Source organism: Gymnogyps californianus, chromosome 9 (genome assembly GCF_018139145.2).
Source record: "Gymnogyps californianus isolate 813 chromosome 9, ASM1813914v2, whole genome shotgun sequence".
Lineage (NCBI taxonomy): Eukaryota > Metazoa > Chordata > Aves > Accipitriformes > Cathartidae > Gymnogyps > Gymnogyps californianus.
Genome location: NC_059479.1, coordinates 11,993,894 through 12,062,882, shown reverse-complemented (window position 1 = coordinate 12,062,882; position 68,989 = coordinate 11,993,894). Strand labels below are relative to the sequence as shown.

Here is a 68,989-nt window from a genome sequence, read left to right as displayed (position 1 = left end):
CTCGGCTGCAGAGCCTGGCACCACTGCATTCCCCAGCCCGTGCTGGTGGCTGTGACACCAGCCGGGGGTCCCATCCAGGCTGGGGGCTGCCGCTGCTCTGGTTGTGACCAAGGAAGTGCTGGTGCGGTTCCGGCTCCCTCTGATGGCAAGAGGATGCTCTGGGGCATCATCCCTGGTTTCTGGCCCTCTCTGCCCATTGGTGGGGTCTCTGGCCTGGCGGCTCAGGCAGGCTTCCCTCCCCACAGGAAGGAGTGGGGCCTGGCGCCCTTCCTGCCCCCCTCGCTCCTGCAGCTCATCAAAGAGAAGAGCCTCCGGAAATCCCTCTCGCAGCAGCTCAAAGCCCACCAGAACCAGCCTGGCGGCACCAAGGTGAGCTCAACCCACACGGCCAGGGCTCAGGGCTGATGGAGTGGCAGCGTGCCCTCCGCCCCAGCCATCCTGTTGTCCCTGGCTGCTTGGGGACTCCCGTTATTGCTGCTTAAGTCCCCTTGGATGGGAGATAAATCCTGGGGTGACAGCCAGGCAGCTGCTCTCTCTCCTGAATCCAGTTCTGAGAGCTGATCTGGACTTCGGGGACTGCAGCGAGGATCAGTGGGGTGAGATCAGCCGAGAGCTGCCTCTCAGCTTGGCTGAAGCAGCACACATCAGTTAAGCCTGTGTTTATCGTTCTCTCTGCTTCTGGGCTTAGAAAGCTCTGGAGGAGGCTGCTGAGCCACTGCCTCAGTCCCTGCAGCTGTCAGAGCTTCCAGGGGGGTCATATATCCTCCGGGAGGGTTATACATCTCTGAGGGGATTATACATCCCCCGGGGGGGTTATACATCAAGCATCTGGGCTCCTCCCTGGCTGTGCCTCTGCTCTGAGTTACCTCCCAGCATCTGCCCAGGATGGCAGGGGAGCGGGGACCCCATCCACCCCATGTCAAGCCCCCAGGCTTGCTGCCAGCACAGCCCATGCCCCAAACTGCCCACCAACACGATGCACACCTTTGCTTGGGAGCTTCCAAGTTTGCACCAGCCTCTTGCATTTCTTCCCCCTTGTGCTGGTCGTGATCACCGTGTGATGTGTTTTGTCAGGTCTCCACGGCCCAGGCAAAGCTGCAGTACCTGAGGATCCTGAACGAGCTGCCCACCTTTGCTGGGGTCCTCTTCAACACAGTGGGACTGGTACGGTAATTCAGGATGGGCTGGGAGATGCTTGGCACTGGTCCTGTGTGTGTGCTGGAGGGGAGAGCCAGGAGAAATGTGGCTCCCACAGAAATTACTTCCCTTGGTCTCTTGCTTTGCTCCACTGGGGTCCAAGCCCATCCAGAAAAGCCTTCAGAGCCTCTGCTGACAGTAGATCAGATCTTCAGCTCTTCAGGGTCAGAGTCGGCTCTGTTCTTGCCAGCCTTTTGGGCAACAAGATGACCTGCTCGGTAAAGTCAGAGTAGTTTCAGACACATGCTTAGAGCTCGGTCCTGCCCTGGCAGCATCCTGCCATCTGCCTCAGAGGGCCACCCTTGGCAAAGGCCACTGCATTCCCTGCTTATCCACACAGGGAATAGCCTGGCTGGCCTTACCATCTCCATCAGCAGTGGTCCAGCCCGATTGCTGCTTGGCAGCTCTCAGGAAGCTGCCACCGCCACGGCCCACTCCTCCCTCATCTCCATCAGAGGCATCTCCACCCCTCACCCAAGCCACCTCACTTTCTCCCCGACAGGAGGAAAGCCACCAAGCCAAACAGGAGAATGGTGGACCCGCTAAGGCTCCCCCCTGCCTGGCTCACCTCTCCATCCCTCTCGCTCCACCTCGCAGCCAGGGGTCTCCGCTGTAAGTGTCACCTCTCTGCCATCCTTCCCTTTACCCCCACGCAAGGTCTCAGCACTTCCCTGGCTTCCCTTACTTTGCCTCCTGGATTCCATCTCTTGCAGCCTTTGATCTCCTCTGCTTCCACCACACCTTGGAGCTCCTCACCTCACAGGTCAAAGGGCTGCCTGTAGGAAATCAGTGAAGGTAGAACCACGTTGTGTCTGGTTGATGCCGTGGCTGAGCAGTCGGAGCCTGCCTCCGACGCTGCCTGGGTGTGCAGCGTTGGGCAACTCACCTCTGGTGTGGGTGCCCTGCCTTTTTTTTCATCTCTGACACCAAAGCAATGACTCTGAGCCAGCCTAGGAGTTGAACCACGTGTAAGTGGTAAAAAGTATTCCCTTATTCTCTTCTGCACTGCTCTGCCCAGCTCCTCTTCACCTCCAGGTCTGGCTTGAAGCATCCTTCCTGGGTAGACCAGAGCAAGAAAGATCTCTATTTTCAGTCAAGGCTTTAGTCTTTCTTCTTTTCTAAAATGCATTCACTCCCGCCTCTGCTTCCTTCTCTCAGAGGCAATGTCAGATCAGGCAGATATGTAACATGCTCTTACTTTTCTGTAGTGACACCAGCAGGCCTGAATATTTCATGTGCACAGTCAGTTCAGTGCTTTATTTTTAAATAGCCTTGGCATCCTGCACACAGTTCCCAGCTCTGCAGAGAGGCTCGGGGGGGGCGGTTCATGGCACCAGCTTCACCCACTGCTCTGCAAAAGCCATCCAGGACCCGGCCGAGCTGCTGACGTCAAGGCTTGGCTCCACAGAGAGAGCCAGGCGCAGTCCGTGCAGCCCCAGGGTGCATTTATTCACCCCTGCCCGTCTGTCTCTCTTTCTCCATGTGCTCATGCTACAAGGACGAGAAGCAGCCAGCCACTACGCTTCTGGTGGGACCCCGGCACGGCATCAGCCATGTCATCGACCTGAAGACCAACCTCACCACGGTGCTGTCGGAGTTCAGCAAGGTCAGCAAGATCCAGCTGTTCAGGGAGAACCAGGGGGTGGCCCGGGTGGAGACAAACATCCTGGATGCCAAGGTAGGCACAAGTGCCACAGAGGCAGGCACTGGGGAGAGGGGCTAGTGCAGAGGCTGTGGTTGGGGGTTCCATGCTCGCCTTTGAGGGGGTTCAGGACACAAGTGCATGTTGGAGCATCTGCTTGGAGAACACAAGTGCATGTTGGAGCATCTGCTTGGAGATTTCTAGGGACTCAAAAGCCCCTTTCACATTGTGGTCACAGGGTGACCCTGTGACGGTGCCTGGCTGGCTCCTTGTGCCGTGGAGGCAGGGACTGACGCCGAGGATGTGCAGTGCAGGCATGGTGGTGTTCTGGCCATGACCCAAACATCTACCCAACGGTTCGAGCAGGGTCCTTGGGGCAGACAGGAGTGACACAGGCCAGGCAGGTAGCAGGGCCCTTTGGAGGCAGGACAGCTCCTCGCCTCTGCTCAGAGCTGGAGAGGAGCGGTCCATGGCCATACCTGGGCTGGATGCAGGTACTGGAGAGGACTGGTGGGGTTTTGTGCATTAGCAGCGCTTGTGGAACTTGTCAAGCCATGCAGGATTGTTGAATGAACTGGAAGTGATGGGACAGGGGGTGTCAGGCTCAGAGTGTGAGAAGAGATCGCTGGGCGTCCCTGGGCATGGGTGTCCCTGGCTCTGGTAAGCCACCCCCCGGCTATCTTGCCAGCTGCCTCCGTTATCCTCCCCTGCAGCCCACGGAGCAGTCTTTCCACTCTTCAGCGTACATGCCCTCCTGGGCCCTGTGTGTTATTATCGTGCCATCCCCTGCTAGTTGTTGTGTGGTGCAGTGCTGGTTCTGGTAGTCGATACCTGTGGTCAGGCCCTGCCACCCTTCCTTACCCCTCGTAGTCTCCTGTCTCTCCTGGGTCCCAAACCCTTCAGAAGGACTGTCAGCAATACAGTAAGAGCTTTACTGACTTCTTTGGTGTCTGGTCCAGCAGCCACAAGATCCTAAGGAGATCTTCCATTGGCCTTTGCTCAGGTTTTTAATAAGCTAGGACATGTCTCGAGCAGACTCGCAGGCAGGTAGCCATGTGCCAGCTCCAGGGCATCCTTGGTTTCACTGCCTCCCTGCGCCCAGCTCTTCCCTGCCCTGTGGGGAAGGACAGAGCTGAGAGGCAGCGATCTGACAGATAAATGCCAAGCCTCATCCTCTCCTCTCCTCCCACCTTGAATTCAACAGGACAGAGTTAGGATCAAGTTTGGGCTAAATTAGACAGGAGCAGTGCTTGGCAGAGGCTGTCTCATGCCATGACATCTGGCACAGGGGAGCTGTGACCGCTGTGGGGCATGGAGATGCTGCTGCACAGCAGACAGGGTGTATCTGCACAAGCCCTCTGAGACTTTGGCTGTAGGTCACTTTTGCTGCCCCCGCATTCATCCCTTTTCCCTGCAAGGCTGATGAAGCTGAGCTGCTTTGCTGGCTGCCTCCACGTTTCCTCATCTCCTGCAAGGTCTCTAAGCCTCAGCCCTCTCTGCAGCCCTTTCCTTGTGCTCTCTATTTCAGCTGTAGCCTCACAGATGTAATCATGGTGGATTTGTTTAGGATTCTCCTGCTGCCTCGTCTCCTGGTGGATTTTAGCACTTCCTCCCACCAGGCTCATTAATTCCTCCAAGTCTGTTTTCCTGCTGCTGCTGTGCATGGTCCAGTAGCTCTGCTGAACTGCAGTAACACCCCAGTAGCCTCTGCCAGAGCCACACTCATCATCATCCCCTCTGCTTCGGCTGTCCCCTCCAACAGCCTCATCGGTGAAGCCCTTTTTTTGCATTTGTAATTCAGTGGGTATTTGGTCAACTGTAATATCTGTAATATTCCCTCTTCTGCATCCCACTGAGGTCAGTTGTTGCCCAGGTGAAGTCCTGGTGTCCTGCTGTGCCTGTCCCTACCCTTCAAAACCCTCAAACCTCCCCCCGCTACAGCCTGGGCAGGTGGAAGCCCTCCTTGCCTGGCCCCTCCAGCTGCCTGGGCTGTGCAGGAGCCCACCAGGTCTCCTCCTTACTGCTTACAGAGCAGGAATAACCAAGGGATATCGACTGCACCATGAGGAACCCTTCTAGTTCCTCCTGCTGCCCACGCCCCTCAGATATGTATGTATAAATCGTGGTATTAATACATTAATAATAGCCTGGTCACGACCCCATGATTGACTGCTCGTGGCTCACTGTGAGCGCTCGGAGCACGGCGTGTTCCCGCTGTCACGTAGCTCCACGGCCGTCTCGCGGGCTGTGAGTACAGCGCGGGGAGATGTGCGGCATTAGCTCTGCTCCACGCGGCTCTGCTCAGCCCTGGGAGCACATCGAGCTCACAGTGCGGTGCAAGGGCCCCTCTGGGGCCGCCATCCCCTCCCTGGTATGGGAGAGGGCAGTCATCCCCCCTGGCACAGTCTGGCGCATGGCTGAGACTGGCCACAGGAGCGGCAGATGTGCTGGAGGCTGAGGTGATGCTGACGTCCATCTGCTATAAATTAGATGGCAATTCCCACACGGCTTCTCCACAGATCCTGCAGTGCCGCTCCCCTCAGCCATGCTCTGCAGCAGTAATTAACTCCGTAACACCACCAGCCCTTTCCTGCTGTAGGAGTAGACTTTATCCCGTGTCCCCTCTATCCAGCCTCCCAATTGCTGGAGAAAAGGCAGCTCACATACAACTTCCCGCAAGCACATACGCATGCACGGCAGCTTTATCTCCCTGAGAAATTCCAGGCAGCTGCCTACAGCCACCCAAAGTCCCTCTGCCTGCCTGGAGCAGAGCGAGCATCCCATTTGTGAATCTCAGCAGGCTCAACAGCACCCCGCCAGTGCAGAGGCTGCTGTTATCTGTCTTCATTTAACCGTTATCCAAAGAAGGGCTGGGTTTTAAAGCCAGAATGTCTGCTCCAAAATGAGGCATACGCTAATCCTACGCAGGACAGCGATGTATGAGGCAAGCTAAGCAAAGCAGGCAAAAAGATCATTACCTTGCAGTGCTAATCTGCTTTCTGCAATTATTCTGTTGCACTGAACGTGTCACTGGCTAAAGCCCTGGGTTGCAAATAAATCTGTTTCCACCGTGAGTTGTAAACCATTAGAGGGTTGTGATCGAAGTAGTGTCTTGACTGCTCTGGGGACCTGCGCTCAAATCGGTATTGCTCCTGGAAGCCTGTCGGAGCCCTGCGGATTGCAGAGCAGGTGGGGGTGTCCCCCTGGGGCCGTTGCACCGTGATGCCTGGCACTGCGTTGCAGGATGCTGGTGCTGGGGCAGCTCTGGTGCATTCCCCAGGTAATGGCAGGGATGTTGGCAAGTCAGCCTGAATAAGTGGGGTGGTGGCAGCCTGTCACAGCTGCTTGCTGGGTTACTGTGGAAACAGCAGATGGTCAGTGACGGTTAAGGGATTTGTGCAGAAAGGCCATTTTGAATTTCTAAGCGCCAGGTTTATTGATGTTGTGTAGTTGACCCTAAGGGTTAAAAAAAGGGGTAAGGTCACGGAGCAGCCATCAGCTGGGAGGTCTGCACACCCTGACTGCACCAGCCAGCGCTGCCCAAACGTCCTTATCCGCTGCTTGCCTGCAACTGCAGCCCAGACATACTTGCCAGGAAGGAGCTGGGGAAGATTTTCAGGTAACAAGCAGGCTTGAGGAAATCATAAACCATTTGCATTTAGTTCAGGAGCAAAAGAAACAGTGATTGTCTTATAAATTATTCACTGGGTAGTTAATTGGTTTGTTTTGGAGCTTTTCCATCCTGGGCTTCAGTTTCTGTTTAAAACAGCCCATTTGGGATACAAACCCAGGGCTGGTGCCTCTGTTTTGCTTTCTTTACCTGTTTGCCACTGCAAGGGTGGCAACGGGGGGGGCAAATGCTGGCAGGACCCCTTGTAGAGGAGCTGTGCAACCTCAGGGCAGAGGAACAAAAGCCTCCAGGCCTCTGCTACTGGGTCCAAGAAGGATTTTTATTGCCTGCAATCTCCAAGGGAGCTGCTGGGAGGAGAGGAGCAGGTTTCACCTCGACAGCCACTGAGGGAGTGGGGCAGGTTTGCTTGGAAATGCTGAGAAAGTTCACAGCATGCAGCTGGGGGCAGGACGGTGCTTCCCCAGCTGCACTGCAGCGGTGCAGGTGTTTTGCAGGATCGTGTGGTCATTCCCACCTGGCAAAGTCCCCTCCCTGCTGGGGCTGTCAGTTCTCCGCTCTTCCTCCTGCGCTCTGGTCTTGCCGATGTTTGAGCATTGATTCTGGAGCTCATAGATTCACTGGGGACAGGGTGGTGGCACATGGTGGCTCCTGTGATCTTTATGCATTAAATGCAGCTTGTCTCAGTGGTCTGGGGCCCCCACAGGCCTGCATCTCCTGGGGGCTTCCCCCTCCAGCTGCCCGCAGTGCTGGGACTAGCATTTGAGAGCGGCTAATGCTTCTGAGCCAGCTCAGATTTGGGCTTCCAGGCACGCGTCTCCCCTCCTCCCCAGCACAGGACTGCAAAGTCCTCTTCTACCTCCCAGGATCCTGGGAAGGGCATCTCCTGCCCGGCATCCGGGCAAGCCCGGCAGTGCTGATGTGGTGCAGAGGAGGCAGAGGGGCTGCTACTTGCCGCGGTCACCCAAGCTCCCCAGTGCAGGAGGCATGGGGAGAGCTGCTTAGCTCCATGGGCACATCGGAGCCAGCTCCTGACGTCCAGCCAGGTGGCTCCACGAGGTTGCACCCCTGGCTGCGTGGCTCTGCAGCTCCTGCAGAAGCAAAGGTTTTGTTCTTACTGAAATGCCTTTTCAAATGGAGCATTTCTCCTTTCTGATTTACACAGCTACACGCCGCTGGGCTTTTTATTATTAACAGTCTTGACATTGGCAAAAAAGCTGCCGAAGCCCTCTGAATGGGAATGAAAGAGGAACGCTCGAGGAGCAGCTGGACCACCTGAGCCCAGACAAACATCTGCAATTTAACGGAGGAGCTGTCCCAGGGTGCGCCTCATCCCTGCGCTGGGCTGTGGGGCAGGAGCCCACAGCGGCTGGCCGCTCGCCAAGTGCAATTCAATCAAAGGCATCAGGGTAATTGACTTCATGTCTCCCAGCAGGGCCTGCAGCCAGCCAGCGCTTTAGCTGAGATCAAGACTCGACAGAGGAAAACAAAGGAAAAATTAATTCAGAAAGGTCCCCGGCTGCTGCTGTGCCTGGAATCTGGCTATTGATATCGGTGTCCCAGGGGCCCCGGCATGCTTCCAGCCTGCCATGGAAATAAAAAGCCGCCATGCATGGCTGAGGTGCAGCCTTCTCCTCTCCTTCTGGAAGGAGCCAAGCCCTGCCTGCCGGCCGCCCCTCCCTATCACTGGCGATGGGATGGTGACCCCTCTGCCTCCGAGCCTTCCCCACTGGAGCCGGCAGCAGCGGGTGCCGGCGAGGCCGCAGCCGGCCTCGAGCCCAGTGGTGCTTCCTCCAGCTGAGGGTGGCAGGGACGCACTGTGGGTCCCAAGGCCGGTGCCATATGTCTGTTTGCCAAATTGTAGTCTGAAAATGGTGGGGAGCCCCATCAAACTGATGAGGGCAGGTGAGGCGAGCATTACTCCCACTCGTGCAAGCAGTGACTGAAGCCCATCAGATTTCTCCTGCACAAAGAGCGAGGCTTTGGACTGATGATGGACCTAAAGGCTCTGGTTCCCTAACCTGAATTGATCTTTATTTGCATCAAGCCATTCTGAAACACTGTTATCTCATGGGAGAGGGGGAGGGATTGAGTTTTCCGATTTCCTTTGGGTCAGTACCTGAGGTGGGAGGGGCGGATGCAGTTTCCCCCCTCGCAGAGCCTTTCTAGCGGGATGTAAATGAAAGCACGTACCAGTGTGTGGTGCCAGCCCCGGCGCCACCCATAGCACTGCCCACGGGCACCCAGGACTGGAGCCAGCCAGAAACACGGGAGCCAGCCAGAAACACAAGAGTCAGACAACATGTGGAGAGAATGAGTTTCCAAGCCTGCAAAGCCAAATTTTATTTGTTTATTTAAAAAAAAAAAGAAAAAAAAAAGCCAAACAAGCAGACCTCAGGCATCCAGTGCTGTGAGCGTGAGCACAGCCTGATGGTGCTGCAACCTTGGGAGTCCTGAGAATTTGCTTCAACAAATAGGAAACGTGGAGGATGCCAAAAGCACTGGCAAGCTCTGGTTATTAGAAATCCCACAGGGAAGAACGTGAGCCCTTTGAGTAGCCGGGGGGGAGATGAAAGCCATCCAGGGTGGCAGCTGCAGCATGATGGGAAGGTGTAGGCTGGACCTGCATCTTCCCTGGGACACAGCAGCACCACTGAAGTGGAGAGGAGGAGACATCTACAAGTTTACAGTCTATACAGGTACCTCTCCATCCACTGTGATGTTTTGTGGGACCATGCAGGGAACAAGGGGGGCGTTCACCCCGCGGAGGTGGCGGCTGCTCAGACCCTAAGGAAGGAGATGCTGCTGCAGAAACCTGAAGGTCTGCTGCTAACAAAGGCAGGAGGTTTATTGATCAACAAATAGGAAATAATGGTCCTAATCACAAGCAGCCTGGTATTGATAGAGCTGAGTTAATAATGCTTAACGGGAGGGAAGGAAAGGTGAATGTACAAGTGAAAAATTGACTGCTGTCTCATTAGGCCCGGATGCCTATATTATTAAATATAAACTTGGCAGTGCACCTCAAGTAAACCAGGGAACATAAATCATGTAAATTCATCTCCCACCTTTCTACTGCACTGCATTAAAGGAAGCAGGGTAAGACCCAAAGTGCAGGGTAAGACCCAAAGTACATGATAAAGAGGGGAGATTAAAAGGAAATGCACATAAGCTTAAGGGTTATAGCATGCATAGATCGGGTCATAAATTAATTTAAATATGAGGACTGTTAAGATCCTCTAGCATAACCCTGGCCGTAAAATTTCCTCCAGATGTTCTTCTATGAAACCTTTGTCTGAACAAGAGAATATCCTCCAGACGGACATCGAGGTTTGATTTAAAGGCAGGGCATAATAGAAAAAGTACTATATCCTTAATAAGCTAATGGAAAACTCATCTCTTCTATCCAGTATAAATGTATTTTGTTTTACTTTCCAGAGAGACTGGTTGCCAAGCAGGAAACTTTATGTGAAAAAATGTCCTTTTCTCATTAGGACTAGAAAATCTAGAAAACCAGAGAGATCAAAACATCAATAATTTCAGGCTGGTATTATGCCTTTAGATGTAGAAAGAGCATTCTCTCTAAAATTTGCTTCTTTTCATGTTGGCATATTACAGGTCAGAGATGAACCTTTACCTGTGCATCCCGCTGGGAATCTGATGTTTGGCATTTTTAGAGCAGTAGGATTATCCCAGTAAGTTTGCTTCTGTGTAAAACCAGCTTTCATCCTAAATGCTGCTGCCCTGACAAAAATCAGACAGACATTTCTGCTCTGGCATCCCAGGGAAGCAGAGCCCTCAGGGCCACCAAGGTATGAGCCCCTGCCACTGTCACAGCAAGAATGTGCCGGTGAGGAGGAGGAAGAGGATGGGCTGGTGGGCATGAGACACGCCATCGGTGTGTAGCGGGAGAATAACCGGATGGTTATCCTAGTTAATAACTTGTTCGCCATCAGTGATTAACACCATCTCCTGATTAACAGCTGGGAAAGAGGTACTGTATTTTGTGGCCACTTCCAAAAAAATCGGTGCTGACGGGGCAGGGAGCAGGTCTTAGAGGAACAACACCATTTTTGCTCCTGCTGCATCCTTCCCTGCCTTCCAGCTGCTCATAGAAGTCTCTCTGTTCTTCCGTACCACCGGGTTTAGAAAACTTATGAAGATTCACATTCTTTCAGGTTGCTGCCTTTTTGTCAGGTCTGGTTGAGATTGAGCAGCAAGTTAAAAAAATTGCAGGGGGAGGCAGGGATGAGCCCCCAGCCCCTTGGGGACCAGGCCAATACTGACCACAGGCATGAGTCCTTACTGCTCCTTGCAGGATGTTTCCAAAGGAAAGGAGGTCAATCCTGTTCACTGCAAGACACGGGTATCACAAGGAAGCCTAAAGCACAGACTACAGTCCTGCCTTGTTGTTATAGAGCGGCTCCCTGCACAGCTGCCCTGAAGTTACCATCTAAAACCCGTAGCAACATTAGTTCGAAATTTTTCATGCAACTGTTCAGAAAGTCAATGTTTGCTTAGCTCGCCTGTGCCTGGCTGTCTCCACGAGATGTCATTTGCCTTCCCTGCATGGAACAGGGTGACCAAGATTGCCGATGTCTAAAAATAACATCTCCATTAACTGCCATCCCTGACACCTCCTCTTTGTAGCCTGATTTCCCAAGGAAACAAGGTTGCTGTGATCGTGTTGCCTCTTTGCCTCTTGACCCCACAAATCCCTTTCAGATCTGTTGGCCACTTTCAGGGAGATGTGGCAGCAGGGTGGAAGTCTTGAAGGCAGCTGAGTTGCTGCAGTCTCAGCAAAATTACCTAGGTGGGTGGAAGAGAGAGATTCAGTCTTGTAACCCCACATGGGAAAGGGTTACAGCCAGACCTCTGTTAGTGAGCAGCAGAGAAGCCACCAAGGCCAGGGGAGACGCACAGCCCAGCTGCAGCAGCTTTGCTCACATTTGATATCTTTTTAAACAGCCAATAATCCATCAACAGGACACAGAGGCCCTGCAGCGGAGGCTCGCAGGCCATGGGGAGCTCGCTGGAGTGCTGCCGGCAGCGCGGGTGGATGGCTTCAAGCTGCCTCTGAAGTGATTTAACCCTAATAACAATATGTGAACGCTTGACAATTAGAGAAGAACTCTTACGCCGCTTGTTTGCCAGGATGTAAGAATAATCATTTCTAAGACCCCTCCCTAAGGTGTAATGCTAATCAGTATTAAGATTCCTCTTTTTCAGAGCAGAGTGCTACAATTAACCCCAGCATGCCACGCACCGATTGCTGGAAGCCAGTCTGGAGGCTGGGCTTGCTCAGAGACCTGGCAGGGAGCTCGTGGCATCTTGGTGCGTTGCGTGTGTTTTATTTGTAGGCAAGAAACACCAGTTGGGGTGGTTGCGTCTCAGTCCTGTCTCTCGTCAGGAGGACTGATCCAGGGGCTGCTTCTTGCCAGCAAGAACCTACAGTCCCATCTCTGGATGGGTGGGAGCATCCTGAAGCAGAGGTATCTGAGCAAAGATGGAAATAGGGCTGGGTCTCAGAGGTACTGATACCCAGCTGGGGTACCAGGACTGCACCATGGGCTGAACAGCAAGTGCTGACAGGGAGGCAACGAAGGTCCATGACTCTGTGCCACTCAGCCTTGGTGTTCCCAAGAGCTAGCTGTGAATCTCTGGTGTGTGACTTGCACGTGGTGGAAACTACGCCCCTAGTTTTCCTTTTGAAAGGGAACCTTAACCTGCCTTGGCCTCTTCATTTAATCTCCCAGTAGTGGATACTCATCAGCCATTGCCTCCCTCCCCTTGGTGTTTGCTTCCTTTCTTGTCACTAGCACTGAAACCCTTGCTGCTGCATAACAGAGGGGGAAAATGCGCAAATGTCTATTCAACAGATGGCTTGAAAAACCCAAGAAGGCTTAGCCCTATGTAGAAGGCACTTGTTTCAAGGACGCTTCATATGGCAGAATTGGAACACATGGTTTCCTTTCATCACTTATGTCAAGACTGGAGCTGGGCTAAGAGGTGTCACCCCCCTCTCACCGCTGCATGCCTGCCTCCTTCGAGCTATGTGGAGAATCTCTTCTCTCCTTTCTCTCTATCTTGATGATACTTTCCCTTTGATCTGTGTCATCTCAGGTTTATTTTCCATGATGCAAAAAGAGCCTCGTCAAGCAGGCAGGGGCAGAGCCTCTCAGCAGAGCACGTTTACTTGTTGGGTTATTTCTCTTCCAAGTCAAGTTATTTCTTTTCCTTTATCTTCCTGCACAGCAGCCAAGGAGGAAACTTCTTTACCCTGGCCCTAGGAGGAATCAGCCCCTGCCAGGGGCTGGTGTGGCTTGGGGATCACATGCAGCTCTGCTCAGGGCTGATGGCTTCACAGCCAGGTTTATTGCGTTGCATGGTCCAGGGCGTGATGTGTTGTAAGGTCGGGTCTTCCTTTGCCAGAGTTGGCTTGGTGGTTTAAAAAACCAAGTGTTGAGCAGAGCACAGAACTGGCCAGTGGGTACCAGGATCCTCCTGTGGTTATAAAACAAGAAAACCAAAATAGCTTTAATGGTTTTCACACTATGTAGGCTTAAGTCGTTTAAACAGGCTTGGTTTGCCCTGGATCTGGTAAACGAGTTCTTCTGAGTCCTGGAGGGCTGTCAGCATGCAAGAGACCAAGCATGGCAGGATGGGCAGCCTGAGCCACAGCAGTAGCTAAACATCCCCCAGTTGCCTCCAATAAGACCTGTACATGGGTACAAAGGTCTTTTCGGTAGGGGTGCTTTGTGCAAGGGGTAGATGAGAGCTAGAGCTGCCATGCAATAACTTTATTGAAGGCATTGTCAGTTTTTTTTCCATTTCACGGGTCCGCCTTGAGCTGTGCTGGGGGCTCAGACCAAGCATGGACTGCTGGACCGAGCTGTGCTGGCACAGGCTGCTCTGCCCAGCCAGGTCCCAGCAGTGCATGGGACCTCACCGGGCAGGTAAGAGTGGATCCCACCCTGACAGCTTCCCCAGGCTAGCTAACCTTCTCCTTGGGACAAGCTTGGAGTCGGGGAGTTGTGGTGTCTGCCACTAGATTGTGCAGTAAGGTTATATGTGGCACACAGATCGTGTCTGATTTTTTTCTTGTCTTTAAAGCAAAGACCTTTTTTAGTGTGCGAATAGATGCTCTCCTAAAAGAGAAGACACCATCTGTTCCTAAGCACAAATTTAATTTTCCGAAGGGTTAGATTTAAATAAGATCCACAGGCTCAGTGTGGTGGCTGGGGGAGCCTGTAATGGGTTTTTGCCCCTTCTGCATCTTGCTGGAAGCAGATGTCTTAGTTTATGGGAGGGCGACATGGTGCCTGCAATGAAACAGGGGTTCTGGCAGCTGGAGACTCCACAAACTCCCTGAGCTCCCCAGGGCCTGATGGTTAAACTGGTGCTTGCAGGTAGGCTTAGAGCATTGACATGCAGACAAATGATCAGGAGCCAGTTGCATGGGGGCCCTACCATGCACAGCCTGTGCTTTGTGGGGCTCCACCTCTTTTGTCATCCTTAGGGGAGTCAGCAAGGGGGAATTACAGCTGCAGCGAGGCGCTTTCTTGAGCACAGCAATTTGTTGCGTGATCTGGAGCAAGGACGTGCACCTGGCTGTTTTTTTCCTGTGTGGGTGCTGAAAGTGCCAGCCAGCTCACCAGTTACACCAGTGCAGGGCCTCGGCACTGGTCCCGTGTCAGCTGAGACGCGTGGCCCTCATGCGCTTTGCCTCTCTTGCCTTCCAGCCGCTGGTGTTGCTGATGGAGTGGCCTGAAGCCACGAACTTTGCCTGCCTGATCGCAGGCTACTGCCGTCTCCTGGTGGACTCCAAGAAGATGATATTCTCCAGGGCCCCCAGCCAGCCGCCCCCGCCCCAGATTATCAAGGCAGGTACGTTTCAGCCTCTGCTTTCTGTGCGAGCCCCTTCCCCAGCCTTCCCCTCATCTTCCTCCCTCCGCCCAGGGCTCTGCAGCATTAGAAAGGAGAAGGGTTTCTCTAGCATCTCCCCTCTGCTTCCATTCCCCCTGCAGAACCAGCAGACCCCCTTTTAACCAGAAAACAAGGAGCAGAGAGACAAGTCCTCATTTTGGATAAGCTCTGACTTGTGGTGTCAGCTTGGGCCCTAAACACTCACTGCAAGTGTTGTTCTGGCAGCTCCTAGAGCAGATCCAGGAGGTGCCATTTGAAAAGACCTGTAATGCTGCCAGCGAAATGCTGGGTCCTCACACAACAGCCTGTGCATTGCCGCAGGGATGCAGCACATGCTCCTTGGCTGGCATCCAGGCTCCAGAGACCAGTGTGAGTTTATGCACTCGGCCAGGGACTGCACTCCTGCTGCCTTTGGACACTGCTGCCTTCATCAGTTGGGATCTGGGCTGCACGGGCAGCTCTGCAAGCATGGCTGCTCTGCTGACTTCCTAAATCAGGAAGGAAACTTTGGTGTCCCAGCTTTTCAGGTGGCCAGCCTGATGCAGGGAGTAGAGGACTGGTCTAGGCACAGCAGGAGACCAGAACAGCTAAACTCAGGTTCCGTCCCACCAGGCAGCAATGCTCTGTTCCTTAAGGATGGATTGCAGGTGTGAGTCACCCTCAAAATGATGGATGATTCTCAAGAGTGATTTCAAACAAGAGCCAACCATGAGCTACATGCTGTTGTTCCATGCAGGTGTTCACATCAAATGTGTTTTGTATAGGGAAATATAAAATACAGGATCAGTGGCTGGAGATGGGCAAACTAACCAACCCAGCTGAAGGTTGCCCCGTAGACCTCCCGAGTGAACACTGCAGCTCCAGAGAGCTGTGACAAGTCTTCAGTTTAGCTGGCAGAGTGTCAAAACTGCCTTCTCAAGAGGGGACTAGCTGGGGGAGGTGGGAGGAGTGCTGAGAGCTAGCAGGGTCCTTGGGAAAGGACTCAGTGCCTCTGAGGTCTGAGGAAGGCACCTGGACACAGACTTAGCACATGTGGGAGGACACACAAGAGGCAACAGGAAAGCATCTGCAGCAACCTCAGTGAATCCAGGGAAAGACCTGGCATGTGATGTTGGTGTAAGTATACGCGCATGGTTTCCTTTTGTTTCTTCACCTGCACTTCTTATTGACAGCTGTCACTGTGCTTTCTGCTCTGGGTGCCCTACAGAAACACATTTAGTCACATTTTGCTATGATTGGAGAGTGTTTCCAACTTAAGTGGCTATCATCAGAGTGGTCCTTCTCTGGGTCATGTCACCCTGAGATGGGCTACAGGGACACATGGGGCACATGGCTGTGGGGAGTCAGAGGAGTGCAGTACGAAGTGGAGAGCATCCCAGAACATCCCCAAGGGCTCAGAGGGAGGCTGGCAGCACCCACAGTTACTGGTCACTCAGGGGATGTCTCAGCAGGTGCGAGCGGTGCTTTTCCACACTCTAACAACAGTGATATTAGCCAAGATTTTTCCTCAGGGAGATTTTCCTTTGTGGGCATGGTCCAAACCTAGGCCAAAAGGGGTAGTAGATCTTGCCCTTTTCTTAACAGTCTCAAGAAACCAATGTCACTCTGCAGGGGGCTGGACTGAGTGTGAGGGAAGTCATGGGGTGGGTAGGACAGCGATGGAGTGATGGATCCATGGTCTTCATATCAAAGAGCTAGGCCCTCTCTGGATGGTCTGATCTATCCCCAGGGGTGCAATGAAAACCTCTCTGACCAGTGGAATGGAACAGTTTCCCTGCAGACCCAGTACGCTCAGCCCAGCTGCTCAGGCATCCTTCAGAAGGAGTGAATTTAGTGTGTATTGAGAAGACAAAGTCTGCTCACAGTTCTGGTCTTGCTACGGCTTCAGGCTGAGCTGTCAGGAGCTAGGCAGATCACAGGGAGCAGGGGCTGCTGATCATTAGCACATCTCTGCAGGAACGATAAGAAAGCCCCACTGGGATGAATCAAGTTAGCCCAGGCTTTGACTTTGCAGGCTGCAGGCAGGCTGTGCCAGAATCTTAAATGTAGAATCAAGTCCTGGCCTGTGCTTTTTGCCTAGAAGAGGAGCACATCCATCTTCCCTGAGGCCCATTAAAACCTCCTGCTGAACTGCAGACATTTTTAGAAATGCACGCTCTGTCTGGCTGCTGTCAGTTAGATCCATCTCTCCGCATCTCCCTGCGGAGCCATATGCCAGATCCTTGCCCCCGCAGGAATGGTTGTGCCGTGCTGGAGCTGCACAGGCGATTCGCCTCCCTGCCCCTTCCTCTCCCCGCTCCCACCAGCAACCATCGTCAGCCAAGCAGCTTCATGCCCTTGGTTGCTCTCTCAGCTCTTCGTCAGGACCTTCTCCACCAGAGCATCCAGCAGCTGGATTATGGATTTTAGGGTTTTGGCCCCATTCAGCAACAGGCCCTGGCTCAGCATGGGCAGCCAGCAGGACTGTCCAAGCAGGGCAGGCTGCTAGCATGACCCATCAGAGGTGTCTGGCTTTGGGAAAGACTCTGCTTCGGTCCATGCCACCCCACTGCAGCCCAGCGCTGAATGCACATCCCCAGCTGCAGCAGCCTTGTGTTCACTCACACAGCTGTCATTTCTGAGTACCGGTATGTCCATAAATGAGAGAGAGATTGTTTTGATTAGGATTTTAGCATTGCAGGTGATGAACAGTATAATACAAATGTGTGTTTGGGGAGACAAATTGTCCAATTTGTTGAGCTAATGAATTTAATTAGGATTTATTTGATTTAATTTATACTTGGTAAGATGGAGCATGCATCCCCCTGGCAGCCGTTCTCAGCACAGCTGCACAATTCAACCTGTAATGCAGACAGATGCCCCTCCTGAGGGCTGGACCACTGGCCAGAAGTTCAAGCAATATTTCAGCTGCTTGCCTCACACAAGGGAGCAAGGGGAGGCTGTCGCAGGGAAGTGCTTAACAGCAGGAGCAGAGGGCTCTTTCAGAGCTAGCCTGATCCGATAGCTGTCAGCCAGACAAAAACAATGCATGGATCGTAAGCAGCGAGGGACAAGGGACTGGGGGGGTGTCTGTCACTTAAAGTCAGCCAAGCTACATTGGATGTCTCCCCGAAAGGCAATATTGCACCACGTTTAGCAGTCTCCTGAGGAAAACTGCTTGGTCTGGCCAACGTTATGCAAAAATGGTGACAACAATTCCTTCTTGCCGTATAACGTGTGAACTGGCAGACTGAGGCTGAAGGTCCTTGTTCGTGCGTGCAGCCAGGCTGCTCCCACTGCCCTCTGAATATGGCTGGTGGCTCGGTGATGCAGCACCCACATCCCTGTGTCTCAGTGCCTGCTGTGCTGGCCAGCCCTCCTCTGGTTCTGCCCAGCTCTGCCTCCCAGCAAGCTACTGGGATCTTGCTTCCTCTCTTTGCTGCTGTCACGCAGCACAGAAACAAGACATTTTCCCAGGTAGCCAACGTGGATGGAGTCCAGCCCAGAGCGGTAAGAAAGCTGAAAGATTTAGGAAACAGACTTGTCGGTAAAGGTTAAAGGAATTTGCTGTGGTTAGTCTAGAAGAGAGATGGGTGGGGAGATAGAGAGGGAGGAACAGGACAATATTTCTGATGTCTAAAGGCTGTTTGTAAAAGGGCACTGATCAGTTGTGCTGCTGGTCCATGCTGTCATTGATCTAATTCCTTGCAAAAACAGCTTTAGGGTCAATACTTTCTTATCATAAATGTCATAATATTTAACTTTATAAAATTTATATGATTAAGCTCTGTAGCACGTAATCAATTTGGAGACAATGGAGCAAACCCCATGAGGAGGTGGCCTGCTCCATCAGTGTGTCACAGGGTTTTTGCTGGCTGGAGCTCAACTGCTTCTAAATCCTGTCCAGCCACCCTCTAGGCTCTTCTGGTCTCCATCATCGCTATACCCCAGCCACACATAAGGGCCTCACTGAAACACTTTCAACAACATTTTGTTAATTGGAATCCAGATTTTATTGATTTAGGAAAAAAAGGCATGTCAGCTTCTTCGATACCACGCAGGCTTTTTTTGAGCTGACCATCTTCCACATCCACCATGTAAATCTCTGTACATCCCCCTCCTTTCTGCCTCCTGTAGGTCTTCCCGTCTCTCCTTATTGCAGGGAGGGGTTGATGTCTCAGAGCCAGAAGGTCCCTTGTCTTCAGTGTCAGCAGTCTCCTCCTGCTCTTGCATGGTATCCCTCAGGGCTTAACCCTTTCCTCTAGAGAGACCCATGCACTCAGGTGGGGAGGCCAAGGCAAGTGTGGCGCATACAAAGCCGCCCATGGGAATGTGCTCCCCTCCATCACATACACGTTTATGAAGGTTGCTTTAGTTATGGTTTTCCTGCCTCAGAGGTGGGGTACAGACAAGCTGATCACTTGAAATCCCTTCCAGCCCATGATCTGTTCGAGGAGTTAGTCAACAGTCAACAGTCCCTGGGAAACTGCCCTCAGGGACAAGGGAGCAGAACAGAGCTGGCAGATCTTTAAGGACGCTTTCCATAGAGCGCAAGAGCTCTTGATCCCGAGGTGTAAGAAATCAGGAAAGGAAGGCAAGAGACCAGCATGGCTGAGTCGAGACCTGCTGATCAAACTAAAGGGCAAGAAGGAAACACACAGGCAGTGGAAGCAGGGACAGGTATCCTGGGAGGAGTATAGGGATGCTGCCCAGTTGTGTAGGGATGGGGTCAGGAAGGCCAAGGCACGGCTGGAGCTGAACTTGGCAAGGGAACCAAAGAATAATAAGAAGGGCTTCTACAGGTATGTCAGCTAGAAAAGGAAGGTCAAAGAAAGTGTACCCCACCTGATGAACACGACTGGCAAACTGGTAACAATGGACGAGGAGAAGGCTGAGGTACTCAACTTTTTTGCCTCAGTCTTCACTGGCAGCCTCTCTTCCCACACCTCTCGAGTGGATGGACCACAAGACAGGGGCTGGGGGAGCAAAGTCCCTCCCACTGTAAGAGAAGATCAGGTTCATGACCACCTGAGGAACCTGAACATACATAAGTCTATGGGACCTGATGAGATGCATCCGAGAGTCCTGAGGGAAGTGGCTGATGTAGTTGCCAAGCCACTCTCCATGATATTTGAAAAGTCGTGGCAGCCAGGTGAAGTACCCTGTGATTGGAAACAGGGAAACATTGCACCCATTTTTAAAAAGAGTAGAAAGGAGGACCCTGGGAACTACCGACCTGTCAGCCTCACCTCTGTGCCTGCGAAGATCATGGAACAGATCCTCCTAGAAGCTATGCTAAGGCATGTGGAAGACAGGGAGCTGATTTAAGACAGCCAGCATGGCTTCACCAAGGGCAAGTCTTGCCTGACCAGCCTAGTGGCTTTCTATGATAGAGTGACTACATCAGTGAACAAGGGACGAGCTACTGATGTCATCTATCTGGACTTCTGTAAGGCCTTTGACATGGTCCCCCACAACATCCTTCTCTCTAAATTGGAGAGATAGGGATTTGATGGATGGACTATTCGGTGGATAAGTGGCTGGATGGCTGCATACAGAGAGTAGTGGTCAACGGCTCAATGTCCAGATGGAGATCAGTGAAGAGTAGTGTCCCTCAGGGGTCTGTATTGGGACCAGTATTGTTTAATATCTTCATCAGTGACATAGACAGTGGGATCAAGTGCACCCTCAGCAAATTTGCAGACAACACCCAGCTGAGTGATGTGGTTGACACTCCTGAAGGACTGGATGCCATTCAGAGGGACCTGGACAAGCTCGAGAAGTGAGTCCATGTGAACCTCATGAGGTTCAACAAGGCCAAGTGCAAGGTCCTGCACCTGGGTCAGGGCAACCCCTGGTATCAGTACAGGCTGGGGGATGAAGGGATTGAGAGCAGCCCTGTGGAGAGGGACTTGAGGGTACTGGTGGATGAAAAGCTGGACATGAGCTGGCAATGTGTGCTCGCAGCCCAGAAAGCTAACCGTATCCTGGGCTGCATCAAAAGACGCGTGGGCAGCAGGTCGAGGGAGGTGATTCTGCCCCTCTGCTCTGCTCTGGTGAGACCCCACCTGGAGTACTGCGTCCAGCTCTGGAATCCTCAGTACAGGAAAGACATGGACCTGTTGGAGTGGGTCCAGAGGAGGGCCACGAAGATGATCAGAGGGCTGGAACACCTCTCCTAGGAGGACAGGCTGAGACAGTTGGGGTTGTTCAGCCTGGAGAAGAGAAGGCTCCAGGGAGACCTTATTGCAGCCTTTCAATACTTAAAGGGGGCTTATAAGAAAGATGGGGACAGACTTTTTAATAGGGTCTGTAGTGATAGGACAAGGGGTAATGGTTTTAAACTAAAAGAAGGTAGATTCAGACTAGATCTAAGGAAGAAATTTTTTACAATGAGGGTGGTGAAACACTGGAACAGGTTGCCCAGAGAGGTTGCAGATGCCCCATCCCTGGAAACATTCAAGGTCAGGTTGGACAGGGCTCGGACAAACCTGATCTGGAAGATGTCCCTGCTCATTGCAGGAGGGTTGGACTAGATGCCTTCCAACCCAAACCAGTGTATGACTCTATGATTTTATGATCTGCATGTGCAGGACATTTCTTCCTGCACTCATTACTGGCAGATAGGCCCAGCGGGTTGCAGAAGATGGTTTTTCAAAACACCAGCCAGGTGGCCTGGCTGTGCCGCAGGGAACACACATGTCCCACTGCAGTCCGGCACACTGAGGGCTGGAGGGCAGAGAGCACGTGGATGCTTCTCCAGGGTGAGCAGGAACTTCCCCATGCTGTTTTCCCTTCTCCTGGGTGCTGCTGCTAATGTGCCTGTTGTGGTTTTGGTTTAGATTACATCAACGCACACAACCTCCTCCATCCTGCCGTGGCAGGACACATGGGAAAGAAAGAGAGCGGGTTTGTGGGTGGCTCTACCGCCAGCACTGGAGCAGCCGGGGCTCCAGCTGCCAGGGCTTCGGACTCGGAGCTCATCAGCTTTTGCTACCTGCACATGCGAGAGCAGAGGAAGGAAAGAGAGAGCAGGATGGATATCAATGAAAACCTGATTTTTTTTGAGGAAACTCGTCCCAGGACCAAATCCGACCCCACTTCCAAAAGCTCTGGCCAAGGCTACAATGGGGCAGCTAACGAGTGTGACCCGGATGGCCTTGGCCAAGACAGGCACGTGAGCAGGGCCAGGGCGCACACCATAGACACTCACCTGCGGAGTAACGCCTCACACTTCTACTGCGAGTCCTGCCAAGCCAAAATCAAGAGCCGGCTGGCCTCATGCAAGGGGGGCAAGCCTGGCAGCGCCCGGGACAATATGGTGGACTTGATGTCACTTCCCCCTCCTGGGAGCGATGAGGAAGAAGATGAGACAACGTCCCTGCTCCCTGCCATCGCCGCCCCACCTCCCGGCTTCCGAGACAACAGCTCGGATGAGGATGACCCCAAGCGCCGGGCGGCTGCCCAGAGCCAGGAGCAGGGCCGGCACCTTTGTGGCATCCTCTATGACGAGATCCCTGTCACACTGATAGACAACGTGCAACCGCGGACGGTCCGAGACCATGCCCAAGAGCTGGACGATGCCCTGGTGTCCACCCTGCAGGCGCTGGAAGCTCTGGCTGCTTCAGAGGATTGTCCGCATCCCCCACCACAGCAGACAGCAGGTACTTCAGTGGCTGTGATTTTCTTTTTTCCCTATCGCCTTTCTTTCCCATGGTACATCCTTCCCTTTAGTCTCCTTCTCCCATCCTATATGTGATTGTGGAGCAGCTTCTAGTAAAAACTATGTTGTGGCAACAGGCTCTAGCAGGAGCAGCCAAGCTGCTGCTCAGAAGATTTCTAAGAAGCTGAGGTGGGACTCTTCTCCCTGACAGTGGCTGAAGGAGTCTCTTGGTTATCCCCTGTCTGCCATGGTCCACGTGCCACGATGCTGGGGTGAGGCACTAACAAACCAGTACTGTGAGCATGAGTTCCTCCCTGCTGTGACCCCACTCAGCTGGTACCTTTGGCCCTCCATCTTCACAGGTTCCCACCCAGGTTTTGCAGTGTGTGAGCCCTTCACAGGGCAAACCTGTTAGATGGGTGTCTCTGGGACTAGCCTGGTGGCAGCACAGTCCTTTGTCCCTCTCCCCACCTTGGTTGCCCTACTCACTATGGCAGAGTAGCTGTTGCCCAATTTTCCTTCTTGCTCCAGATGAATCCCTGTAGCTCTGCTATCACTAACATTGGAAAGCTTCCCAGGACCTTTTCCTGGGCCAAGAGCTCTTGCTGAATTGAGCTAGCAAGCCAGCTCAGTGCTGACAAGTGATCTCTCTTAAAAGCATTAACACTTAGCTGCGGGAAGTCACTAAAGTTTCTCCGATGGGATGCTGTATCCTGCATTCCTGGGACCCTCCTGCCACATGGAGTTCCCCTCTCCTCCGCGTAGCAGTGTGGTGTGAGTGTTGTCGTGGGGTTTTCTTTGTGTCCCTCCTCAGGTCTTATTGTCCTGGCTGCCATCACTCCTGAGTCATCCTTGGATTCTGGCCATGAAACCAACTCTTCAGAGCTAACTGATGTCTCGGAGATGGTCTCTGCTATGAAGCAGCATCAGAACGCAGCCTACTTCCTCGCTCAACACATCAACAAAGAAAACCTCCTGGCCAGAAAGGACTTGCCTTTCCGAATCCAGAGCTGTGCTGCCCAGGCTGTTCTCACCTCACCCTACCCGCTCAGCCGCCAGGAGCCGAGCCCTTCATTGAAGCCAGCTTTCTCTCACCAAAGCCCTAACCTAACCAATTGCAAGAGCAAACAGGAGCAGCAGCATGCTGAGCGGAGCTACACCTTGGCTGTCCAGCCAGTGCTGACCCCCCAGCTTAATGAGCAGAACAGGGGGACTCCAGTGCCAGGCTCTGAATGCAAAGGTGCAGGCCACACAAAAGCTGCCTTTGAGGTATCTCTGCATGCCACAGCAGCCCCAAGCAGGGAGCAGGCACAGAATCTACAAGACAAGGTGCCCAAAGAGGTCCAGCTGAGCTCCAAGCTCCTCCTGGATCAAAAAAGTGGTGTAACTCCAGCCATCATTTCAGCTGCTCTGCAGCAAGTGGCAAATGCAAAAGGCTCAGCTCCCCAAGTGGTAGCAGCCTCAAAAGAAGACAAGAACATGAATGGTACCAGCAGCTGTGCATCAGCCAGCAGCAAACCTTTGAAACTTAAAGGAGGTCCACAAACTGCAGAGGCATTATGCAACTGTCAGCAGCAGCAGCAACTCTCTCCACAGCAGCACTGTGAAGTTTCTCCAAGTCCTAAAGAAGCTCAAGGCAGTAAGGCTGAAGCTTTCCACCTCGCCTCAGCAGGTGAGGAAATGATGCCTGGTAAGACTTTCGCCTCTAAAAGCTACCAGCAAAAAGTGAGTAGAGATGCTCCAGGAAAAGCTGCAAGCGGAGAGCCAGGTCAGAAGGCAGGTGGGGAAGCCACGAGCCTCGTCCTTCAGAAACACACAGCTCCTTCAAACCAAGGACAAAAAATGCAACAGGAAAGTTCAACCAAAAGCTTAAAAGCTGGGAGTAGTAATCTGCACTCTCCATCATGTGGTAGCACTTTCAGGAGCACCAGTGAGGAACCCAAAGGGCCAATCCAGCTGGTGCCCAGATCCGAGAGCCTGCAGATCAGCACTGTGCCTTCCAAAAAAGTAGAAAAAGTCCTAGAGGTGACCCAACAAGATGCTGATGTTCCAGCTAAACCCAAAGCTCCAAAAGCTCCCTTCAGGTTGAGGAACTTGTTCTCTGCAACATTTCCAACCAGGCTGAAGAAGGAGACGGATGAGCGGCAGGCCCAGCTGCAGAAGGTGAAGCAGTATGAGCTGGAATTCCTTGAAGAGCTGCTCAAGCCAAAGAGCAAAGGTGACCTCCCACCACAGGAGTATCTGCACCCTCCTGCCCCTGGGCGCTGCAGTTGCCAGCTAAGGAGCAGTCCTGTGCAAAAAGTGCCAGGGATGTCCAGGGAGCAAAGGCGCAGCTGTGACTGCAAGCGGATTTGCAGGGGGGTGAGGCCACCCCCTAACCAGTTGGTGATGCCAGAACTGGAGCGGCGAGGGAGGGATAAAGTTACCAACGACCAAAAGCAGGCAGAAGCCATTAAGTTGACAAGCATGAGCAGCCCTTCCAAAGGCAAGCGGATACGATCCACAAGTTTAGAGTCCAGAGACTACCGGTCAGATCCAGAGAACAGTGTGTCCTGTTTGACAACGTGCACTTCCCCAGGGGAGTGCATGGGTGCTCCACACTACAGGAGGCTCTTGCGTCGCTACAGTGTCAGTGAAATAGATAAGACTGATAGGACATCCCTGTCCTCTGACATCTACCAGAACATCTATACAACCAAGCAGAAAGGCCCCCAGAAAGAGCCTGAACCCAGCATCCTTTGTCCTGTTCTGAAGAGCAAAATCCAGGAAGCCTCTCGAGTGGCTGACCCCTCCTATGTCCAGATAGCACAGGAGAAAAAGAACCAGAAAGGTTCAGCAGTGTTCTCTGTCCAGGAGGAGATGTATCCAAGTCCTGCTGAGCTGCAGGATGAAGACATGGAGGATGAGAAGTGCTGCTCCATCCGGTACTGCTTCTACTACAGGAAATGCGATGTTGCAGATGATGGGAGCGAGAAGGATGAGCTGTCCTATTCCATCCCCATGCAGATACTCCCAGGAATGAAGCTGGACAATCAGATGGTCCCAGTCATGAGCAGGACTCTTCAGGTCCTAGATGCAACAGCCTGCAGCAGTCCCAATGACAGTCAGACCCAGGAAATAGATTTAAGGACCTCCAGTTTTGAGGGGAGCTTGGCAAAGATCAACACCCTTCGAGGCCATGCCTACAGCTTTCCCAATGGGTTTCTGCAAGTGCAGCTGGACACCAATGAGCTCCTGACTATCCTGAGGCAGTGTGTGGTGAGCCCTGACGTCCGGGACTGCAAACCCTACATCTCCCAGCTGGCTGAGTACAAGCAAGAGCTCACCCTCAAGTTCAAGGAGTTTCGGGCATCCTGCCGCCGTGTGGCAGCTGTCGACAAGAGTCCTACTCACATGCTCTCCGCCATCACGAGCAGCTTCCAGGTGCTAAGCAGCCTCATCGAGACGTTTGTGAGGCTGGTGTACGTCGTGCGCTCAGAGTCCCAGCGCCAAGAGCTGCTGACAAAGGTGGAGGAAGTGGTGAGAAACTATACCTTCCTCCTGAAGGCTGCAGAGGAGTCCACGGCCAGAATGCTGAGCCACCAGCAGACGGTGGAGCAGCTCGCCCGCCAGTCAGCCACGGTTGCCACTGTCATGAGCACACTCACACGCTCCCTAAAGACGTTGATCAATAAGTAAGCCAGCTACGAAAACCAACAAGCCAGTGTGTGCTGGGCCATGTGCTAGTGGTTCTCAAATCGCATAGGTCTGGTGAGAATGCGTGTCTACAGGCCCACATCTGCTGGGGTTTGCGGTAGCCAAGACACTCTTTTATCTCTGCAGAATGGACGGTTGTGTTGGTGGTGTTTTTGAAGGGTAAATTCATGCCCTGTTGCAAGCTGTGCAACCAGCTCGTCAGGGGTCTCAAGCAGCTGCTCTGCTTGCTCTTCCATGCTGGCTTGTCAGTGACGGTACGTGGGGCGCACAGTCACCCCATCTCCACGCTAGTTTGCTTTCATGTGGTTCTGGGCCTCAGTTGTGCAAAGACCTTTGTCACAGTGTGTGGTGGGCGAGTGAGGTAGCAGGAACTGAGCTGAGATCTCCTGGCTTCACTTGGGCAGTTTGGAGCCAAACCAGTGTCTTGCCATGTAAAGAGCTCTTCTGCCTCCAGGGTCTTCCTGGCCCACAAATGCAACGTAATTAGCAGCACAAGGGATCTCTGGGGTGCAAGTCCCTGCTGCTATGCTAGTGCTTGGGAAGTAGTCCTAGCATGGGCAGGATGCCATAATCCTGGAGCAGAGCTAGGTCACCCTAGCAGGCTCTACTCTCACAGTTTAGGCACCAATGCCCTAGTCCTGAGCACAGGTACTGCCTGTGCAGAAGGCAAGGGCTTAATGCATGCGAGTAGGGAGGATTCAGAGAACTACAGGCCTGTCAGTCTGGCCTCAGTGTTGGGGAAGGTTATGGAGCAGATCATCTTGAGTGCCATCACATGGCACGTGCAGGACAACCAGATGATCAGGCCCAGTTAGCATGGGTTTATGAAAGGCAGGTCCTGCTTGACTAACCTGATCTCCTTCTATGACAAGATGACCTGCTTAGTGGATGAGGGAAAGGCTGTGGATGTTGTCTACCTAGACTTTAGTAAAGCCTTTGACACCATTTCCCACAGCATTCTCCTGGAGAAACTGGCTGGTCATGGCTTGGATGACCATACTCTTCGCTGGGTAAAAAACTGGCTGCATGGCCGGGCCCAAAGAGTTGTGGTGAATGGAGTTAAATCCAGTTGGCGGCCAGTCACAAGTGGTGTTCCCCAGGGCTCAGTATTGGGGCCAGTTCTGTTTAATATCTTTATCAATGGTATGGATGAGGGAATTGAGTGCATCCTCAGTAAGTTTGCAGATGGCACCAAGTTGGGCGGGAGTGTTGATCTACTTGAGGGTAGGAAGGCTCTACAGAGGGATATGGACAGGCTGGATCAATGGGCTGAGGCCAATTGTATGAGATTCAACAAGGCTAAGTGCCAGGTCCTGCACTTGGGTCACAACAACCCCATGCAACACTACAGGCTTGGGGAAAAGTGGCTGGAAAGCTGCCTGGCAGAAAAGGACCTGGGGATGTTGGTCGATAGCCGGCTGAATATGAGCCAGCAGTGTGCCCAGGTGGCCAAGAAGGCCAATAGCATCCTGGCTTGTATCAGAAATAGTGTGGCCAGCAGGACGAGGGAAGTGATTGTTCCCCTGTACGTGGCACTGGTGAGGCCGCACCTCAAATACTGTGTTCAGTTTTGGGCCCCTCACTACAAGAAAGACATTGAGGTGCTGGAGCGTGTCCAAAGAAGGGCAACGAAGCTGGTGAAGGGTCTAGAGAACAAGTCTTATGAGGAGCAGCTGAGGGAACTGGGGTTGTTTAGCCTGGAGAAAAGGAGGCTCAGGGGAGACCTTATCCCTCTTTACAACTACCTGAAAGGAGGTTGTAGCGAAGTGGGTGTCGGTCTGTTTTCCCAAGTACCAAGTGATAGGACAAGAGGAAATGGCCTCAAGTTGCGCCAGGGGAGGTTTAGATGGGATATTAGGAAAAATTTCTTCACCGAAAGGGTTGTCAAGCATTGGAACAGGCTACCCAGGGAAGTGGTTGACTCATCATCCCTGGAGGTATTTAAAAGACATGTAGATGTGGCACTTAGGGACATGGTTTAGTGGGGGACTTGGCAGTGTTAGGTTAACAGTTGGACTCGATCATCTTAAGGGTCTTTTCCAACCTAAACGATTTGTTGATTCTATGATTCTATGTTCCCTTTCCTCTGCTGGATGGCTGTGTCCATGCTAGAGAGCCTGCAAGGAACACAGATTGATCTTTGACCATTGCAAGCCAGAAGCTGGGCTAAGAGCTGAGAGGAGACCTCTTTCACACCATTCTCCAGAGGTCAGGTCCATGCCTCGAAGGCTCAGCCCAAGCGCTCTCCTATTTCCTTTCACCATCCCCATTAGAGAGGAACCCCAGATCAGCTTTCTCTGTGAGCCACGGCTTGCCCCCGAGCCAGGCAGTGCTACTGCCATCAGCCAAAGCAGCTGCCCTCCTTGCCAGGGCGTTGGGGTCCTTTTCCTGTCTCCACTGGACTGACTGCCATAAGAAGCATTATTTAGTATTGTGTGATGGTTATTTATTTGGAGTTGGGGGTTTTGGATTTTTTTTTCACTTCCAGGTGAATGGTAAAATGATTCCTAATTGCTTCCCTTTGCACCCTGAGGTTCCCCTCCTCCTCCCAGTCTAGCTTCTAGACCTAATCAATCAGACGGCCTTAACTGGTGCTTCCCTGCAGTCACCCACCCTCCAAAACAGAGCGAGGAGAAAAATGCAAGGTTACACACTGCATTGCCCTTACCCTGCCACCCACTGCACTTCACACATGCACGGGGAGAGCGGGTCCTGCCGGGTCCCTGCACCTCTCCCCATCGCACCCACCTCCAGCTGGAAAGGGAGATCATGGCATCGGCCTCATGGCGCCACGAGCGAGACTGGTTGTCAAATCCAGCCAGCTTGCTCCAGCACTTGGGGATGATCAAGGATCTCCATACGATCAATTGCTTCCCATCTCTATTATTTTTTTATAAATATGCACATTCAAAATCTCTCGTTCTTCCATAGGAGTTATGGAAATGCACAATGTGCTTTTAACATGCGCATCCTCTACCAAGTGCAATAACCTCCCCTGGCCCATGGCTGTCCCGGACTTTGGCCAATGCTGTCAGCAAGGCAGAGAGGATCCTGCTGTGGGGACAGCCTCCTGCTTTCAAGAACCATGTAGCAAATATACAGTGGAAGAGCCAATTCAGATTTCAGTCCATGGTGGGCAAAGCCTGTTATAATGCTGAAGGCCGACAGGGAGCCGTGTTTTTCTTTTCCCCATGAATTATCTATTATGAAACTCTGAGTTTCTTCGCGCTCTCTGTTATGTCTATATCATTCCTCCATAAATCTCTCAGTCTAATACAGAGGAAAATTTTTTTATTGTCTGTATATAGTATATATAAATAAAAAATATATAAATTATATATATACACAAATTTATGTCTTGTTTTACAAACAAGAAAGATTAAATATATTAATCTTAATATCCAAACTAGCATTTGTGTCTTTTTTTAAGAACTTTGTGGAAATGTGGCTATTCTTAGCTGTACAAAACACTGTTCATAAGCAAAACCCCCTATTTTTGTTGCTATAGAAATGCACGAATCTCCGTACTGGAAGGGCACAGCTTAAGGACTCCACAATGTTGCTGGACTCCACAGCAGTTAAGTACCAGGCTATGAAGGAAGCCATGAAGCAGCAAAAATGCAGGTTTGAAATGAACTGTTTGACTTGGCACGGTTTTGTGTTGTTAATGGGCGTTTTGGCTTAATTCCCCTTCGGGAGGGGAACACCTCCAGCAGCACTCACCCCTTCACTGCTGGCTCTGGGCACTGCATCTGTGCAGGGCAAAGTGTGGTCCTCCTGGTGCCCGCAGGACACCCTCCTGCCCCTAAAGCAGGGGAGAGCCAGGACATGCTTTAAATCCCCTCTGTTAGCAAACTCCTGCCTGATCCCTTTCAGATGAGCCAAGCTGAGCACCCACTGAGCAGCTCCAGTGCATGTTTTCAGCCAAGTCACAGCCTCTGCCTGGCATTTGCTCTTCTGCCTGGGAAGAGGTGACGGCATGCGACCTGCCATCGGTGGCCTAATGGTTCTGCTGCCCTGTGGGACTGTGGGACGGCTCTGGTGTGTCTGCAGGGGAAAGCCCAGCAAAAGCATAATGCCAGACCCGGGGGAGAAATCTGAGCAAGGCAAACAGTTTCCTAGCTACAGATGACGTTTCCAATATCCCGTTCCCTCTGGGGACAGGTTTTGCCTGGCACAATGAACTGCTCTCTGTTTATCAGGGCGGAAGGCATTGATGTGTGCCTTCTATGTATGTGCTCCAAAGCCTCCAGGAACTATAAAAGCCAAGTCTCATAAAGATCCAACACAAAAAAACTTAGGAACTGGGTCATTCTCTGTACGGGGGTTGAATGTGTTGTCTAAAGCAAAGGCAGCAGCAGTCGAGACTCACACACGTTCTCTGTGCCTCCAGGATCGTTATTTTAATCTGCATCACACCATTTCCCATGCTGAACTAACTAACGATGACACTGAATGGGACAAAACCCACCTATTTATAAAGCTGGGTATGGATCAAAAAAATGGAAAAGCCAAGGTGTTTTCTAACAACACCCAGAGCCTGAAAATATTATTGGCAGCAGGCAGTTTAATCAGCAATTTCAGGGTCGATGCTTAGTACCATCTAGTGGCAATCAGCACCCCATCAGAAAGGAATTATTTCTTCACAGCACACTGTTATTATTTGTACAGCGGTGGCGATAGGTGCTCCAGGATCCATCAAATGTTCCTGTGTGAGGGGAGGAGCTATATTGGTACATACCCGAGAAGGATGATGAAGCCCTGCCTTTATTATTGCTGTACTTGTCTTTTAGGTGCTGTCCCTGTGGCCTCACTCGGTTGGGCGCTTGTAAATACTCTTAAAGGAAATGATCCAGGTAAAATGTTCTTGTTAATGTTTTTGAATAACAGATTTTTCAAAGAACTGCATCTCAGTTACACAGCACAGAGAATTAAAAGTAAATATTTTTTTTTCCAAATCTAGTTCCCAGTTCACTGTCCATCTAGTTTTTCTACCTGCAGAATGCCTTGTTCTCATTTAGCATCAGCATCTCTTCAGATCAAAGCCACTGTCTCCCAGCAAGTTAAAGCAAAGTATACGGTTCTCGGAAAAGGACAATATTGTTTTGCAGGTGTGTGTGCATAACGATAAATCAATTTTTCTCCATCCCCTCCCACCAGAGCAATCTGCCTGAGCATGGCAGGTTGTGTTCACCTGCACTTTAGCACCCTCTTAGAGCAGCGCCAGCAGTAACTGCCCTTCTCATACTGCCTTCGCTCTGAGTTTTTTGCTGTAGCATAATGGCGCAGATTTCCTCCAGGGCCTTCATGGCTCCCGTGAGCATTGCTCAGCCACAACATGCATTCGTGACCATCTGATGTCATTGCACTCCCATAGTCTGCTCCCTCCCTTAATCTTCTCTAAATTATGTCCACTCCCAAGGAGTCCTCACCAGGGCTCTATCAGTGACAATGGATAGAAAAGGAACAAAAATTGGGCCATCGCTGGTCCCTCTAATACACATGAGAAAAACAGAAGACCTAGCTTTCAGGGGTTAAAGTGTCAAAAGCAGGAGCTCGAAAATTAGCAGACCTCAAGCAGTAGTCCCAAGATAGGTTTGGATAAAATTGCTTGTGTCTCTGTGGACTTTGCTGGTCATTGTCAGCTGGAGACAACAACTGGGCACCATGGTTTAAAGCACTTTGAACTCTAATCCCCGCAACGTAGTGGCCACATTCTCCTGTCAGGATTTCCATCCTCTCCAAGGTCCTGGCAACACTACACAGGAATCGCAGCAGCCCCAGATACAACAGCGGAGCAAGCTGAATAGCTGGGACCCACTGCTGCTTTCATCACACCCAAGGGAGCTGACAGTTAAATAGAAATGAGTAATGTCTAAATTTTATCCTCATTTAATGCACAGTGTCTGGATTCCTGTGTAAAACATCCTAACAAATTCCTCACGTAGGCAGACACGGTGGAGCTGGCTGGGACACCCATGGCTTTAATTGGACACAAGAGAAGTCTGCTAGGGAAGACAGGCATCTCAGCTTATTTACATTGCCCAACCTTACTTAGTATATATGAAAACAGTCTGCACACATGATAGGAAACTTTTCCAAAGGTTTTTGTGTCAGGCTATGTAATTCCATGTCAGGGCACGAGCAGACGAGGAACCTGCCCATGCCTCATCCCACTGCAGCCACTGCACAACCTTCCAATCCAGCTGAGATGGTGCCCCTTGCTGTCACCTGCCGCCCAGATACAGAGTGAACAGGGAGGGTGTTTTCTGCAGCTGGACTATAAAGTCATTAAAACGCAAACATGCTGTGTTCAAAGTGGCAGAAATCCCAGTGCTGCCTCTCTGAGGTTTGTTGCACATGCCGAGGGCTGGGGAGAGAGACGAAAGGGTGGGGGACATGCATCGTTTCTACACACATGGTCCAGGATACTTTATAACGCTCCACTAAATCCCACTTTTGTAAAGCACCTTGGAAATACTCCTGAATCTAATGAATATTCATCTCTTGCTAGAGCAACAGGACTCCATCCTCATACTTTTAACTGGGCTCCTTAGAAAGGCACAGTAAAAATGCTGAGTAGAAAGATCAGGAACACAAAGGGACCGGTCAGGATCCTTTGAAGAGCTTTTCATCCCTAAGTCTGCATTGTTTCTAGTGGTGACTTGAAAATACCATTTATTTCCCAAAGTTTTCTCCTTTTCCTGACAAATGGTGTGCTTTTTCCCGGTGGATGTGCTCTGGTTCAGCTATGTCCTGTGTACCTCTGGTAGCGTTTACAGTGCTACAGGTGAGCTTCATTCCTAAATACAACTGATCGGACCCAGTGGTATACCTGTGATAAAGGGATCTCCTCTACAAAGGAAAGAATAGGGGGTTCTTGTAGAGTCAATAAAAATTCGAAACGAGACGGTTCTTACTGCATCCGAGTGGCTTGGAGCAGCAGAGAGAGGATTTATCTAAAAATAATCCCCGTGAAACAAGTAATAGAGGCAGAGACACAGGCAGAAAATGAGCAGCCACTAGAACTGCTCCCAGAAGCGATGGCTGATGTTTCTGCTCCCACACAGAAAAGCCTCAGGTCTGTGAAACGTTCGGTGACACTCAGGGGAGGGGACTGAGATACAGAAGGTGCTAACACTGGAGATGCAGCCCTTCTCGGAATTCCCACCCCTTTTCAGCCACCCACTGCTCTTTGGCCTCAACTTCACCTCGGCCTCCCCTTTTCTTTCGGTCTCCCAACCTTCTCCAGCTTCCCACCCCTTTTTGGCCTCTACTTTTCCTCTGGCCTCCGCGGCCACCCTGACCAATCGCAGGCCAGGCGGTCAGGCGATGACCAATCGCAGGCCAGGCGACGACCAATCGGAGGCCTCCTCCTGCCCTGCGCCTCACCCCCCGGAGCGGCTAGCGAGCAGCCGCGCACGCCTCCCTCCTCCCCCCACCAGGGGCCGTTGTTGAGGCGGTCGGCGGGGCAGGAGGGAGCCCTCCGAGCCACGCCCACCACCCTTCACGCCGTTGCGGGGGCAGGCAGGGCCCCGCCCCTGGCCGCCACAGAGCCAATGGGAAGCGCGCCGAGGCGGGGCCTTGGGGGCGAGGAGTCTATAAAGGGCCCGCGCGGCGGGCGGGAAGGGGTAAAATGGCGGCGTAGGTGGGTGTCGGCGTGGTCCCTGCTCACGGTGCCACGTCCCCGCGCAGGAGGCGGGTGGATCCCCGTGCGGCAGCCGGTTGCGGTGCGAGGCGGAGCGAGCAGGAGGAGAGCGCCGCAGCCGCCATCATGCCCAACATCAAGATCTTCATCGGGAGCTTGCACCAGGACCTGTCCCAGAAGATCGCCGACCGCCTCGGCCTGGAGCTGGGCAAGGTGGTCACGAAGAAGTTCAGCAACCAGGAGACATGGTGAGGCGGGGTAGGGCCGCACTACAGCTCCCAGCGCAACAGCCTGCAGCAGTCCCAATGACAGTCAGACCCAGGAAATAGATTTAAGGACCTCCAGTTTGGAGAGGAATTGGGAAAGACCAACACCCTTCGAGGCCATGCCTACAGCTTTCCCAATGGGTTTCTGCAAGTGCAGCTGGACACCAATGAGCTCCTGACTATCCTGAGGCAGTGTGTGGTGAGCCCTGACGTCCGGGACTGCAAACCCTACATCTCCCAGCTGGCTGAGTACAAGCAAGAGCTCACCCTCAAGTTCAAGGAGTTTCGGGCATCCTGCCGCTGCGTGGCAGCTGTCGACAAGAGTCCAATTCACATGCTCTCCGCCATCACGAGCAGCTTCCAGGTGCTAAGCAGCCTCATCGAGACGTTTGTGAGGCTGGTGTACGTCATGTGCTCGGAGTCCCAGTGCCACGAGCTGCTGATTCCTTTTTGGCCTCCCACCGCTTGTTGGTCTCGCACCGCTTTTTGGCCTCTACTTCCCTTTCGGCCTCCAACCTTTTTTTGTCCTCCCACTCCTTTTTGACCTCACACCCCTTTTTCGCATCCACTTTCCTTTCAGCTTCCTTCCCCTCTTCAGCCTCTACTTTCAGCCTCTCAACCCTTCTCCGCCTCTAGTTTTCTTTCTGCCTCCCACCCCCTTTTGGCCTCCACGTTTTTTCCGGCTTCTACTTTTCTTTCAGCCACCAAGGCAAACGGCAGAGCCTTGTGCTATTCCTAACAGAACTGGCTGCGAGGCAGTGCAGTCACAAGGCAAGAGAAAGAAAAAACTACCCTCAGCCAAAGGCTCTCTGCATTAAAATGTGTCCTTGATTAAGTGGCTGGTGGTAATTGAGTGGCAATTGTATGAAGGAATGTGCCAAGAGAGGGACAAGGGCTATTTGTCTTGATTGACATCACCATGAAATTTGATGGTGTTAATGCACTGCTTAAAACTTCCTGGAAAATATATTCTCAGGCCATGAAACACAAAGGTATTTCTGATTAAATGCATCTCCATAGAATCAGATAAATAAAAAGGACTTTTTGCTATTCCTGTGCTTTCAGGTTCTCCTTAGTTGGACAGTAATTTACTTCACAATTTCCAAAACATGAGGGAACACAGCAGCTCAGGCTATGAGCTTGTTCTTTCTGCTACCAAAAGCAAATCGTGCTTGTCTGCATTGTAAACCACAGGAAAGTTAAATAAAATTCTTTAGGTTGGAAGTAGATAATTTATTATATTTTGCTTTCAGATTGAAGCAGGCCAACTGGAATTAGGTGCTTTAATTCTGAATAAGGGTGTCCACACAAGAGCTGATCTACTCCAATGCACTTTCACATCCAAATGTCACTTAGGCTGTAATCATTTTTCTGAGCATCCTTTGACCGACAACCTGACTCACAGGCCAGTGGTTTTCAACCACACAGTCTCTCCCTGTGGCCCTTTTAGGCCAAGAACCAGATAAACATCTCCCTCTAAAGCTGGTTCTCCTTGTCCCTTCTTCAGTTAATGGCAATGCAAGCTGCTAATAGACAAGCTGTGGCTGAGGAACCTCATGCACAAGCTTTTTGGCTTTAAGACTTTGGTGCATTAAGAGCTTCTCCTCAATCAAATCTCTGAGATTACCCTGTTCTAAGAGCTTTTCTAGCAATAGTGATAAATCATTAAGGTAGGTGGACTTTTGTCCTCATAACCAAAGTGCTGTCTAACCTACAAAGACATTGTGGTAGCTGAAACACTGAAGAGCAGCAGGGACTCTTCTTAGATGGCACTCATGGCCATTTAACGCTGCTGTGAGCAGTGCAAGGCAGCAAGACGACGCAGAGCTGGAGAAACTATGAGCAGCCACAGCGCCCAGTCCCTGGCTCTATTTGCCTTGGAGGAAAAGAAGGTATCATCCACCAGCAGCTCCGCAAAATCTTCCCTCCTGGGGGGCAGCTTCCACCGGCTCACTAGGGCTCCTGAAAGCACGCTTGGCCTCTAGCTCAGAAAGGCAAAAAAAAAGCCTTCGATTTTACACATGAAAGGTTGCCAGTCCCTGGTTTACAGAATTAAGGATCTAATTTCATCTTTTGTCAGATTTTTCACTCCTGCAAATCCCATCTCCGTAATTGCAGGAGGAAACTGATAAGACATGCTACTTCAAAAGTCCTGTGTAGGGGAAACTCAGACTTCATCAATGAGAGGCATGATTCACAAGTTTTGATATACATTCTGCTGCCTTCAGCCTCAGGTTCCCAGTGCCTGTTTCATGAATAAACTGGGAGGGGACAGGGATGTTGGGGCACAGAAGACACTCATTCTGCATTCAAGAGTAGCGGGAAAAGAAATGGAATTTAAACCACGACTGAAGCAAAGGGTTCAAAACCAGAAACAAGTATTTTGGGGACTGTAAAGAAGTTACCCATCTTCCAAATTCTTCAAACTGCAATAGCAGCAACAAACCTTCTGTAGTCTGTGTTTTGCAGGGAGGAGAGGCCTTGAAGTTATTTTTAGACTTTCAGCTTTATCACTGAAAAATATGTACAGAACAGCCATTGCAAACTTGCAATTATCCCAAACTATCATTTGAAAAAAATGTTGTGAACTGTGAAAGGCCCACATTAGAATGCCAGCAAAATTGCCGGATTTTTGTAGGTGTCCTCCAGACAAAGGTACAGGAGTCATTAGTAGAGAATGATTACAGTGATGTGGATTTTACACAAGAATGTGGCTGCTAGAAGTTCGGGAGGTATCCACAAATCCTGTCACTTGAACCACCAGGTAGCCATCTGACAGTGAAGTTTTCTTCTGTGTTAATAAGATGAGCAATCTTTAGCAACAAATTAGAAGCAAAGGGCTGTATTCTTCCTTTCCCATTCCTTGGATTTGCTGTATGTCACAGCATTTCACAAGCTGCTACAGTTACACCAAAAAAATTGAAATTACCATATATTGATATTCCAGTTCCCATCAATGCTAAGTATGGCAATTAATATCTATTTTAATCCAGATGAATTCCAAGTTTAATGACACCCTACAAAGCATTATAGAAAACCTCCTCAAAGTACGATTTTATAATCATTAGTTTACTGGCCTTTGGGGATAGTGACAGCAGCGTTTTGGTCCAGGATGGTTGCAACACAAAATAAAGACAATGTGGCCAGCCGGTGCGAATTGCAGACAAGTTCTTCTGGTTGAATTCTCAAGGACTCAAAGCAGTAACTTACCAATGCAAAATTCATTGCAGAAGTTTGTTATCTATGAGACAGTCAAGTAAAACGAGTAGGAATTACATGACTGCACGCAAATTTTGAAGAAGCTGTTTGTGGCTTATTTTGTATATTTAAAAACCTTTAAACACAATGTTTATTTTTGCAAAAGCTAAATTAACCTGCATAATGTAATCACATACAGGCTGAAAGTTCACAGGAGACTAATTACAGAATTAGGTACGAAACCCTGATTATAAATGTAAAGAAGCCTGTCAGAAATTAAACAGCCTGCTAAAACAGTACCCACATGGGTTTTAACAATGATCCAGAAGACAGAAAAAAACACCTCTGTATTTGCAATTCAGAGTATCCACCGCAATTATGATTTTTTTAATCTCAAAACGTGGCCAAAGGCTATTTCCAACAGAAAAATAAATAGCAGAAAGTATTGCTGCCAATTCTGAGGACAAGTGCAGAAAATGTTGATTACAGCTATCATGGTATCTTTTCTCATTCAGTTTGCAGTGAGACCAGTCAAACTGGGTATATATGCAAGAAGTCAATGCTTCGCACATAAAGCCTGCTACCATCATTTCACTTTTGGAATGAGATCAATTCACAATTCAGCCAAAGGAAAAGAGACTGAGCACAGCATACTTGAAGGAAAGGGCAAAGAAAATCAATTATTAGTATTTTTGTAGACTAGAAGTTTGCAAGACAAAAAAGCAAAAGGTTTATCTTCAAGCAAAGAGAATAAGCACTATCCTTCAAAAATTAAAAACTTGCTCCAACTTGATAATGTCAACACATGGTCCCACCCAGCCTTTGAAGCTCATAGCCAGGGACTGGTCCCAACCGCTGGGCACAGCACTGAGCGGCTGGGCTGGGCACAGCTGATCAGGCAGCAGAGCTCCCGTTTCCCGTGCTGTCCTTGACTCTGCGCAGCCTTCAGCTGAGGCGCCTGGGCTTCTGTTTGTGCTGGAAAAGCCACAATTTCTCTTCATGAGAACCTATTCGCTGTGAAAATCACAGAGATGTGAAATGGTGGGTGCCCAGCCCGTGCTGCTGCCGCTGCAGGGCATTGCCGTGCCTGGGGCTCCGCAGGCCGTCACCCTACAACTCGAGGCTTTGCCCAGAGGTACCTACAGCACAGTGTGAGCCAGGGGGAGCCGCACAGCATGTGGCTGCGGCTGCGATGCTGCAGCACCCTGAGTCACTCGCGCCAGTGCAACGGGCAGTGTCCAGTGGCATGGCGAGGTGATGGCTGTGCAGCCCTACCTGACACACGGCGGGGTGACCCCTGTGCCGCACTACACAGGGTGCAGCAGCCTGGCGAGGTGGCGCCTGCACAGGCTGTCTCAGGGGTACAGTGCCTGGCAAGGTGACGCCTGTACAGTGTGACACGGCGGTGCAGCAGCTGGGCAAGGTGACGCCCGTACAGCGTGCCACTGGGGTACTGCATTACGCCGCTGTACTGCAGCCCGGCGAGGTGACGCCTGCTTGGCGCAGGGCAGGCCCTGGCAGCCCGCGGCTGCGGAGGAAGGAGGCAGCGGGCGCAGGCACACCGGCATGCTGAGGTAACCCCCGCCCCGCCGCCGCGGGGCTCCTCACCCGCCGGGGTCGGAGGCCGGCGGGGTACGCGGGCACGGCGCCCTGCGGCGGGTGCGGGGCCATATTCTCTCCCCCCCCCCCCCCCGCCTCTCCCCGGGGCCTCCCCTGAGCGAGGGGAGCCACCATGGCCGCCGGGGGGGGTCGACTGCCAATCACGCGACAAACGAACCCAGTCCCGTCCGTCCGTCCGTCCCCCAGGCCACGTGGGGCAGGGCCGTCGGCCAGCTCCGGCCGCGGCCACTCTCACCAATCGCAGGCCAGGCGGTCAGGCGATGACCAATCGCAGGCCAGGCGACGACCAATCGGAGGCCTCCTCCTGCCCTGCGCCTCACCCCCCGGAGCGGCTAGCGAGCAGCCGCGCACGCCTCCCTCCTCCCCCCCACCAGGGGCCGTTGTTGAGGCGGTCGGCGGGGCAGGAGGGAGCCCTCCGAGCCACGCCCACCACCCTTCACGCCGTTGCGGGGGCAGGCAGGGCCCCGCCCCTGGCCGCCACAGAGCCAATGGGAAGCGCGCCGAGGCGGGGCCTTGGGGGCGAGGAGTCTATAAAGGGCCCGCGCGGCGGGCGGGAAGGGGTAAAATGGCGGCGTAGGTGGGTGTCGGCGTGGTCCCTGCTCACGGTGCCGCGTCCCCGCGCAGGAGGCGGGTGGATCCCCGTGCGGCAGCCGGTTGCGGTGCGAGGCGGAGCGAGCAGGAGGAGAGCGCCGCAGCCGCCATCATGCCCAACATCAAGATCTTCAGTGGGAGCTCGCACCAGGACCTGTCCCAGAAGATCGCCGACCGCCTCGGCCTGGAGCTGGGCAAGGTGGTCACGAAGAAGTTCAGCAACCAGGAGACATGGTGAGGCGGGGTAGGGCCGCACTACAGCTCCCGGCGGGCCGCGGGGCGCTGCCGCGCTGGGATCTGCACAGCCGCTGCGCAGGGGCTGCTGGGATTTGTAGTGAGGGCCGCGGAGTGGGCCCTGCGCCCGGGCCCGGCCCGGGGGGAGCGGCGGCTCGACGGAGGCCGCGCTCGGAGACCTCCACTGAGCGCGGAGCACGCCTGCCTGGGCCCTGCTGTGCCGGAGACCTCCAGGGCATCCTGCCCTTCCCCTGCGAGCAGCCGCCGGGCCGCGGCCAGGTCCCCCGTGGGCGTCCTTCAGCCAAGGGGCCGCCGTGCAGCGCCGCTGGCTCCTCTTGAGCAGTTCCCCGCCCAGAGCCCCTTTTTGTGGAGCAACGCATGGGGCGGCATGGTGATCGTGCCGCTGGGCCGGCGTTTACCGAATGCTGGGTGAGAGGGAGCGGAAGCAACCGGCCCGGTAAAGCGTGGCACCCCAGGGAGCGGTGGAGCCCTGGGAGGGGTGGGCTCTCATATGGGGAGAGGCCGGGGCTGTGGTGCTCCCTGGAGAGCTCCCGGCGGCGGTGAGCCATGTGCTGGGCGGCTGCACGGCCACGGCAATGCCTCTAGCGGCCTCCGCTGAAAAGCGTCTGTCTCCCGTGCGGGCTGTGCCACAGTGCGCTGGCCTTCGACAGGCGGTTTTAATGCTTTCACCGCACCTTGCGGGGTGCGGTGCTCCCACACGTGGAGGAAAGGGTTTGTGTCACCCGGCCGCTATGACAGAGGTTGGAGCAGCAGAATTCACCAGCCGGACCTTGCCCCTACCACCCCAAAAGCTAGGAGCTGATGGGAATGCACCTCCCAAGGTTTCACCTGTGTTGATTAGCCTCTTCCGTGCGTAGTCTAGACTGTGATGAGTTGAGACTGTGGTGACTTGAGGCTTGACAGTTTTGTGCTTAGGGTATACCTGGTGCCTTTAAACTACTCTGAAGAGCATCAGAGTCTTAAAGGTATTGATAAAATTATTCAGGAAAGATAAGAGGCTGACACCACCTTGCAGCCCATGATGCAGTTGCAGTCATGCAGTCTGTGTTCCCCCCAAGCTCTGAAACCTAAGATTTGTTTTGTTTTCTGTCTCTATGCTTTATAAGTCTTGCTGCCATCCTACTTGAAGAAGCTAAAAGAAAGGAGAGGCAAAAATTATTCAGAGCTCTTAAAGCTTGGTTTAGAGAAGTACACTAAGCATGTAGACACCGCACAGTAAAATACAAAGAACCTCGAATGATTGCTCCGACCCACTCCTTTCTTCTGGAGGCAGTAATTTTTTCCGGGAGAATCCAGGACGTACGCATGATGTAGAATATTACGTTTCTATTGCATGGGTGTTGATTGTAACTGAAAACTTCAGAGGTAGTACAAAGAGTTTTAGAGGAGAGTTGTAAAAAGTCTGATTTACAGCCATTGCCATTGCACTGTTCTCATTGCTCTGTAACAACTGCTCTTATCCATCCAGTTGGCTAGCCAGCAGGTTCTTATGTCAACAGGTAATGTGACTTTAAGACCTAATAGATGTCTTATTTACCTTAATAAACTGACAGCAGATGATTCCCAGAGAAAGTAAGATTGTTTTAACAGAATAGTTCATTGATGTTTTTGTACAATAAATGTCTTGAATCAGCTTAATATTAAACTGATAGTAAGTACAGTTGGAGATGACACTTGTATGTTAACTACTGTCAATTCAGACATTTACCTAGCAGAAAGTTCTCATGCTGGCTGAAATTCTTCATGAGAGACTGGTGTATGCTGCAAGTCAGTGTGCAGTAAAGATGATAGCAGTTTGCTGATGGATATTGATCAGTAAGACTATAAATACCTAGCTGTTATCAAAAACATGTTGAAGAGGGGAGGAAGATCAAAGAATGAAATATTAAAATTAGAAATCTACCCTAAGGTACTCTATGAATGAAGCCATTAGGAGTGGGTTGGGTGATTGTCTGTCTACTTGTTCCTAGAATTTGATGTGGCAGCAGTCTGCAGAGTGGGTAAGCATCTCCAGTGCAAGAAGAAGGAAACAGTGGAAGAGCTTTGTCCTCAGTAGACTGACTTCTGGTTACTTCCAAATCTGTGGCAGCCTTCTCTAAACTGAAATGTTGGAAGTACTCAGTAGTCAATACATTCCTATGAAAGGCCTTATGCAGCATTGCCCTGTATGAAACCTCAAACCTAGGACTGTTGCTTTCTTCCCAGCTCTCCCTCTGGTGCAGGTGTCTTGATACATGCACTGAAGCTGGCAGTTTGCTGCTGGCAAACAGGACCTTTGGCTTGTATTCAGTCCCTTCATCAGCAGGGATTAGTGTGCATTACATCCAGGAGGAAATTAACCCCAAAAGCCTTTCCAAAGTGAAATGCTGGAGGGCTTCTCTGTTCAAGCCAGTGAATAGCTGTTATGACTCTAAATCTAATAATCGTCTGCAGCATAGCTTCTGGTAGAAGTTTGGCTCAGCTTTCTGTGCTGACTGGCCGTCATCCTTGCTTCCTTTGTACACTGCTGCTTTTAGCTGAGGTGGTTGTACATCTGATTCAGGAGGAACAAGGCCTGTTCTGGGGTGTTTTCATGCTCAGCTTGTGTTGAGATCGAGAGTTCACACTGAGTGTTTTTAGCCTTACTGACTGAACCATTAGATTTGATCAGTGAGCAATGTAAAATAGTTACTGAGCAAATAAGCGACAGTGTTCCTGCTCAACACCCTTGATGATATGACACTAACCCACAGACCCTTGGGAATGCAACCCCTTGGTTGCTCTGCAGGCGTATGTAATGGCTGTGTTTTAATTTGTATTTGGATACAATTCTCCTTTCCTCATCTGTTCCCAGTGTGGAAATAGGCGAGAGTGTACGTGGGGAGGATGTCTACATTGTGCAGAGTGGCTGTGGTGAAATCAATGACAATCTGATGGAGCTCCTTATCATGATAAATGCCTGTAAGATTGCCTCAGCCAGCAGAGTCACAGCTGTCATACCCTGCTTCCCTTATGCTCGGCAGGACAAAAAGGACAAGGTAAGGGATGCGGTAAAGATTTCTGCTGGGAAGATGAATGCACATCTTGAAAGTCCTGACTGCTGGATAGGGATTAGGTGAAGTTGAATATGTAGAGGAGGAGATAAAACTTATTTTAATTTCTTTAAACCTTAGGTCATCGGACTGCAAATTCATCTTTTCATAAAGATCTAGTTCTTCTTGAAAATACACCAAGCTGTAATCACCAGTTGATGAAAAGATGCAATGTTAATGAGTACTCCTTTTAGTAACTGCTTGTGAATCATTGCTGAGAAGTGGAAGACTGACATCTTGATGAAAGAGTTGAACTTGTCTTAAATACTGTTTTTTTTCCTGTACTAGAGTCGAGCTCCGATCTCTGCCAAACTGGTTGCAAACATGCTGTCTGTGGCAGGTGCAGATCATATAATCACCATGGACCTGCATGCATCTCAGATTCAGGTAGGAGCTAAAATCAGGGAAGTACTTACCTGCTCCAATCTGAGCTTCTTTACTGCCTTGCAGGCTTTCCAGTGATCTGCTTTTTTTGGACATAGTGGTGATCAGGACTTGGGAATATGGGACTGAAAGGGACTTGTAGAATCAGTCAGAAGAGGATGGGGGGATGGGTCACAGGTTCATCTGTAAATGAAATTATAGCTATTCTTGATCAGACTAAGCTTATTGAGTCCTGTGTAAATGAATGTTGGGCTAGTAAATGATCCGTGCAACTTTATTGCCACACAGTGACACTGTGTATTCTTAACTGGTCCTTTGAGGAATTTGAGATGAAGAATGGCTTTATCAAGAGTGTTCTTAAATATTGAGTAGAGCTTTCTGATATTTACTGAATTGTCAGGGAGAAGTGAGCAGTGCTCTGTTTGACACAGTGGCTGGTAATACTGCTGCCCTGAGGTTAGCTCTGCCTCCAGGTGTACTGGCACAGCTGTTTGTGAGGGTTCAGTTGACCAGGACAGTGATCTGATAGCTTGCTGCTGACAAGATAGGCTATCCCACTTATATCCACTCAGTGCCACCCTTCCACATAAGTTGTCTTTGGTTCTCTCCCAAGCTGCTGGTGAATTGAAAATTATTCATGGGTATTCCTGGCTTAGTGAATAGAACAGTCTTACAGAGCAAGTGAAATCTTGACCAGAGCTGTGTAAGAGAAATGGCAAGAGTGTATACCAGGGACAGGAGGGACAGCAAGCTTATCAGTCTTGTTTCTTTCCACCTTGAGCAAGGGGGAGGATATCTCTTGTATTGCTGCAAACACTTTGAATCCAGAAGGGTAAGATATCTACTGCCTGGTGAAGAAGGTGGGCTGGCTGTCATTTTAACAGTTGAAAATGCAGCCATTCACACTTCAGTATAATTTCTTCCAGTATAATTTGCCCAGAAATACTTTGTCTCAGATGGAAAAAATCTATGGGGACACAGCTGAGAAGACTTTCAGAAAGATCATGAAACAAAAGAACAGAGCCCAAGGGGGTATGCCTCTTCCCTAAGAGCCTTGGAGTTATGATGTGTGCCACAGGGTTGACCTTTCACCAGCAGCAATGGTGAGATTCAGTTGAATAATTGAGTTTGTGTGTATAAGTTTCCAGCATCTGGCTGGTTTCAGCCTGGTTCTTGTAGTTGCTGGGTTGCTGAGTGCAGAAGGAATGATGGTAGGAAGGATCTGTTACCCCTATACCTTGAAGCATTCCTCTAGAGTAGCTGCCGCCACTCTCCTGCCTATTACTCCCTGTCCAGGATTAACTTCTGGCTTTTAGTGACCTTTGAGGTTTACCTGGAGGAGTCTGCTGGGTCAATGTTAAGTTGTGGAACCAGCTGCATTAGTTTAAAAACAAATGTTACTCAAACCTTTTTCATAGGTTTCCTGTAGATGCAAACAGTGTAGGTAATGAGCTTTAAAGATTGACTTTGTAAACAGGCAGCTAGCTGCTCTGAAAATGAGTGTGTTTGATGCTGGTTTTCTGCACCCCCTTAGGATAGAACTAGTTCCATGTTGTGAAGGTGTCAGATGTAAAGTGTTATTTACGCTGCTAAACTATTTCTGGCTCTGAAGACTTCTTACATTACTATTCTGTGTATCCCAAAGGCTACTACCCTTGCATTAAGGGAAGTAGAAAGGAAAGCTGAAGGGTGTGGAAAGGCGGTGGCTGCATGCCTGATCATATAGAAGGCTTCTTCCAACTGTTTTTGGAATGTGACCTTCAGCTACATCTGTTCCTGTCATCTTCCTTGCAGGGTTTTTTTGATATCCCTGTTGATAACTTATATGCTGAGCCTGCTGTACTGAAATGGATCAAAGAAAATATTGCAGAGTGGAAGAACTGCACCATTGTTTCACCAGATGCTGGTGGAGCCAAGAGGTAAGCTGTCAGACAGCTAGCTTGAGGTGCTTCTATATCTACTTGAATTCCTGAGAGTGCTTGTGACCTTATTCTTAAGACACATGTTCTCTCTGCCAGCCTGCCTTCTGTAAGACAGTCTGTGGCAGCTAGTGAAGAGTGGTCAGATATTCTTCCTAGGGAACGTTTAGAAGGTTTTTTGGGCTACATGGAGAATTAAATAGCTTCTAGAATCGCAGCTGCATAGGTAGGAATTAAACTGAAACAATTTTTTGTAGAAGGGTAATTATGCAGGTTGAAGGAAGGAATGGTGTAGCTCATACCCCTATGCCAAGACAAGGTTACTGCTGCTGGTTAATGATACGTTTTTATCCAGGCTGTTTTCTTTGCAGCATTAAGCTTAGTCTATTGAGGCATTTTCTTACTTTATTATGCTTGATTTGAATGTCTGGGACTTAAGCCTGCTGCTACTCTTCCTCTTCCCTGTGAGCAAGGAAGATAGACGGTTCCTTTCCAAAAAGCAGCAGCATATGTTACAGTACATTTCTACTTTGATAGTCTGACAATCTCCCATCTTTCTGCAGATGAACATGCCAGTTTGTGAGCAGTTCAGAATGTTCTCAGGTGCTTATTAGGAGAAGCTAGGCTGTTCCTTGATGCTTCTCTATAAGGGCTACATGTGAACAGCAAAGGGGAGCAGATGTATTCTTTAATCCAGGACTGTCACACCAAAATGTTGGTGCATGCTGACCTGATTCACATACTTCAGAGTGTTTTAAGCTATCCGTTACAAACAGCGAAGAGATACTACTGCTGTAGGTCGCTGTATGTCTTCCTGTAGCTTTGTTATGGCCCATGTATTGGACAAGACCTTTTGTATATTCAGCTACTTCTGTAGCTTGTTGTATAATGCAGTGTATGAAATGCCAAGTCAGCCAGCTATAATCTGACTCCCGAAAAAACCTTCAAAAGCCACTTAAACTGAAATGTGTCAGTCTTAGCTGGTGCAGTATTTTATGGAGATAACTGCAGAACTAAATACTTGAGTAAACAGTTTAGTTTAACAATCTTGTGTAGGACTCCCAGGGTGATGAGTCTGATCTACTGAGGCTAGGAGTCTACTCAAGCGTAGAATTTCTTAGGGGCATGTGTATTTTGTTCCTTCTCACTCTTAATGCTTTTAAACTCTTTACTATTCATCAATATCAATATATAAATTTTAGGTCCTTCTAGTAAGGTTGTTCTGTGGTCACTTTAACCAAAGTAAATGTGAGGTGGTGGACTTGCATTTCTTGGATGTGTACTGCCACTGTCCTTGTGCCAACACTTGTATGCATGACAATTGAATGCTTATATGAGTGCAAGTAAATCCCTGTTGTAGCACAACTTAAGCCTTTCCAGTGTAGTGTTATAAAGATGACAACTTCGCAAGCATTCTGATCACTTCAGGTTTGCCAAACTTGCTGGTTAAGGTTTGTTTTGAGCTTTACATGCAAATTAATTTACAGTGGTCAGGATGAAAGACTTTTATCTTAATCTAGTTGCTGTCATTGGGAGAGATTAGATCAGAGATTGCAGTTTAACTGCTTGAAGGGAAACTAAGGTGGCAGAGTCTTCTATTAATTGCTTGGGAGTAGTAACAGATGTGGTGACAGCTTCTCTTACTGCAGTGGCAGTTTGTGCTTAGTAGTTTTAACAGAGATTTGATTGAAGCTGTTGTGTGGAGTTAAGTGTTGTTTGGAAACTTCTCTCTTCAGAGTGACCTCCATTGCAGATCGATTGAATGTAGACTTTGCCCTCATTCACAAGGAGCGCAAGAAGGCCAATGAAGTGGATCGCATGGTGCTGGTGGGTGATGTGAAAGACAGAGTGGCCATTCTGGTAGATGATATGGCAGACACATGTGGTACCATCTGTCATGCTGCAGACAAGTGAGTAGGGCTGACTGATTCTTTCCTAAATCAGAAACCTATTGTTAGTGAATGCCTGTGTAATGAGTTAAGCAGATTATTTGCATGTCAAGTTTCACAAAGTAACATACAGTTTCTTGATTATCTATCTCATGTCATACAAAATAAGTAAAAAGCCTAGTTAAAGTTCTCACAGTGGGAATAGCTAGAAGACCATAGTGTCTTTTTTATTTGAAAAATGCTTGTGTTGAAAGTATGTCTTCCACTAGACCATCACTGACTATGCTAGGTAGAACAAAGTGCTGTCTGGTCCATCAGCTTAAGGTCATACATCTGAATTTCTATTAGTAGTAAGCTTTTGAAGCTTTGATATCTTCCAAGCCTTCTGCACTGGAAATGCCAGCATAGGCAACACTCAGTATTAACTATCTGCTACCTTGTGTTGGCAAAAATCATGGAAGGTGATTTGTATGATCTAGTCCAAATGTCCCAGGGCTAAGAACAATATTTTTTTCAATTTATACTTTGCTTGTGGTGGATTTTATGGTACTTGTTAAACTGTTTTCTTCCCCCAAATCAATAGTGGGCTGGAGGGGGGAATCAAAGGTAGCCTGTCCCCTAAGCATATGGTATTGTCTCCTTTCATGCTTACCATGTGCCCTGCACTAATGTCAGTTTAACACTTGCTAAGAATTTCTCATTCTTGCCCTTTTTCCCCCCTTGTAGGCTTGTGTCAGCTGGAGCCACCAAAGTTTATGCCATCTTAACTCACGGGATCTTTTCTGGGCCAGCAATTTCTCGGATCAATAATGCCTGTTTTGAGGCAGTTGTAGTCACAAACACAATACCCCAGGAGGACAAGATGAAGCAGTGCCCTAAAATCCAGGTGAGCATCTACTTTCTCTTCTGTCACTCCTGGGGGGTGGTAGCACTTGTCTGTCCTCCTGTTGGTGGGAAAACCCCATAATATTGTCTAGGGCTTACAGCAGTTTCACTGGTACTGGAATCAGTGGCAGTGTTGACTAGTTCTCTTGTTCCTATTGCTGTGGGATAACAGACACGTTACGCTGATAAAATGCAGCTTCTAATCCTCCTCACCTTAAACAGTTCATTTAAGTAAATTTTTTTCAGCGCTTGTTTTACCTAGATCAGATCACTGATCCAATGGGGCCATGATGTAAGCAAGCAGTTGTATCTGTACACTTTGGAGGAGTGATATGCTGATGACATGTAATACTGAAGCAGAAGTAGATAGGAACTTCTGAAGTTGGTAATGCCAGCTTCAGTTGTGTATCTATCACCTAATGCCCAGCCCTTTAAGCAGAGTGTCACTTCCTTTTCTGAAGCAAAGTAAGCCTGGTCTGGGGAAGGTGTATGCTTCATGTCTGGTCATAACAGCAGTGCAGGTGAGCTGGAGAGGGAGTGCAGTCTTTTCCCACAGACACATCTTGCTGGTTTGACTAAGAGCAGTTGATACAGCTCCACAGTACAATGTTCAGATACTTGCCAAAGATAAACAAAAACACTTTGCCATCCATATGAAAGCTAAAAGCTGGTCTCTTGATGCTCACTGTCTTGGGTTTTCCATTTAGGAGAAGTACTGTGGCATTTTGTTTCCCAAGCTGAGGCTGACTTTCCTAGAAGAAAAATATTGGCTGTACAACTTGAGCTAGGCAGAACTTGAGGATTTCCTGTGTTAACAGACAGCTGGAAGTTGTAGCTTTACCTGAGCATTCAGGCATAATAGGTCCATCGGAAGCTTCAGGTACTGCTATAGCATACATACAGCCAAGGACATCCTGAATACTAGCTTCACAGCACAGATATATAGGGCACAGGCATTTGGAGAAGTTCTGGAAAGTGAATGGCACTGCTAAGACTCAGCCAGTACTGTGTTGTAAGTGTAGCAGGTTCCCCAGTACTGGGGTTCTGGTGAAAAGGAAGCTCAACTGGTTGAAGCTGCAGTGAATTTTAAGCTGCTTTTGGAAGTAAGTTATAAGCTGATTGCAAACTGCTATTTGGTTGCATTTTTTTTCAACACTAACTTCTGGATGATGTTCCTACAACTGAGCACATCTAAAAGATGTCTGATGCTTCAGCTTCTTTCCAAGCTCCACACTACAGTTAATGTAGGCAAAATGTAAATAGCCGTAGCCAAAGATTGCAGTGGAGTAGTTTTTCAGGCTCTCACTTAACACCTCACTCTCTTACACTAACATCTGATGTTCAGTGTTGAGAATACAGAACTAAAGGATTTGTCATAAGTCTCGTGCTCTGTCTGCTCTGCAGCTCTTAAGTTTTTTTTTCTTTCCTTCCTTAGGAGGCAAACTATCCAGAAGAAGGAAAATGTTAAATATGGATTTCACTTAGCTTCCTTAATGCACCATCAACATGGTGCTTCTTACTGAGACTACATATACTGAAATGCTTTAGCTGCTGGGGTTCAGAGGTCGAGTTTTACTGAGACTTGATTTTCCCTCCTGTTAGCTGGATTACCCCGCCAGGTGGAGCCAGCACAGTGACTGGGAGCTGAGCTGCAGCACAGTAGCTTCATCTTTTTTAGACTGCTGGCAGTGATGGTAAAGCCTCATGACTCAAGGGACGCGATCTGGTCTTGATTTAGACTCCCCTAACTTCTCTGCAACCTACACAAAGTGAATAAGATAGTCTTAGGGTAAACAGACTGAGCTTAGGGAGTCTCAGCAAAGAAAAGTGACAGTAGACTGTCATCCTGACAAAGATCAACAGTGAAATAATTCTTGTAGTGCTATATGTAGAATATCTTCAGAATTATATGTAATTAAGTCCCAATCCTGTGTAGAAGTCATTTGTCTGCATCTGGCATGTTATAAATTTGGGTGATTAGTTTAGTCTTTAAGTTCTTCCTAACTTACCAGCTGTTCTTCCAGGCTTGATGTCTTTTCTCAGTGACGCTGATGCATCTTTCTTCCCCTCCAGGTGATTGACATCTCAATGATCCTTGCGGAGGCCATCAGGAGGACTCATAATGGGGAATCTGTCTCCTACCTATTCAGCCATGTCCCTTTATAACAACAGATGCCAGCTGCTGCTTGTATGGCTTTTTTTAAAACCAAAAGTTGTTCAGCTTGTTGTAAAGTTCAGTAGAAGACTCTGCTTGTTCCAGTGCAGTTCTCCACAGCTCCTCCTGCTTAAGTCAGGCTTACTGGCTCTGATCCCAACACTGGGAGGCTGGGGGGGGAAGCTCATCTCTGTAACACTCCAACTCCACCAGCAACCCTGTGCATTGGGGCTCATCAGTAGTATTGACTCAATTCTGCAGATCTGTGGAGAGCGGGACTGACACATGGTTAATTGCCACAATTATTTTGGGGGCGGGGGGGGAGAGGGTTTGTCTGTGGGCAGGGTTAGATGATCTGGCATGCACACCCTAAATTGTTTGGGAAGTAGAGCTCCCTAGGACACGTTGATCTGGATCTACAGCAAGAGCCCGAGAGACTGCTGGCTGTCTTACCACTCTATACCTGACAGAAGCCCTTGAAGAGCGATGGGGAAGGCTTGTATCTTGGCCAAGCTTGACCCTAGGTGAAGCCCTGGGGGACACCTGGGAGGTGGTTCTGCTACAGCTTCGTCCCATGAAAGGAGATCAATGAGCTTGCAAACTTGCATTCATCTTAATTATTGATGAAATTAAATGCCCTTTAGCATGCTACACAGCAAAATGAAGGTGAGAGCATAGTCTGTGCAGTACTGCCTTGCTGTGTTGACTTAGTGGTGAAGGTGCATCCTGGACAAGCATTCTTCTCCCTCTTATATAGAGGACTCATGGTGGTTGTGTGCTTTAGTTTCTAGTGTAGGCTAAAACCAGGTCCTCAATTTCACAGCTTACTGTTAGCCTTGCTAGCGATTAGAGGACTGCTGTCATGTACTATAGCTGCACCTTGACTTGCTGTGCAAATCCTTGATCCTTTTTTTTTACCAGTACAGTAGTAAACTGAGCCTCTTTATCCTGTAGTAGCTTGGTTGTTGCATCTGGAAAGTGCCTGCTCAGACGCTGGGGTGACCTAATACACAACAGCTTTGTGTCCAGCTGTCTTAGCCGCTCATTGCCTGCAGTCCTGTTGTCCATCAAGTTACTGACACATTGTGGTTGCTTGTCCTCGTCACTGTCTGCCTTGCCTTGAAAGTGTTGTTCCTTGCAAAAGATCTTAAACCAAGGAGCATAGGACGTTGCAGGACTGCAAAACCTGAAGAAGCCCTTGGAGTGGGTCTGATGCTGCTAATTAGTGTTTATGGCAATGGGTTGAAGAGGCTGGTGATATATAGTACTGGGAAAACTGTAGATCTAACACCAACCTGACAGGCAGCGAAGTGCCTGAAAGAAAAATACCAAAACTAGAGCTGGCTGAGGCTCCTGGATGTAATAAGTGTCATCTGAAACTTGAATACTTAGTAACTGTACCAGACAATCGTAAGGTAAACTGTTAAGTCTCTCCTGGACTCTTACGGGGTTATAGACCAAGCTGTTTTATGCTCTGGTTTTTGTAAGCACTCCTCTTTTATTTGTTTTTGAGCTAGAGGAAGGGAAAAAGGGAAAAGAAGGGACTTGAAATTACTTGGCAGAGTAACCAGCATGGCTTTGAGAGGCTAGGGACTGGGGTATAAGTGGAACTAACTGAAAGACTTGGTTAAGATCTAGGGAAGTACTTCTTTAGTTGTGCCTTTTACTGAAGACTTCTCTCCTTTCATAGAACTCCTGTCCTGTGGCAACCTTAACACTTCTATTACAGTGTAGGGTTTTTCTTTTTGTATAAGAATTGGTGTTTGTCTGGAAAGTGTGTGTCTCTTGCTTCTTTGCTTTGCATCCTGCACTGAGCTCTACTGAGAGTCTGATTCCTGCCTCCTGTATCGGAGCCCCTGCTGCCACACTGGCAATGCCCTGAGAGCCAAGAGCCAGGACATTGGAGCAGCGGTGTGCGGATTTTCAGCAGCATTTGTGTTTAAACTTAAGACCTGATGAAGGAATTAAACTTTTATTTAAAAACTATGGCCTCTGCCTATAAATGCGTCTAAAAACCTTACGAAGGTGATGTCCATCTTCTGACATGGGTCACTTGTAAGGTAGATCATGGAGTAATGTTATTTGGAAGGGACCTTGGAAGGTCATCTGGTTTAACCCTCTTGCAGCAGGGCTGACTGTGAGGTTCAGCTTGAGTGTGCTCACACTGCATGGAAGAAAAAGCTTGGGACCAAGCTACTTCTCTTAGTTGGGTAGTGGCTTTTGTCAGTATGTGATTTCCTAGACTTAATTGTTAGAGGTGGTAGTGCAGTTTCTCTTGTACTGTTCAATTACTTATCTGAGCAGATCTGTTCACATAATGTTCAGGTAGGGGAAAACCTCAATAGTTTAGCAAGTACAAATGAAGAATTGCTAAGTATCTTGCACAAAGCTAATGACCAGATGCAGCAGGATTGTGTCCTGAGAAGCACTTGTTCTAACTAAACCATGATCCTTTCTCATTGTGTATTGTAGACTGGGAAAGTATAAATGAAGTCAGAAGGATGAGATGGCAGGTCTAGAGAAAAGTCTTTGGCCTTACAGTAGACTTGCAGGCCTAGATTGAACATTGCTTCAGGAAACACAACCATGGCCTCAGGTAGACTTTTGCTGAGGATCACTACTGTCGTTCATCTGTTAAAACGTTATTTCAGTACTGGTCAATGAATAAGTGAAGTGTGTAATTTTTTTCCTCAAATAGCAGGGGGCGGGGTGTGATGTGGGTCTTGTCAGGGTGATGTAGCAGACTTCAACTCCCTTAGAGAAGAAACAGAACATGAGCTTTACAGCCAAAAATTTGTACGAAGGTGACCATTGCTATTGGTGTGTATATGCTGTTTTCTTAGTTACTTTAATAAAACGTGGGGGTTGGAGCGGGGGAGGGCACAGACTTAAAATGCTGTATGACAGCACTGTAGCTTTTAAAAGGATGGGTGATACACAGGGTATGAGAACTGTCCCAAGGAGGTAAAGCTCTTCTGCTCTGGAAACCTCCTTTAGATCAGAAGGGCTGGACACTTCACCAAAGTTCCTTCCCTAAATTAAAAAAAAACCCCAACTTTCTAATTACTGAACCTCTTTGTAGGCAGGTTGTGACTGACTGACTAGAAGTGACAATTGTGCTATTAGAGCAAGTATGGCTGCCTTTAATACATGCAGCACTCCTCTCCCTGTCCAGGACAGTCATGGATGTAGTACCAGGCAGGTGTGGGAAGGGCGTCCCTTCACTGCAGCCTGGGCTGGAAGGAAACCAGCCCCTGAGATATGAATGGCAGAGAGCCAAGTTCCTCCAATGTCCTCCAAGTTTGGGAGTGATGTGGGGATGCTAGTCCCTTAGCCCAGGTGAGTTCAGCTCCAGCAGCATCAGCCATGCTGTGAAGCACTTGTGCTATCTTGAGCTACCTGCTGTAGTGGAGGTGATTCTCCAGCCTATCCTGGAGAGCTGCTGGAGTGAGTACGGAGCATGCAGGGTGCTCTGGAGGCGAATTGTGTGGTGTCTTCTCAGGCTTTCTTCATAGCTGCTGAAGAAATACCATAGAAAGCAAGTCATTACTTCCCCAGGAGAAAATCCCAAGTGAGTAATTTGCTATGCTTTTGTAGTTGGAAGAGCTGGAAGAGCGGGACAGAGCTACAGCAGCTCGCTGTGGCACAGACACAGCTGGAGTGTGGCTGCAGGTGTGCAGATGCTGGTACTGGTGCCAGTAGCTGTCTTATGTCTGTCTGCTGCCTGCTGTAAAAGCAGCAGCAAAAGGGAACACATCAGTCAAAAGTCCTGCATCTTAGCCCAGCTCACCTGCCTGGGTAGCTGAAGCTAACGTGCAGGCTGGGGATGCCTTAAGCCACTGTGAAAGCTGGGTTTACCATTTGTGCCTTGCACGCAGCAGGACTTGTCCGTTGTTTGGAGGAAGATGAGACACACGTCAAATTGCTCTCACCAGCAGCTCCCTCCTGCTGCTTTTCCCAGTGCCTTACTAGTGTACAGATGATTTGTCATCTCCTAGAGTCAGTGTTTCTGTGATCTAGAGGAAGCAGCAACTTGCCTTGCTGCTGTTGGGCAATGGGAGAGTAGTAAGGGTTAACAGAAAGCCCTTCTCTAAACTGCAAGGAGCAGCAAAATCCACTGGAGGAACAAGCCCTAGTGTAAGACACAACAGCCCGAGTGTGCTGGCTGCCTTCCTGGGGCGCTCTGCTCCTGCCCCGGTGGAAGGAAAGGGTTGTGGCAGGAGGCTGGGGTTAAAAATGAGCAGGAAAAAGTAAACTGTGGCCCTGTGGAGTAGGGGGACTGGCTCACAGCTGGGCAGCGGTGGCTGAAGGGGACTCAGGTCCTGGCTGGCTGCAGTGGTACCCTGTCTGTTCCTGCAGACAGGAGAGTTGGTAGGCAGGAGGCTGAAAAAACCTCTCTGATCAGATAGAGAAAACGTCCTGCCTCCTTCCTGTAGAAGAGAATAAAGCGTTCCTGGAAATGGCCATCAGCGAGGCTGTATCTGAGCCCTGACAGCCTTGTTCTGTGGGAGATTTAAAACTCATCTAAAATGGCTGGCAGTTGTTCTTTTCTATTTCAGGTCAGGGCTGTTTTTGCTTTCCCCCTATCTGTTGATGTCTCAGTTCTGTTGTTATAAATTACTGAAAGCAGGAATACCAAAATGCATGAGAAAGAAGCAGGTTGTGCAGTTACGGGAGGCTTTGTAAATTTGTCAGGGGAAAAAGCTCTTGCTGGGATATAAGCTCCCTTCTTGTTCTTTGTGCAAGGTGGGTTTTAGAAGCTCCCTGGCAGCAGCCCCACACCTTGCCTGCTGGAAGTGCAGAGGGTTGGCTTTAAAGTTGCTTCAGCTGTGGTTTGTAGGAGCATGGCAGTGCCTGCATGGCTGTGGTTGGCTTGGGGAAGGGAGAGCTCCCCTTCCCCTGCCTGCACGGCCACTGTGGCAGCTTTGTGCCCAAAGACCCCAGGGTTTGCAAAGCGCTGCAGCATCGAGGAGATGCAACATGTCGCACAGGGGCTGCACCTTGTCTGGGGTGGATGCAGCTGATGCTGGCGAGGGGCTGTACATGGGGAGGACAGGGACCAGGTCCTTTCACACTCGCTGCCTGCCAGGGACAAAAGCTACAGCAGACTGTGCAGCATCTGCAAAGGAGAAGCATGTGGAGAACAGGCAGGGAAAGAGGGGGAAGGCAGACACAGCTGGAGAGTAAACACACAGTAAAACACTTGCCTATTTGCATAAAGGCAAAAAGGATTTCTTGCTTTCATTTTGAAACTGGGTGGGTTTTTTATTTCCTTTTGGCTGTGCAAGAAAAATGCACAGTTCTCCTTCAGCAGGGTGGGGGTGGGGGGGGTGGCTAGCGGCGGGTGCATCCCTGGGCACATGCACAGGGCACAGCTGAAAATCCTTTCTCAGCTCAGGGTGGGCTTTGTGATGCAGGCTCTGCAGGGTGGGTTTGAAGGATGCTCATGAAGGCAGCCCTGCAACCTTGCTGCTCCTGGCTGTGCAGCACCCTCCAAACCTGGCCCTGCTGGGTGGCTGCAGCACCAAATCAGAGCTGCTCTGGGAGCAGCCTGGCCTGGGGCTTTACCTGCAGCCTCTTCCTCTCCCGCCCTGGGGGATGGGGACTGGAGGCTGTTTGCCATCCAGACTTCTCTCAGAGTGTCAACCACATGTTAGGCCCTGGCCTTAGATCTTGGCCTTTGCCTTTTCTGCATACGCCAACTGTTGGCATTTCTCTAATTCAGAGCCTGCTTGCTGGCTGGAGCGGGAAGGTGCCTGTGTGCTCCGGGCTTGCTGCAAAGGGCCAAGACCTGCTGTTGCTGGAGAGCACCAAGCCCTGCTCCCAAGACAGCAATCTTCTAGCAAAAAAACCACAAAGCAAATGTTTCCTCAGGCTTGCTGGGGATTTTCTCTGCAAAATCTGCAATAAGCCTGGAGAGAAACCCTGAGGCTGGCAGGCCGGGAGGAGGTGGAGGCAGGTGTGAGAGTTGCTGCAGCACAGCTGCTACCCCGGGTGCTCTACAGCGGGTTCCCGCTCACCATGACAGTGGGATCTCTGCTGAAGGGTTTTACAAGCCTGCTATGGGGGTCAGGATGCTTCCCCTTCCCTCCCCCCTCCCCCCCCATTTCCTTCAGCACCTACAGCACACTACTGCAAGGCCTCCCAGGCATCCTGGCCTTCTGACCGCTCCCTGTGCTGGTGGCCAGCGTGCAGGTGCCCCCTGGACCGCCACTACCCTTCCTGCTCCCCAGCCCAGCTGGGAACAGATAGGCTGCCTGCACTACACTCAGCTTTTTCCCCCCCCAAAGGTATTTTTTCCACATGCACCCCAGCCCATCTGGTCTGTGCTGGCTGCCCCCCAGGCATTCTGCACCCTGTTGCCTTGCTACACTAAGCGAGAGCCTCTGCCGACAAGCGTGGTCTGCTCCTTGCCCACCCACGCTGCTGCTGCTTTAGTGACCAGATCTCCCCAGGAAGCACTGTGGCTGGAGCCAGTGTGGCCGTGGGTTAAGCGTGGTGGTGAGGCATCTTCCACAGCTGTGAAAATACGGTGCTATTTTTATCCCAAGGGCTTGCTTTCTCAAACAAGTTCTGCTTCAGCAGGGTGGGTGTGTGTGGGGGTGGCCAGCAGCGGGTGTATCCCTGGGCACATGCACAGGGCACAGCTGCCCCCATGGCTGCCGGACACCTGCTTCTGGGGAGGGTTTGGGGCTGGGACATTGGCCCTGGGGTCACCCGGGCCCATGGGGACTACCCTGCTTCCCCTCACAGCTGGCACCCAGATGTGGGGAGCAGGGGAGGCAGCAGGGCGTGCTGGGGGATGGCTGCGGGGAGGGGAAGCTGGGTGCGTGTGCATGTGTGCTCCTGCAGTGTGTATGCCTGTGTGTGCATGCCTGTGTGTGCACGTGCAACGGGGCTGCGAGTGGGTGCGTGCGTGCCGAGTGTGCAGGCACGGGGTGTGTGCAGGGACATGTGTAAGGCACGAGGTGGGTGTGTGTGAGTACGCAGGGTGGCTGCGGGTGTGCACAGGGCTGCGTGGGGGCACGTGTATGCGAAGGGTGCGTGTGCAGGTCTGGGTGTCTGCAGGCTCTGCGTGCACAGGGCGCGCGTGCAGGGCTGGGTGTGAGTGTGTGCGCGCGGGGGGCAGTGGGAGCTGTGTCCGTGGCTTCGTATAACGGGTTACGCACTCAGTCTCACTCACACGCGCGCCCCACGCCTCCCGGTTCCCTCCGTCCCCGCGGGCGCGCAGCCCGGCGCACCGGCGCGCCCCCGCCCCTCTCCCCCCACCGCGGTGCACCGCGGGAGCGGCAGTTCTTCCGGGGGCCGCGCGGCCGCGGCAGCCAGCGGGCGGACTACACTTCCCAGCAGGCTCAGCGGGCGGCGGGCAGCCAATGGGCGCGCGGGCTGGGCGGTGGCCGGGGTATATAAGGCGCCGCCCCACGGCGCGTGCTCTAGCCTCACCTGGAAGCGCAGCGGAGCGGGGCGGCCCAGCGCAGCACCGCACCGGGTACGGCACCGGCTCCCTCGCCGCGGGGCTGCCCGCGCCGGCGGGTGCGGGCTGTGCCGGGTGGGGGGGCTGCGCGCGGGGCTCGTGCAGGGAGGGGCTCCCCGGAGTGCCCCTGGGCGGGGGCTGCGGGCGCGGGGGGTCCCGGGAGGGACGGGCGGCGTGCCGCGGGGAGCGTGGCTGGCGAGGGCGGGGAGGTCTCCGCCAGTGGATGCGGGCACCGGGCGGGCGCCCCAGGTGGCCGCCCAGCCGGTGCGGGGCTGCCCGGAGCCGGGGAGCGGCGCGGTGCCCGGGGCGGCGGCGCGCTCCGCCCTGCGCTATTGTCCGCGGCGGGGGCCGGGCGGGGGGGCCGGGGCGGGCCGCCTTTGTCTGCCGATCCCCATCCCCGGGGACCTCGGCTGACCTCGGGGGGGCGGGTCTCGCAGGCAAAATGTGCGACAAGCCAGACCTCTCGGAGGTGGAGAAATTCGACAAGAAGAAGCTGAAGAAAACCAACACGGAGGAGAAGAACACGCTGCCCTCCAAGGAGAGTGAGTACTGCACCGGGCGCGGGGGGCCGAGGGGCTGGCTGGGACCAGGGTGGGGCCCCGGTGTTCGGCTGTGCGGGAGGCACGCGTTGGCCACGGCCGGAGGCGTGGGTGTCCTCAGGTGCTGATCTCACCGCCGAGGCATCTGATGGAGAGAGGCGGTTTGGGGTGGTTAGGCTCTGACCCAGAGAAAACCACTGCCTGAGAGGTGAGGGGTCAGGGTACGGCCCTCTGGGGCAATGGGCGTGATCGCGTGTGGAGGGCTGTGGCGCCGAGCTGTTGCCTCAGGACATGACTTCCCTGAGGAGAGATGAAGGCAGGTGGCCAGCTTGCTGTCATCTGTGTGTGTGTCTCATCACCCTCTGACTTGAAGTGTTTGTCTGCCCCACTTGGGGTCAAACCATAAAACTGAGTGCCAGGGCCTGAGTGATTGCTCTGCAACCTTCTCCAGTGGGTGTTTCCACAAAAAAGTGCCAGAGACTAATGGACCTCTTTTCTCTTGCAGCTATTGAGCAGGAGAAGGAATGTGTGAAGTCTTCCTAAGTGAGATGGCCTGGCAGGAAGAGCTACCACTTGATTTTTTTGCTTTGAATTAAATCATGTGTTGTTTTTTTTAATTTACATCATGTACATGTATAGCAAACAGCTGTGTCACCTAACCCACTGTCCCACGTTGCTGGCAGCTTTGGCGGGTGGGGGGAACAAAGCGTGGCCCTCTCAGTCCATCAATAGCCTGACCCAACCCCATCTCTGCTGCTCAGCCGACTCCCATTGGCAGCACTGATCTTGCTCTAATGCGGTGGGGAGATGAGCAAGGGCTATGGAGGCTCCTGGGGACGGACCCCTTCTGCCTGGGGGAGTGGGGATCCTTTTTGGCCTGGCCCATGGCCTGGGTCTGTCTTGCATACTCTTCACTGACGGTGTTCTGTAGCCTCACTCACAGTTTTTTGTCTTCCTTGGGGGAAAAATGAGAAGTTTATTATAAAATAAAAAATGTAATGACCTACCTGTGGCTTGTGGCTTCTTCCCTGGCAAAGGTTCAGGCTGCAACCTGGCTTGCCCTGGGGGTGGGAAGGTCTCTGCCTGGTGCTGCAGCAGTGCTGGTGGTTTGGCGTTGCTCAAAGGGCTATATGGGATGGTTCCCTGCAGGGCGAGTCCAGCTTGGTGTTTGTGTAGGGCTCAGTTCCTGGTGGCCTGGGGGAGACCAGAGCTGGGAACATTGCTGGTGTGGTGCTAGGGCTGCAGGCTCAGCTGGCTGAGGCCACTGTTCCACCAGCAATCCCACCACCATAGCGGATTCTTGGTGCATCTTGAAGCAGAGGCTAACCTGGGCCTTCCTGCCCACCTGGAGGCTGAGCCTCCTGCTTTGAAGAGGTTGCCTAAAACATCACTTGTGGAGCTGGGCTGGCTCCTCCCTGCATGGCTGGAGGTGCCTGTGCTGGCAATGTGGGTGCTGCCCTGGGTCCTGCTGGCACTGCAGCCAGGCTAGCTCTGTCCACCTGGTTCTCAGAGCAGAGCTCTCCGCTCACTGCCTGGCACAGCCCTTCTCTTCACCTTGAGCCAGCCTCCATCCCTGCCCTTCATTGAAGGAGGGTTTTGCAGCCTTGTAAGGATGGATTAATGCAGTAGACCCCTTGGGTACCCTCTAGGCTGATCCCAGCCCTGCCTTGTAGGAGTGGAGATCCCTGTGTCCTGCAGTCAGCCTCCAGCACAGTGTGGGCGAGGGGGAGCTGGGGTCTGATAGTGCCTCTAGGTCTATGCTGAGGCTTCCTGGGTGCTGCCAGGATTTCCTCACCTCCACCTGGCCTGCAGGATCACTGAATGGGCTGCTTATGGAAGAGGTGGAGGCAGACTTGCCAACTAACAGTTTTGGACGGCGTCCTTAGTGAGCCTGGTCAGCTGGAGACAAACACAGGGCCGTTGTGCCTGTCTGGACATGGTGCCTATCTGCCTAGTACCTCCACCCACACTGCCTTCCAAGGGCTGCAAATAACACTGCTTGTGTGCCTGCAACTGCCTTCACCCCTTAAAAAGCAGAATCGAAAGAGCTGAAGGTAAGTGGTTGGTGTTTGTGTGCTGTCAGGGCAGCGTGCCGGGTTTTCCATGGGGTGAGAGCAGTGGGGAGCGATGCTGAGGCCCAGCTGGGGATGCTGCTACACTGGGCTGAGCACTGGGAAGCTCAGCACATGCCAGGGTGGCTGGCCCCCCTCAGCACCCTGATGTTCCCAGGACAGCACCCTATCCTGGATGTGGGAATCCTTTTCCCAGTGCCAACTGCCAGGGTGGGGTGCCAGGGTGGCAGCAGCCGCTTATCACCCTGGCAGGGCTTGTCCCTTCTCGGGGGTGGATTCTCTCACCAGTCAGGGGCAGGCTCAGCCCTGTGCTGGGGAGGGGACAGGGGACCTCTTGGGACCCTTCTGTGAAAGCAGAAGGTAGAAAAGGTCATGTCAGCAAGAGCTGGGCTTGGGAGTGGCAGGCAGGGCTCGCAGACCACTAAAGATTAAGCACCTTCTCGCTGCTTCAGCATTTTCCCCTCCTGCAGAGAGGCTTTGCAATCCCTTGGCCACTTGATGCACCAAGGCTGGGAGTCAGGTCAAACCAAGAGGTAAACAGCCTGAGCCCTTTCCCCATCCCCGAAAGCCACAGCATAAGCTGAACCAAGTGAAGCTTTTGGGATGGACACACAAAGTGGCAGAGCTGATCCCCTCTCCTCAGTGGGGCTTTTGGGGATAGGGAGGTCTTGGTGACTGGCCGCAGCACCATGGCTGCACCCAACACCACCCCAGTGCCTCTCCCTCCTGCACACTTTTAGTCATGCTGCAATGGGCCACTCTCTGCGGGCGTGGAAAACCACCAGTCGACTTATCTCTCCCTGAGTCACTCAGACCTCTGCAAGGTCATGGCAGGAGTGTCCTGTCCCTGGCACCACCGTGCTCACAAAAACCTCCCCCTCGCCCTGTGTTGCACACACAGGCAGCAGAGACTTTGCCCAAGGGTGCCGGGCATCCCAGGTGCCTGCTGACCGTGCACCCTCTTCCTATGGGGCTGACCGGTTCACCAGGCAGGGTGAGGGCTGTGGCTCCCCAGCGGTTGCCCCAAATGGCAGGGTTGCTGGTGCCAGGAGCCGGCAATGCTCCAGCATTCACCCCGAGCCTGTGGAACTGGCCCATGGGACCATGCTGCATCCCAGGGAGATGTGGGGTGAGGACAGGGGTGCCGATGCACCTGGGTTTGGGTTGCTTTTTCACTGTGGCCACCTCGGGGACGCAGCGATGCAGGTTTAGACATGGGTTTAAGTGCTGGCACAGCCGGGTCTGTGCCCCGAGGAAGCCACCCCAGGGGCTGGCAGCCCCAGCCCGGCCCCGGGGACATCAGTTGGAGCTGGGGGCAGCTCCCCAGCCCCAGCAAACTCATCTCGGTGGGTCATATGGCCGATATGTCTGTGTCCACCCAAAATGAGGGCAGCCCAGGCACTTCTCCCACCCCCATCCCTGCCAGAATGGTGCACGGCAAAGTACCGGACACATTGCCCAAACCCTGTATCCTCAGGTCTGAGGATAAAGCGAAAGCTGTTTTGCAGCCCAGTGCCCAAAATGTCCCTGTTGCCAGCAGAGGATTAGCCAGTAAGGAGAGAACCATTACAGAAGAGCCCTTTATATCGACACTTTCCCTCCCTCCCTGCCCTGGACCTTCCCTTTTTCACCCTGGCATGCATGGGCACATTGCTGCCAGTGGTGTGGGAGGCCAGGACGCCTGCCAGGCTCATGTCCCCTAGAAACGTGGCGGCTTCGGCAGCATGGGCTGCCCCAGCAGCGACCCATGCACAGAGGATGCCATCCCGGGAGCTGGCACCCGGTAAGTTATATGTGTCAGCTCCTCCTGGCAATATCCATGCCTCTCCCTGGCCGGGGCCCATCCCGCCGCTCCCGGGGCGGTTTCCTCCCATCGCTCGGGTGACGAGCTGTGGCCGGCGCTGCAGAGGAGGGAGGAGGAGGCTGAGTCACCGGCAGGAGGAATTTGGGCAAATACCTGGTGATCAGCAGCATGGGGGGGAGGGGGGAGCGGAGAGCGGGAATTCAGATCAGGGCTTGCGGCTGGGATGGGCATCTGCCGCCGCCACTGCTCCATCCCCTCTGACTCAGCTGGGAGAGGATTTGGCCCCATATACACTTGTGTGGAGGATCATAATCCCATCTCTTCCAGGACATGCCTGAGTCAGCCTGTGCATTGCCCCACACTGGGCACCCCAGTGTCCCCCTCCTCCCAGCCGTGCACCCACCCTGCCAGGCTGTGGCACCCTCCATACATCCTGCAGCACCATGGTGGTTTGCAGTGCGGATTGCCCAGTGCAAGGGAGGCTTTTGCACGCCAGCAGCCGGGGTTTTCCCTTGGCCGCTCTCCATCTGGCAGCCCCTGGAGCTGCGGCAGAAAGTGGTGAGAGCCAAGAGGTGGCAGTGACCAGGGCCTGGGGCAGCTCCCGGGTTCGGATGGCAGGAAATCTCCAGCCCTAGCCTGCACTGCAGTCGGTCCAAGCAAACACCCCCTTGGAAGGTGTGGGTTTATCACCAGAGCAAACAGGATAAGGCAAAGCCAGGCTGCATGGCCAGGCAGATGCTAGACCACGTGTGGGTCCTCCCCCACCCACCAGTCCCCACATCCCCCAGGGGAAAATGTGTCACCGCCTCTGCGTCACTCAGGTCAGCCTTTCTCTGCCAGGTCTCCCCTGCCCAGGTGGACACACTGCCAAGCTCAGAGCTCAAACCTCGTGGTGGCAGTGGTGGAGAGGGGAGGCAAGGGGGCAGCAAGCATGAGCTGCCAGGGAAAACCTCTGCTGGGAGTTGTTGTGGAGGATATGTGCGTGTGTGGGTGCATGGGGCTAGTTATATGTTTGACTGTAAAAGGGGAAAACAGAAGAAACTGAGCAGTAATGGGGAAATGAAAGTGTTGTGCAAGCTGGCGACCACGGTCCTTTGGGAACAGAGCTGATGGGAGGCCACCACAGGGTGGGAGAGTGTGCACGATATGGCACTGCAGGTCAGACCATCCCCTGGGGACACAGTGACACAGGGAGAGGATTAACAGACAAGCTATCCCCATCCTGCGGTGGGGAGCAGTGCCATGCTGGAGAGCGCCCGTGGCCATGGGCAGGAAAGCCACTGTCCCTGAGGCGCCAGCACAGCGAGCCAGGCACCTCCGGACACTGCACTGGTAAACTCACCTGCAGGCTGCGTGGTGGCTGGCAGAGCCGGGCTGCCACACTCGGCACACCCTGACACCTTCCCCAGCAGCAGAGAAGTTATTGCTGCTCTCGAAATAATGCCTGGAAGGTCAGGTTTACCAGCAGGAGCTTACTCATCCCCTGCCAGCGAGGGATCAGCCCGAGTAATGATGAACTAGGAGCACTCAGAGCTTCCTGGCTTCTCCTCCAGAGCCCCAGCGAGAACCGCGCTCCTGCCAGCACCCAGGGCTAAATAAAGCTGGGAAGTTATGCACTGAGCCACCCCACAACCCATCGTGCTCCCCGCATTTGCTCAGGTTGTTGCCGGCGCGGGGCGCAGGTGGGAGCAGCTTTGCCGCATGCCTTCACCAAGTGGCATGCATGTTGCTCGCACCTGGGGGGGTGCTGAGCCCTTAGGTGGCTCGCAGCCCACTCCCGAGAGCGGCCAGAATTAATTGCTTGTTTCTGGCCCCCCCAGTTGCATTCTGCAGATTCCCACGGGCCTGTGGGGCCGTGCCGGGAGCTGCAGGAGCACGTGCTTCTGCAGGGGACATGGCTCCGGTGTCGTGCGGCAGTGCCCGCACTTGTGCTCAAGCTGGGGCAGCTGATGGCGGAGAGGAGCGCTTTATTTTAGGAAGCAGCTGGCTCACACAGGAGACATTGTTTATCGTCTTTCTTCCCCCTGGTGCTTTATTACAAAGGATTATGGCATGAAAAGCCATTTTGTTCCCCTGCTCCCAATGCATAGCCCCCGCTCCATGATTTATTCCTCTCTGCAGGCAGCAGCTGGGGTACGGCACCCTGGGGAGCTGGGGGGAGACAAGGTGGGGGCTCAAACCCATGGCAGTGATGGCAGCAGGGATGCAACCAGCATCCAAGCTGTGGCACGGCCAGCCGGGGTTTGCCAGGGGTGCCCAAGACTGCTATCGACTGTGCGAGTGTCTGCATGATGTGAGGAATCCTCGAGGGGCGGAAAAACAAAATCGAAGTGACACACCCATGAGGCGATGTCGCTTTGCTTTGTCCGGACAGGGCAGAGGTCGGTGTCCTCTCCCAAGGGACACGGCTGCCCCCAAGCCCAGGTGCCCTACCACTGGTGCTGGCGGCACCACGTGGTGTCACAGCTCCAAACCTGCCTGGATGAGCCTGTGGCGGAACGTTCCGCTGCAGACAGAGAACCAGGGACAGGCTGGGCATGGACAGTGCAGTGCAGGGTACCAGCTGGGCACAGAGGGTGCGGTGCAGGATACGAGCTGGGGGTCAGCATGGGAATACGGCCCTTTGCTGCTTCCCCAAAATCACCTGCAGGCAGGGCGGAGGCACTTCCGAAGCAGTGGCAGGAGCGGCTTCCCTCCGGCCCTCTGCCCAGGCACTTTCCTTGCCAAGAGGCAGCTGGGACGCCATGTGCCCCTCTGTCCCCCTCCTCTGTCCCTGCCACCACAAAGCCTGCTCTGCCGCCATGCGCCTTTGCTGTGAGTCCCCAAGCAGAGCGTGCTGTAGCAGGGGCCACGCTTCCCCCTGCAAGGCCACAAGCTGGCACCTGTCAGCTGCCTCCGTGGCTTTCCAGGAAACGGCACAGGAGCGACGGGCAGCAGATAAGTGTGTTGCAACAGATGCCTCGTGCTGTCTCCCAAAGCCCCAACCTGCCTGTGCACCTACATCAGGGTGAAATTACGGCTGGTGCTTCCTCCTATGGTGCTACCTGCTCCACCACCCTGTCACCCAGCACGTCCCTGATAACCGGCCAAGGGGCTCCGGGGACCAGCTCAGAATTGGAGAGGAGGCAGGAGCAAAGGCTGCAGCAGTGGCACGCAGCTTGGCCGCTGCCAGCCCCGGGGCTGCAGTGGAGCTGGGACAAGTCCCCGCTTGCAGTGTTGTGTCTCAGAGCAAGGACTTGGCAGCCCGGGCACGTTCCTCTCCCCGCTGCCTCTCCCACGCCACTCCCGACTCAGCAGGGAGGGACTTCACGGGGCTGCAGCTTTCACAGGGAAGGCTCTGACAGGACCTCCAGCATCCCAGTGCCATGGCAGGGAGGAGGCGGTGAGGAGGCAGCTCCCATCCCTGCTGCCATGGTCCCAATTCCCCTGCAGTGTTGGCAGCCACTTCATCTCCAGCCGGTCACCAGCTATGTGGTCTTGCCACTGTGGATGATGCTGTTTGGGGATGCTGCTACACCCCTGAGCTACTGCTGCCTGTGTGGTGGCTGGCGAGTGTCGAGTTTGCAAGGCCTCAGCCCAGCTCACGAAAAACCACACAGGGCATTTCTTCGGGGCAGCTTGAGCTGTGTGGGGTAGAGTGGGATGCGTGTGGGGGCCTTCCCCAGCTTTGCTCCAGCTATGTTGGTCCAGGGGGGGAAATGTGTGCTGGGGTGCCTGGCAGCCACTGCTCAGAGCTGTGGGCTCGAGGGAAATGGGGGTGGCCAAGGCTGGGGGTGGCCAAGGCTGGGGGTGGCAGGGCTGTTTGGCAGGGACATGTGCTGGGGGGTGTTTCAGAGCAGATGCCGTGGGCTGGAGCTGCCACCGGGTACAGGCCTTGGAGAAGCAGCTGCAGAGCTGGGCACTGGGGCCGGAACAAAGGAAGAGGCCCAAGACCCAGCTGCAGCACGGGACGTGTGATGAGTTCATCGGCGCACGAGCTGGCAGCGCTTTGCATGGCCACGGGCTGGCAGCGAGGACAAGGCTGTATCAGGGCTCCTTACCTTAGCACCGGCTTCCCTGTGTTTGCCGTAACACCCAGAGCCAGGAGTGACAGCCAGGCAGCAGGAGCATGTGTTGCAGCCTCTCTGGGTAGGGATGCAGCCGAGCCCAGGGGAGTAAAACCTCTTGTGCTCCAGGAGTCCGGCGCCCTGCAGAGTTCGTGCCCCACTGCCCTGGCACTCCTCGCCTAGCACATGGCTCCTGGGCAACGTCCCCATCTCCAGACAAATCCCCCTGCAGCAACCAGTGGCACAGCCCGCAGGCAAGGTCCTGTCCTGCCGGCAGTGCTGGGGTGATGCCAGCTCTCGGCAGCCTTCCGGCGAGCTCGAGGTCATGCCCAGATAAGCCCGTTCCTCCTTTGCCCTTGAGCCCAGGGCTCGGGTTCCCAGGCACCGTGGGAAGCACCAGCCCTCCCAGCAGCTCCTCCCGTCTCCCTCCCACTCCTCTCTTCTGGGGGCTCAGCAGGTAGCCCCGCTTCTGCAATTTGCCTCCTATTTAATTCTCCCCTTGTCCCTGCCAGACCTCCTTAGGAGAGGGTCCAGGCCTCCCTCCCCACTGCATGGCCAAGCAAGCCATGTCGGATTGTGCCGCCAGGCTGGGTCACCACACCAGAGTGGCGGAGCCATGGGGCAGTGGCTGTGACACTATTTGCAACTCATCAAACCACAGTTAGTCTCCTCAGAGGCCTCCTTTCATTTATAAAATATATTTGTCCCCAAGATGCTGTATTGGGTCTGGCTGAGATGGAGTTTATTTTCCCCCTAGCAGCCCTCATAGTACTGTGCTTTGTATTAGTAGCTAGAAAGGTGTTGATAACACACCGGTGTTTTGGTTACTACTGAGCAGCGCTCCCACAGCATCAAGGCTGTCTCTCCAACATTCCCCCCTCTCACTCCCAAAGGCCAGTAGGCTGGGGGTGGGCAAGATCTTGGGAAGAGACATAGCCAGGACAGCTGACCCAAACTGACCAAAGGGAGATTCCATCACATATGACGTCTGCTCAGCAATAAAAGCTAAGAGAAAGGAGGAGGAGGGGGGGGCATTTGTTATTACGATGTTTGTCTTCTGGAGCAACCACTACACCTACAGAAGCCCTACTTCTCGGGAAGTGTCTGGACATCGCCTGCTGATGGGAAGTAGAGAATAAACCTTTTGTTTTCCTTTGCTTCCATGTGCAGCCTTTGCTTTTGCTTTATTAAACTGCCTTTATCTTGACCCACGAGTTCTTTTCCATCTTATTTTCTGCCCCTACCCTGTCCTGCTGAGGAGGGGAGTGATAGAGCAGCTTGGTGAGCACCTGGCATCCAGCCAAGGTCAACCCACTACAGTCCTTTTTGGTGCCCAACATGGGTCACCAGACAATAGCAGTTTTGCATTAAGCATGCTATAGCTATAGTTGTTATTAAGTAGCAAGCTTCTGTGAGGGTCAGGAAGTTTACTGGCTGCACTGCTTATCTTTATTTTGCTGAGCTTGGGAACGTGTTAGAACAAACAATGGCTATGTGCTTTGCCCTGGCATTGATGGCCTTGCTGTGCTGGGGGAGCTATCTTGTGGAGAGGGTGAGGGAGTACATCTCCCTCTTCCTACCCAGGATTGATGTGGGTGGTTTTATTATGCAGGCTCCTGAGGTCCTTGCTCACCCTTACGTGAGTTGTTTACTACTACTAATTAACACTGTTGGCATATTATGGGGTTTGTGGAATCTGGTGTCATCGTGGTGTAAGAGAAGACAACTTTTGGATGAGGTGATACTGAAATGTGCCCTGAGGTGGCCAGTCCCTGGGTGGCAGAGTGTGTGGAAGGATTTGGGCAGGTGCCTAGGGTGGTTATCACCTCCCATAGTCTGGGACTTTACACCTGAACAGGCAAGTAACCCTGGCAAACTGACGCACCACCTGATAGAAGGCTGCCTTGCCTACCTCAATGAAAAAGCAGAAAGCTTTTCATTCTGAAAAAACAGAAAAGCACTGTACTGGGTCTTGGACTGTGCCTACCGAGCCACAGTTCAGTTCTAACAGAGGACTGTGGTTAAGGAAGGGACCCAAACCACCTCTGAGAACACCTTGACTGAGACCAGGGTGCAAACTACATCTGAGGACATGTTAGTAGAGACAGGGACCCAAACTGCATCTAAGGACACCATGGCTGAGATAGGGACCCGAACAACAACAACTGCAGTAATTGTCCCAGTATTGAAAACGAAACAGTGGTCGACAGGTCCATATCATCAATTTGTAAGGGAGGAGGAGGAAGAGGAAGGGTTTGATCAAGAAGCTGGTCCTTCAGCAAAGAAATTGGAGAAAGGAGTGAGGGAATTCAGACAAGAAGCGGAAACTACCCAGTCTCTGACCTCATCAGAACTTCGAGACATGCAGAAAGATGACAGCTGCCAGCCAGGTGAGTGGATTGCTGCCTGGCTGCTCCAATGCTGGGCTAACAGGGCCAACAGTCAGCAATTGGAAGGTAGGGAAGCCCAACAGCTGGGATCCCTTGCTAGGAACCAGGGAATTGAGAGAGGAATTGGAAAAGAGGCAGCAATTTGCAGTCTCTGAAGACGGCTCCTCTCAAGAGTGAGGGCAAGATATCCATCCAAGGAAGATGTTGTGAACTACTCAGGAAAGTGGACTACCACAGATGAAGGCAGCCAGTACCTGAGAGAATTAGCGGTGCTGTAAGTCCTCTACAGTGATCTCGACAATTATGAAGTCTCCAAAGGTCCAGAGGATGTCCTGTGCACACGAGCCATGTGGGGGAAGGTGATTCAAAGTGCCCCAGCATCATATTCTAATAGCTTGGCAACAATGCATTGCCCAGATATGGATACACCAACTGTGGGAAGAGCGTCTTCTTGGCTCCAAAACTTTGAAGAAAACCTCTGTCCCTCCTCATCCCTATGGGCCAGCACCTTGGCTGTCAGGGGCGCCACAAGAAGTTGGTCCCCTCCTGCCCCAGTCAGAGGGGAAGGGAACCCCAGGCGCATGCCGCGTGGTGCACTCTGGTTCTTCCCGTGTGACCAGGGGGAGGACAATAGGGAGTGGGATGGTGAACCCGCCTTTAAGGTGGAAGCCCGTCTATGCAAACTGAGAGGGAAGACAGCTGTTAAGAAGGGGCCACCCAAGAAGGCTGTCAGTTTTGTTGCTGTAGAGACACAAGAAGGCGATCAGCAACCTCCCAGACATAGAAGGACTGAGCTCACCTCCCTTGATCCTGGTGAGGGGACTTCTGGTCTGGCACTGAAAGGGTCAGACAGTGAACACTCTGACCAGGAACAGGAATAGAGGGTCCCTGCCTTTGGCCAGGAAGAGGAAAGGGATGACCAGGTATACTGGACTGTGTGGATTCCATGGCCTGGCACATCAGACCCACAGAAGTATAAGGCTTTAGTAGACACTAGTGCACAGTGTACACTGGTACCATCAGGGTATGGGGCACTGAACCCATCTGGATCT

General features: G+C 52.0%; 3 protein-coding genes across 7 annotated transcripts in view; all 3 read left to right on the top strand.

Annotated features, from left to right (window-relative positions):
• FRMPD3 (FERM and PDZ domain containing 3) overlaps nt 1–25,713 on the top strand; it is a 28,016-nt gene extending 2,303 nt beyond the window's left edge. Inside the window, exons 5-10 of the mRNA XM_050901876.1 lie at nt 246–369; nt 1,075–1,164; nt 2,696–2,875; nt 14,210–14,354; nt 21,215–22,036; nt 22,850–25,713. Of these exons, the coding sequence (XP_050757833.1) occupies nt 246–369; nt 1,075–1,164; nt 2,696–2,875; nt 14,210–14,354; nt 21,215–22,036; nt 22,850–25,713 (4,225 nt within the window). The remainder of the gene's footprint in view (nt 1–245; nt 370–1,074; nt 1,165–2,695; nt 2,876–14,209; nt 14,355–21,214; nt 22,037–22,849) is intronic.
• A 7,706-nt stretch (nt 25,714–33,419) lies between these two features.
• On the top strand, nt 33,420–49,920 carry PRPS1 (phosphoribosyl pyrophosphate synthetase 1). Of its 5 annotated transcripts, none has more exons than XM_050901758.1 (7): nt 33,420–33,627; nt 42,143–42,326; nt 42,669–42,767; nt 44,559–44,683; nt 46,420–46,593; nt 47,299–47,458; nt 49,531–49,920. In XM_050901758.1, exons 1-7 carry the CDS (start codon nt 33,506–33,508, stop codon nt 49,621–49,623), a joined length of 957 nt encoding a protein of 318 aa, XP_050757715.1. In that variant the 5' UTR covers nt 33,420–33,505; the 3' UTR covers nt 49,624–49,920. The 5 variants fall into 5 exon arrangements, with proteins under 5 accessions (XP_050757715.1, XP_050757714.1, XP_050757717.1 ...); XM_050901757.1 differs by lacking the exon at nt 33,420–33,627 and adding an exon at nt 39,066–39,288; XM_050901760.1 differs by lacking the exon at nt 33,420–33,627 and adding an exon at nt 39,066–39,288 and having other exon boundaries at nt 42,143–42,335.
• A 7,137-nt stretch (nt 49,921–57,057) lies between these two features.
• On the top strand, nt 57,058–58,631 carry LOC127019662 (thymosin beta-15A homolog). The gene is made up of 3 exons (XM_050901821.1): nt 57,058–57,101; nt 57,524–57,628; nt 58,131–58,631. The coding sequence occupies exons 2-3, from the start codon at nt 57,529–57,531 to the stop codon at nt 58,166–58,168; spliced, it is 138 nt and encodes a 45-aa protein (XP_050757778.1). The 5' UTR covers nt 57,058–57,101; nt 57,524–57,528; the 3' UTR covers nt 58,169–58,631.
• Nucleotides 58,632–68,989: the final 10,358 nt, after the last annotated feature.

Bases quoted from the DNA above. Each gene is read 5' to 3' on its own strand.
- PRPS1 (XM_050901756.1), top strand. From the start codon at position 39,167: ATGCCCAACATCAAGATCTTCAGTGGGAGCTCGCACCAGGACCTGTCC. The intron at 42,351-42,668 runs GCTGGGAAGATG...TTCCTGTACTAG, and splicing joins GGGATGCGGTAAAGATTTCT to AGTCGAGCTCCGATCTCTGC. The intron at 44,684-46,419 runs GTAAGCTGTCAG...TTCTCTCTTCAG, and splicing joins GATGCTGGTGGAGCCAAGAG to AGTGACCTCCATTGCAGATC.
- LOC127019662 (XM_050901821.1), top strand. From the start codon at position 57,529: ATGTGCGACAAGCCAGACCTCTCGGAGGTGGAGAAATTCGACAAGAAG. The intron at 57,629-58,130 runs GTGAGTACTGCA...TTTCTCTTGCAG, and splicing joins CACGCTGCCCTCCAAGGAGA to CTATTGAGCAGGAGAAGGAA.